The sequence below is a fragment of the Nicotiana sylvestris genome, chromosome 7, assembly GCF_000393655.2.
Source record: "Nicotiana sylvestris chromosome 7, ASM39365v2, whole genome shotgun sequence".
Taxonomy (NCBI): Eukaryota; Viridiplantae; Streptophyta; class Magnoliopsida; order Solanales; family Solanaceae; genus Nicotiana; species Nicotiana sylvestris.
In genome coordinates, this window is record NC_091063.1 from 128,468,230 (window position 1) to 128,540,318 (window position 72,089).

The 72,089-nt window shown below is 37.9% G+C and overlaps 2 protein-coding genes across 2 annotated transcripts; both read right to left on the reverse strand.

The window, feature by feature from the left end:
- Positions 1-6,037: 6,037 nt before the first annotated feature.
- LOC104214240 (transcription factor bHLH61-like) lies at positions 6,038-11,023 on the reverse strand. Its single transcript, XM_009763891.1, has 4 exons — positions 10,895-11,023; positions 10,146-10,277; positions 8,101-8,268; positions 6,038-6,266 (listed from the first exon to the last, which is right to left on the reverse strand). Exons 1-4 carry the CDS (start codon positions 10,970-10,972, stop codon positions 6,171-6,173), a joined length of 474 nt encoding a protein of 157 aa, XP_009762193.1. The 5' UTR covers positions 10,973-11,023; the 3' UTR covers positions 6,038-6,170.
- A 15,491-nt stretch (positions 11,024-26,514) lies between these two features.
- LOC138873762 (uncharacterized) lies at positions 26,515-30,602 on the reverse strand. The gene is made up of 3 exons (XM_070152239.1): positions 30,314-30,602; positions 28,676-29,592; positions 26,515-26,526 (listed from the first exon to the last, which is right to left on the reverse strand). The coding sequence occupies exons 1-3, from the start codon at positions 30,600-30,602 to the stop codon at positions 26,515-26,517; spliced, it is 1,218 nt and encodes a 405-aa protein (XP_070008340.1).
- Positions 30,603-72,089: the final 41,487 nt, after the last annotated feature.

A 72,089-nucleotide genomic window follows, 5' to 3' on the forward strand; every position in this document is an offset into this window, starting at 1 on the left:
CGAGTAAATAAACAACATGTACCCAGTATGTATCCAGTCTATCCTCGAAGAAGTAGTGATGAGGGATCGACATCGACACTTACTATGGGCCAATAAATATAATACATAACTTCTAAATAGGTATGGAATACGTGAATAAAAATAATAACACATTAGCAAGAAGTGAATAATGATTCTTTAACTGATAATCAATTTAAAAATCCCCAACAAATTTCAGGCCAATAAATATTATATAACCTCTCAAATCATAAATATAATATCAAGTGTAATTGGGCTCCGAGAATTTTCACGCACGATTTATGCCGATGTCGTACGGCCCGATCTAGAATAATGTATATACTGCCGAGGGTCGAACGACACGAACAATAGATGCATCTATTATACTGCCGAGGCGAACAACCCGCTCCCGTAAGAGTAGTGTTATCTTACTACTAAGGTGAACGACCCGATCCCTATAGAGAAGAGAAGTTTACCTTGCTCGGGGAAGTACTTGTGATGTAAGAGGACATGGATTTCACAAAGTTGTTAAGTATTCCTTAATTCTTCCAAAATAAGAAATCTAATTCGAAAATAACAACTTTAAATCCCTTGTCCCAGCTTTATTCAAGATAGTTAATACACATGATAAACACAACATTAGCATGAGATCGGAGTAAGTTGGAAGAACTTGAAGTTCATAAGTTGATTTGATTTGGTTTGGGGTGCAATTCTTAGTTTTGATACTGTTTTACGTGTTCCGAGGGTTCAAGCGAGCCCGTTTTGTGATTTTGAACCCGTTGATATGTTGGGACAAGGTCCGGAGGGGCCTTGGGTGCTATTCGGACAATGTGTAGAACATGGTTAAACATGGAACCATGGCTGAAGCAGAAACAGTTCTGACGCATTCTCAACTATGAAGAGCTAGCCACAGGTGCGAGCTAATGAACGTAGGAGCGGCTGGGAGTGGACTGGACAGTGTCCGAAGAAGCAAAGCTTCTTCCATAGAAGCAGACTCGCTTTTGCGATGAGAGGGATCACAGATGCGGGGGAGGGGGCAATATGGCAGGGTAGCGGGTGTGTAAGGATGCAGAAGCGAGCTCACAGATGCGGAGTTTTTCTGTATGAGCGACAAAGGCTGGAACATTCGTATTCTGCAAAAGCAGACAATTTCCGCAAAAGCAATGAAGTTGTCGTAGGTGCGAGAATTGTTGGGGTAGAGAGGTGCATTTATATCGGACTTAGGCTTTTTGGTCCATTTCTTTCACTTCTTGGACGAGTTTAAAGCTCTTTGAAGAGGGGTTTTCACCTAGCACTTTGAGTTTCAGATTGTTTGGCATCAAGTTGAGGCTTTATAGAGGATTTGTGTACCGGAAGTGAACTTGAGTACGAGGTAAGTCTCTTTCCTAATCTTGTAAGAGGGAACTCATACCCTTAGGTGTACCTTTGTTGTATATTACTTGTGTGAGGAGCTACGTATGCACGAGGTGATGAGAGTCCACTCATAGCTATATTCCATGATATGTCCAGGTATCAATACCTACTTCAAACAAAATTTAAAGAACTTGAAAACCTTCAATGCGCCAACTTTCAACATTAAGTGCCGAAACGCTCCCGAGTTATCTGAAATCCGATCCTAACATATGCGCAAGTCCAAACTTATTATACAAACCTATTGGGACCGTCAAATCCTAATTCTGTGGTCGTTTGCTCAAAACGTTGAATCAAGTAAACTTAACCATTTAAAGCCACTATTAAGGAACTAAGTGTTCTGATTTCAACCTGAATCCTTCCAAACCCGAACTAACCATCCCCACAAGTCATGAAACAGTAAAAGCACATATAGAAAGTATATTTTAGGGGAACATGGATCTAGAAAGCAAAACGGTCGATCGGATCGTTACATCAACAGCTTGTTTATGTGTAATTACTTATATTGTTCAGATTTTAGTCCAGATCCATATTACTATGATAACATTTAGAAAGGAGTGATCAACCTTTCCGAGCATGAGTGCCACAATGTCTAGGGTTAGCTACCCTATACTTGCATGTGCTAACACGCTCATATAGGTTGAGCTTGATTGAGCCACTCGATAGCCTCATAAATGGGTTGAGCCTGAGTGAGCATCATCATAGGCCCCACTAATATTCTCAGATAGGTTGAGCTTGATTGAGCCACTTGATAGCTCCACAAATGGGTTGAGCTTGAGTGAGCGTAATTAGTGGCCCCGCTAATATGCTTAGATAGGTTGAGCTTGATTGTGCTATTTGATGGCCCACATACAGGTTGAGCATGAGTGAGCACAATCAGAAGCCTCGCGACAACTTTAGTAGTCCTCGTACGAATTCCCAGGTGCTCATGCATGCAGGGTCACTATATGCAAAGTTTTAAAAAATGTTATTTCTTAAAAAGTGACTTGGCTATTAGTTTTTAGCTTTCAATTATGAGATACTCCCTATGGGTTCAAAATAGGTATCCACTTGACCATTTGCGTACTCGTTAAGAAAATATTAACTCCTATAAAAAAAGATAATTTAACTGAACTTCCCCTAATTAAAAAATTTATATTATTAACTTGACACATTAAGACTTGGCCACTTAACACTTAACACTAACTAGTATGAACATATTACAATGATTAAAAGAGTACTCCATAGACCAAAACATAAGTGAACAAATTTGGAATCTGTAAAATAAATATCCAATGGAAAAAATTGAATAACAGCCAAACTTGGAAACCAAATGTTGAACCTATTTAATGATATCATAGAAAATTTGAGTAATTTGAAAGTCTTTTAGGGATATGTAACAATTAAGGAAAAAGAAGCTTAATTCATTCTTAATTTGTTATGACTGCACTTATGTTTTACCCAAAAAAAAAAAGGCTTAACGGACACTCTTTATGAATCGGAGGGAGTACAGATTAAGCTATCAGTTTTAGCTTTCAATTATCAGTTTTAAATTTGGTTTTCAGAATCAATTTCAATTTGCGGATTATCCAGTTTATTACGCGAATTGCCTGCCCTACTCGTTGTATTTTATAATATTTATATAGTATATGCTAGTCTTGTCCTCCGCTTAGGGGTTATCAACGAGACTTATTGGATATTTTTTTGTGGTGTACTTAGCCCGTCTGGGCTTGTCACATCGTGTGGCAGGCATTAAGTTTGTAGGTGATGAGGCTCCTAGAAGATAGTAATGTGTGGATTTTCTATGCTCTACATACACTACCAAAGAATGTTTGGATTGACTTTTAAGCTAGTTAAATCAGTTTTTAAGTTTTTTCTTTTTTAATTTTTTTTTAGTATTTAACAAAGTTAAAAAAATACTTAAAATAAGTTAAAAACTACTTATAACAAGCCAAAAGTAACACAGCTTATTGCTTTTGGCTTAAAATTTAAAACCAATCCAAACGAAAATTGCTAGCAAGCGTTTGTATAGGCATCCTTGTGTTCTTACCGACTATGCTCTCGTTTACTAATGTTTTGCTCTGGTTATTGCGTAGTAAAATCTTCTAGTAGATAAACCTAGCTAGGATAAAAGAAATACCAGGTTGATGACAGGCATAAATCCAAACAGCTTTAAATAGTACAAAACGTAGCTTGGATACACGTGTTGTAGATAAATGTTGGATTTGTAACTTTGAATGTTTCAAACTCTACCCTACAGTGCTGGATTTTGACTTATAAGTGATTTTATTCTCGTATAGAATACTCAATACTCGGCTTATATTTGTCAAAGCTTCGAAATACAAGCAACGGTTGCTCGTGGTGTTCCATCTTTAAGTAAGGGTAGTTTTGTCGAAATATTTTTCTTGTGAAAGCAGTGGCTAAATGCTAATAACTTTTTAATACTGACTAAATTCTAATAGTAGAGACTAAAATTGGCTATTTTTAATTATTTCCACTAAAAGATAGGGACAACTTCAGGACCTAGACCTTATGGGTCAGATTTACAAATGATCGTTCAAAAATATCCAAATTTTAAAAGTAATCAAAATTTAATCACTTTTTATGTAAAGATAAATCTGAGCGAAAATACTATTCAAAATCCGAAAAATACGCCAGCATATTATACTGGAGTTCCAGCATAAGTATGCTTGAACTCCAGCATATTATACTGGAGTTCCAGGATAAGTTTGCTGGAACTCCAGCATAATATGATGGAGTTCCAACATAAGCGCACTAGAACTCCAGCATACTATACTGGAGTTCCAGCAAGAATAATTGTTCAATATAATATACTGGAGTTTGGAGCACCGGTGCTCCAGTCTCCAGTATATTATACTGGAGTCAGCAAAGTATACTGGTTCAACATAATATGCTGGAGTTCATACACAGGTGCACCGAACTCCAGTATATTATGCTGGACCGGTCTCTGTTGCAGCAAAATAGTGGCTATTTTTCATTGAATTCGTAAACGATAGCTATTTTTGAATGACTAGTCTGAAATCTGGCTATACCGTGCTATTTTTACATAAATAATTCGTAGTGTAAGCTCGAAATTAAAGCCCGACAGTTTTTTTGGGCTTAAAATAGCCAGATTTACAAGTGGTCATTCAAAAATAGCCACAGTTTCAAAAGTATTCGAAATTTAGCCATTTTTCATGTAAAGATAAATCTGAACGAAAATATTATTCAAAAAGCGGAAAAATACTCCAGTATAATATACTGAAACTCCAGTATAATATGCTGGAACTCCAGTATAATATACTGGAACTTTCCGCGTATTGGAGTTCCAGCATAATATACTGGAAGTTCATACACAGGTACCACCGATCTCCAATATATTATGCTGGAACTTTTTGTGTTGCAGCAAAATAGTGGTTATTTTTCAATGAATTTGTATACGTTGGCTATTTTTAAATGACCAATCCTAAAACTAGCTAGCCCGTGCTATCTTTATCCGTTTTTTGATTTCTGGCCCTTATCTTTGCAATCTGATTATACTATGAGATATAATAAGGAAACACTAATGCAATAATGTGCGTCTATTTGGGAAGTTTATACAAATAACCCTCTTGTTTACTTTTTCTAATAAGTATATATAAATAGTATACTGATTCTAAATAATATACACGTATTATATATATGTTATTTGTAGTTTAAGCAATTTGGCGCAATTTGGTGAACGGCTATTTGGATTGATTCTTCTATTCTTGTTTTAACTTGTAATTAAATCTCATTTCTGGTGCGATTTATTTCCTTTCATATATTCGTTTCTTTGTTAAATTGATTGACCGTCTCATATATTCTTTTCCTTTGTTTTGTTTTGTTTCTTTTCTTTCTATTTTTCTCTTGGGGATAATTGATGGATATTAAGACGCCGGACATAAGTTAAAGGTTTATCATCACTCACAGGTAAAGAGAATTTTGTTCTTTTGGCTTCGTGAAAGGAAGAAGATGAAAAGATGGAACATGCTCAATTTCTACGATTTACGTCAATTAAAGAGTTAATAAATTTAAAGAACCGCATTTCTACTTTCTAGATCATTATCATATATATAACCAGTTTGTTAGCTAAGATAGTTTTAATGCTAGAGCTCCTAGCACCCAAGGAACCCAAAAAAAAAAAATTGATTTTTTATCATATATAGTGCACATGAAATCATGATATTTTTTCAAGAAACCAGCGGAGGCGGATGCAACACTTTAACACCGGGGTATGAATCAGTACTTTTGGCGTGAATCCGCCTCTAGAAAACAGGTTTGAATCCATCAAGCAGGGGCAAAGCCTGTGTGTTGGTTATGTTACGGGTTCGGCCGAACCCAGTACATTAGTTCAATCTTATATTTGTTTTAAATTTTTTATAGAATATATAGAAATTATAAATTTCGAACCTAATAATCTTAAACGACTAAACTTCTAAATTCATGAATTTCAAATCCTGACTGTCTAAGGCATAGGCTGTTCGGCTGTTCCCTCATGTTAACACTTTCCCATCCTTTTTGATTTATTATATTAACTTCTGATATGCAAGTGGTCGATCATGGGTTCGCTCAAGCTCATTTTCGGAATGATATACGTTGTTGATTGATCTTAATTATAACATGCAGGAGCTACAAAAAAGACTTTTCCTTTTTGTTTATTTGCCTCTTTGCTTTTTCCTTTTTTTATGGTTTGGTTGGTAGCTAGGGATATGTTTAAAGAACAGAGGGAGGAGACGATCTATAACAAAAACTGATTAATTAAATTAATCTTGTTCATTGCTTTGGCTCCAGTTCCTTATAGCTTCCAAGACTGATTGTTTTACCATTTGGGCATCTACTCTATCAATCTGTCCTTCGGTCTGCAATAACAACAACTTTGTTAGCCATATGTATTTAAGCCACAAACATTACCGCCGTGAAGATATTTTTACACTGACAGAAAAAGTTAACTTGTAATAACAAGTCTGTTACCAATGTTATCATGTTATCCATTAATGTTTATCATGAAAATTTACAAATAACTAGTACTATATAAGTGACTTTTTATTGTGTAAATAATATTTATGCCTTCCGTTCATGGAACTTAAACTCTTCGCATATAAAATATGCATTTAGTACCCTCTCAATGATGGATTTGACTGCTGAAATCCAAAGTGAGCAAAAAATATGAACAAAACCTACCTCATATGTTCTAAAAAGTTTCATTCACTACGTTTTTCCCTGAAATAATATTAGTTAGAGCAACAAATTATCTTATTTTTCCTTGAAATCCTACGTATGTCAAATATGCAACTTTCAAAAGTTTATTAATCACTTGTATCAGATTTTTATCTCATGTGGTTTAAGGTTTTTTTTTTTTTTTGAATTGCTTTGCTTATTAAAGAAAATTCTATAAAATTTAATGGGATATAAACACAAAAGGTTAAACTCATTTTGGATAACAAAAAAGGAAATTTCTATAATATGGTTTCTGTAATTTATTTAAAAGGAAATTTCAGGTAACGTTTTTTGCAAGCGTTGTCACATTAAAATGAATAAACACATAAATAAATTGTTGTGAGAAGATCGCACAAATAAAAAGCTAGTTAAATGCAATAATGTAATTGTCATTAACGTTCAAAAAGAAAAAAAAGGATAAATATTTCAAAAAAAGAAAGTAATAAATAAAGCTAAACCTTGGTCACTAGCGTGTTAAGATGACAGTACTTAGCAAGATATATTGATATATTGAGTATTTTGCTAAAAGGAAAAAAGAACCCAAGCTACACAGTGGGAACTAGATCCTGTCACCTGTCTAACACTCCCTCCGTTCCGATTGATGTGAGCTTATTTTCTTTTGTCCGTTCCAAAAAAAGTGACTCATTTCTAAATTTAGAAGCAATTTAGCTTAAACTTATAATTATACTCTTAATGAGAAACTTTTATAATCACACAAGTACTTTGTGCCCCTTTTTAACTTATTTAGGACCACAAATTCCAAAAGCCTTCATTTTTTATTAAACTTCGTGTCTAGTCAAACATATTCACATAAATTGAAACAGAGAGGGTAATATATAGCATCTTCCCCGCTGAACCAAAGGAATGTGTTCATGAAATGCTGTCATCCACTTATTTTTAAATCAATTTTACTGTTTAGATATCATTTTGTTTTGTAGGAGGGGAAACTTGCCGCCGCTATAACCTCTGTCATAGTCTTTGCCCTTCGGGTGAACACTATGTGATGAGCACTTTGTGTCCACATATGGAAGGTAAACTACACTAGACAAGTCATGTGCGACTTTAACCTAAAAGGGTTTTCAGATATCATTTTAATATATATAATTTGTGAATTTTCGACCACGCAATACTACTTTCATGTAACACCGGTTCGTCCAATATAAATCCGCCCCTGATATCAGGTATTCTATGTTTGGTGCCTAAACGCCGGTGTTAAGGAGCATCAAAAACTTCTTAAAAACCGGAAGAGAAAGAAACAATTAAAATTTGGCCACTCATCAATTGGTAACACACAAAATTAAAAATCCGAAGTGTGTGGTTCAAATAACGAGGTGGATTTGTACAAGTCACACGTGAAGTTTTAAACATGCCGCATCACATGATTTCTTGAATACTAACAATATATAAAAGAAAATATTTTTGCCACAAACAAGAAATAGAAAGGAAGAAGAGAAGTAAAAGAGAGAGAAATCTTACTTCACTAACAGCTTCAAGGCGAAAACTATCGGAACAAGAAACCCTAGCATCCGATAATTCAAGGCCAAGTTCTTCAAATGCTTCCAAAATGGAGACTAACAACCCAGGGCAATTCTTTTCTGAGAGCACATTTATTAGAAATCCCTTTTCTAGGGTTTCTACTGTAACCTGCAGTGTAAAGTTGACCATTAGTCAAATACTCATTGTAGTGTGCTTGTTGAAGAGGCATAGTTAAACAAATAAAAGTTTGTCCTCTCTACTAGTTTAAACTTTTAGATGAAAGAGTCGGACTTGAATGCTTTCTGGTACTCCCTCCGTTCCAATTTATATGAACCTATTTGACAGGATATGGAGTTTAAGAAAAAATGAAGAATTTTAGAATTTGTGGTTCAAAACAAGTCAAAAAGGGGTCAGAGTATTTGTGTGGTTAGAAAAGCTTCTCATTAAGGGTAGAATTGTAAGTTTAAGCTAAATTGTTACCAAATTTAGAAATGGGTCATTCTTTTTGGAACGGTCCAAAAAGGAAATAGGTTCACATAAACTGGAACAGAGGAAGTACTAAATAATTGTAGTTGGGAACTCTTTACTTTGCAAATCTATTGATCAAGCAGCCTCCACATCTTCGTTAATTACCTATGTTATAGTAACATTTTTCTTAAAGAAACATGCATTACACTGGTAGTAAATTCGTAAAACTAAAAGTTACTTTTCTTAGAAAATAAATACTTTCTCCTTTCCAGTTTATGTGAATCTATTTCCTTTTTGGTCTGTTCCAAAAAGAATTATTCCTTTCTAAATTTGGAAACAAATTAGCTTAAACTTTCAATTTTGTCCTTATTAAGAAGCTTTTATAACCGCACAAATACTCTGGACCCCTTTTTGACTTGTTTAGGACCACAAAGTCCAAAAGTCTATATTTATTCTTGAATTTCGTGCCCAGTCAAACAGGTTCACATAAATTGGAATTGAGGGAGTAGTAATTTTACATTTCGAGTAAAATCGCCTATGCTAAAGGAATTATAAAGAGGAATTTGAACGGAGAGAAAATGAGGGAAAAGTAAAAGGGAATTACAGCTTAGAATAATATAGGAGAGGGTCAAAATCAAAAGGTTGTGTGCTCTTTTAGGTGTAAGTTAGAACGGTACAAAAACAATTTTTTGGGTAACTTTTTATTTTTTAATTAAGCTATTCACCAGGGTTATCATCTCCCATGGTGATGTGGGGTTTCATAGACAACAAGTTACCCAAATATGGAGGATCAGAGGAGCACAAACTCCACCCCCCGAAATAACTGTTATAAATCATGAATTAATTATTAGTATCAACTCTTGTATAACGTGGTACTACCTTAAAAATGTTAGAGATAGAATCCAACTAATCTCTGTACTATTCATCTCTTTGTGGACGTAAATGAAGAAACTAAGAAAGAAAAATGTAACATTGCTTCATCTAGAGGATCATAATAGACGTTGGTGATAATATAGTTGTCTCTTAGGTAGTTTATTGTGCGAATTAGTAAATTACTATGATTTGATGTAAATATTGGACACAAATAATTTTTTTACTGAAACGAAGTAGCGGACAATACTGTGCATGTATGGAGAGGCTGGTACAGTTTACGATCCTGCATAGGAAAGTTTTAGTGGAATTTGGGGGGGGACTTCATTTATTGATTTATAAATTCTAAAAATTACTATTGGAAAATTTGTTCGAGCTTGGACACATTGTATGAATATGCAATATGCATTAAAGAATTGAAGGAACATCACCAATTGAGAATCTTATTTCAATTTTCGAGAGCCAAAATATCACATTGCCTAAAACTTTTCTATATTCTCTTATTAAATTAAAATATTAAATGTATCTAATCTACTTTTTATGCAATTATATATGTGCAGTTTCATCTCGCATGTCTTCTGTATAGCTTCCAAGAATTCAGGAAAGTAAGTAATATATTTCCTGCTTCATTCATGATTTATATGCTAAAAAAACTAAATTTCTCAAAAAGAAAGGAAAATTAAAGCATATGGCTAAGATATACATACCAATGGTAAGGAATTTTCATCATCAATATGAGAAGGTTGTGAGGTTAAGACATCCTCATTTAACTTGTCTATCCTTTCCTTTAATTCCTCTATGTACTTAGATGCATGGACGATGATTGATGCCTTATTCACCTGAAAATTAACCACCAAATTAACCAATGAGTCGTCTAACAAAATAATTTACAACCAATTCTTAGAGCAAGATTAAAATTAAAATCAACTAAATGATTCACTGTTAACCTTCACTGTATACTCACATCGGAAAGAATTTTTTTTTTTGTTTGTTTCTTTAACAGATAAAATTATATATTAAGACATATATATCCGATATAGGGTACATTAATTTTGGATATCATGTATGAAAACCGGTTCAGAAGGAAGTTGTTTCATTAGAATCAGTCTCCTATTCATAGTATTCATTTTCAGTGATTAAAGTTACTTTTAAAAAAAAAAGAAGAAGATGAATAAACACTTATCATTTCATTCGTCTGCTCAAAAAAAGGATTTAAAATTTTCCTTCAATTTCATCATCATGGAAAATAAAGAAATCATCCCCCCCCCCCAAACAATAATATAATTTACATGTTAATCCCAAACAAGTTGAGGTAGGCTGACGATTACTAGCGTAAAATTTATCAATTCATGATAAATCCAAGCCGCCTCCCAAAAAGAAAAAAAATTGAATTGCGAGCAGAGAAAATTAAACAAGTAATTACAAATTAAAATTGAAAAGATGAGAGGATTTTTACAGAAGGGGAATTAGTAATTGAACCGAGTTGCTCCAAATGTTGATGGAGCAATGCATTTTTTTGGTCTTTGGATCCCATATGTTATGTTGTTTCTTCTTTATTTCTTTGCTCATATTGCTTATGCGATGTTTGTGATGGCTTTTTAAAGAGAAGATGGAGCTTTCAAAAACATATGATCTGTTTGTTTGTATCCTGCATGAGAGTACCACTAGGTTCACAAGAGATTATGACGTACTCATAATTTCCTCATAGAAAAAAGAAAATTGGAAATGACTAACTTGGCCTTTCCTTATGAAAATAAACTTTAAATTGCCATGGAATTAAATGAAATCTCTTTGCATTTTATGGGGGTTCCATTCGGATGTATTGAAGTGAGTTTAAATTCTATGCACTGACAATATAAATACTATTTACTCGATTAAGTCACTTAGTAAGTAATTATATGTAAATTTCTGTAACAAGCACTAATCGATAATATGATAAAAATAGTAACACGTTATCAAAGAAAATAGTCCAGTGATATTATAAAGAATTTTGAAGTGACGATGTTAAGGAAGAAGAAGAAGAAAGAAGACGATGACGACGAGTAAACAAAAACATACAAAATGATGACTATCGTATATCAAGTTAATATAGACCTAACGTGTTAACCATCTAATGATTAAGAAATTGAGCATAACTCTTTGTTCACAACGACTCGAGCAGCTATGCTCTATTCCAACAATACGTTATTTGCGTGGGGTAGTAAACACATTAATTAGAAAATTGATGAAACATATCAACTACCTAAACATGATTGAATTATCTGGTTTAGATTAACTTTTTATATTAATAATATCCTCCAACAACTACTCGAAGCAAAAGAGTCACTTAGCACGACGGATTTTAAATTATCAGAAGAAATCAGCCTACTAGTTTGGTTTTATATAGGGCGACATGGATTTACTTAAATCTCAAGTATCTTACAATGCGTAAGCAGGCAAGAAATAGCCATGCAAGTGATAACAAATGCATGACATGTATTTATCCCTAAAGTTGTTAAGGGTTTGGTAAAAAACTATCTTTATCACAACATTCCCTCTGCATTGTATTAAAATGAATTTAAGTTATATGTATCGTTTAGTGTTTACAGTTTCTACACCAACATGTTACCTTTACCTTTTTAGTAGGTAATTTATCTTATTTTTAAAATTATAAATATCACATTTTCATAAGTCTTACCTGTAAATATCCTTTGTTTAATCAGATGGTGTAAAAGAATCCATATAATGTATATAACCTAAACTTTAACATTATATGTGGAATATAGTGTGTTGTAACTAAATAACATGACGAATCTAATGATATAGTAAATTGGGAGCTGGAGATCAATTAGTTATAATCTTGATCCTAGTATTTTTAGTTAAGGATTTTGTAATTTCTAAGTTCGTATGTGGTTCTTGTTGAAGTTTGGCAAAATGCCAAAGTCCCACATTGGTTGGGAGTTAAGTTTGGAAGGGATTTTTCCCCTATAAAAGAAGGCCTAATGTTTAGGATTGAAACACACCTCTCATTTGCCTTCTCATCTGTTTAAGGCATTTGTATCTTCTCTCTTTAGTATTATTTCACTTGTATTTTGGAGTGAAATAAAATATTGGTTGTGTCCGAGGAGTAGGCAAAATTAGCCGAACCTCGTAAATTCTGGTGTTCCCTTTATTGTTGCTTTATTGTCTTATTTATTATTTGGTGGCTGTCATAATTTTGGTATAGTAGTTGTGACTTATTCACACTATATACATTTGGCTTCCGCAACAATTGGTATCAGAGCCAAGGTACTGTCTAAGTATGCTCTGTGGTTGCAGCATAGTCTGATCTTCCACATCAGAAAAGATTTATCTTGGTAACTGAGTCAAGGTTCTGTCTGAGTATGCTCTGTGGTTGCAGCTTAGTCTGATCTTCCACACCAGAAAGGAAATAATCTTGATTTGTGTCGTCAGCTATTAAATAATATTTGTGTCAAAGATGGGAGACAATAAACAAGAAGAATCTACATCAAGTGTCAACAATACGTCATCATTGGCATCTTCGCTTATGACAAGAATTGTGTCAAATGCGAAATTTGCGGTCGAAATATTTGACGGGTCCGGACATTTTGGGATGTGGCAAGGCGAGGTTCTAGATGTCCTTTTTCAACAAGGGCTAGATCTGGCCATTGAAGAAAAGAAACCAGATGTTATTGGAGAAGAAGATTGGAGAATTATCAACCGTGTTGCTTGCGGTACCATTCGATCCTACCTTGCTAGAGAGCAGAAATATCCATACACAAAGGAAACTTCTGCAAGTAAATTATGGAAAGCACTGGAGGATAAATTTTTGAAGAAAAACAGTCAAAATAAATTGTACATGAAGAAGAGACTGTTTCACTTCACCTATGTTCCTGGTACCACGATGAATGAACATATCACCAGTTTCAATAAGTTGGTCACAGATTTGCAAAATATGGATACAACTTATGATGATGGTGACTTGGCCTTAATGTTGTTGGCGTCACTTCCTGATGAGTACGAGCACCTTGAAACTACTCTACTCCATGGAAATGACGAAATTTCTCTCAGAGAAGTTTGTTCAGCTTTGTACAGCTATGAACAAAGAAAGCGAGAAAAACAGAAGGGCGGAGAAGGAGAAGCACTGTTTGTGAGGGGTCGTCCTCAAAATCAAACGAGGACAAAGAAGGGAAGATCCAAGTCAAGATCCAGACCCAGCAAAGATGAATGTGCCTTTTGTCGAGAAAAAGGGCACTGGAAGAAAGACTGTCCGAAGTTGAAGAATAAGGCCAAACATAACAATGGAAAGGCTATTATGGATTCAAATGTAGCTGATTGTGATGATTCAGACTTCTCATTAGTTACAACAGAGTCATCAACATCATCAGACATATGGTTGATGGACTCGGCTTGTAGCTATCATATGTGTCCCAACAGGGACTGGTTCGTGGAATTTCAAGAAGGAGAATATGGAGTCATCCACACAGCGGATAACAGCCCTCTTACCTCATATGGCATTGGTTCAATACGATTAAGGAACCATGATGGAATGATCAGAACATTGATAGATGTTCGATATGTACCGGATTTGAAGAAGAATCTCATCTCTGTGGGAGCCCTAGAATCAAAAGGGTTCAAAATCATTGCAGAAAATGGAGTGATGAGAGTATGCTCCGGTGCACTAGTGGTAATGAAGGCTAATCGGAAGAATAATAATATGTACCGCTATCGTGGCAGTACAGTTATTGGGACAGCGACAGTAACATCCAGTGACGACAAAGAGGCAGAAGCAACCAAGCTATGGCACATGCGCTTGGGACATGCTGGAGGAAAATCCTTGAAAACTCTATCAGATCAAGGATTGTTAAAAGGAGTAAAGGCTTGCAACTTGGAGTTTTGTGAGCATTGTGTTAAAGGGAAACAGACAAGGGTTAAATTTGGTACAGCGATCCATAATACTAAAGGCATTTTGGATTATGTACACTCTGATGTTTGGGGTCCTTCCAAAACACCTTCATTGGGTGGGAAGCACTATTTTGTAACCTTTGTTGATGATTTTTCCCGAAGAGTATGGGTGTATACAATGAAGAGCAAAGATGAAGTGTTGGGAATTTTTCTCAAATGGAAGACGATGGTGGAGAATCAGACAGGCAGGAGAATCAAGTGTATTCGCACAGACAATGGAGGTGAATACAAAAATGATCATTTCAATAAGGTCTGTGAAAATGATGGCATCATCCGACACTTCACTGTTAGACATACACCACAACAGAATGGAGTGGCAGAACGTATGAACCGGACCTTGCTGGAGAAGGTACGGTGTATGTTGTCCAATGCTGGCTTGGGCAAAGAATTTTGGGCTGAGGCAATTACATATGCATGCCACCTCATTAATCGTCTACCATCTGCTGCTATTGATGGCAAAACACCATTTGAAAAATGGTACGGAAAACCTGCTGTAGATTATAACTCTTTGCACGTGTTTGGCTCAACTGCATATTATCATGTGACGGAGTCAAAATTGGATCCAAGGGCAAAGAAGGCTATTTTTATGGGAATTACTTCTGGAGTCAAAGGATATCGCTTATGGTGTCCTATGACAAAGAAAGTAATATTCAGCAGAGATGTTACCTTTGATGAATTTGCTATGGTAAATAAGGTAACAGAAGATACCAAACAAAATGAAGGTGCTTCTAAGCAGGTGGAGTTTGAGGGAAAATTTATTTTTCCTACACAAGAAGCAGAGGAGGAAACAAATGAAGATTACCCTCTGGAAGGAGAGCCAGTAGAGGAGATTCCAACTCAGGAATCTCAACAACAACTTGAATCAATAGCAACCAGCAGGCCAAAAAGAACAATAACGAAACCTGTTCGTCTCATAGAGACGGTTGCTTGTGCAACCTCAATTGTAGCTGATGATGTTCCTACTACTTATAAAGACGCTGTCCAAAGTTCAGAAGAAGATAAGTGGAGGATTGCCATGAATGATGAAATACAGTCCCTTCATCAGAATCATACATGGAGATTGGCCAATCTCCCGAAGGGAAAGAAAGCAATTGGGTGCAAATGGGTATTTGCAAAGAAAGAAGGATTTCCTAACCAATTAGATGTTCGCTACAAAGCAAGATTGGTGGCCAAAGGATATGCTCAAAAGGAGGGAATTGATTACAATGAAGTGTTTTCTCCAGTTGTAAAACATTCCTCCATTAGAATTATGTTGGCTTTGGTAGCACAATTGGATTTGGAACTAGTTCAGATGGATGTAAAAACTGCGTTTTTACATGGAAACTTGGAGGAGAAAATCTACATGACTCAGCCAGAAGGATTCAAAGTTGCTGGAAAAGAAAATATGGTGTGCAAACTTGAAAAATCGTTGTACGGATTGAAACAATCTTCTAGACAATGGTACAAGCGATTTGACGAGTTTATGTTGCGGCAAGGGTACAAGAGAAGCAAATACGATCATTGTGTGTATTTGCACAAGCTTAAAGATGGTTCCTTTGTATATCTTCTCCTATATGTTGATGATATGTTGATAGCTTCCAAGAATTTGGAAGAAATTGATAAGTTGAAGATTCAACTGAAGAAGGAGTTCGAGATGAAGGATTTGGGTGAGGCAAAGAAAATTCTTGGCATGGAGATAATTAGAGATAGACGTTCAAAGAAACTCTGTTTATCTCAAAAGGAATATTTGAAGAGAGTACTTCAACGTTTTGGCATAGATGACAAGACTAAGCCAGTTAGTACTCCACTTGCTTCCCATTTTAAGCTAAGTACTACTATGTCGCCAATGGATGAAGCTGAACGAGAGTATATGTCAAAGGTACCATACGCAAATGTTGTTGGTAGCTTGATGTATGCAATGGTTTGCACAAGGCCTGACATTTCACAAGCTGTTGGAGTTATTAGCAGATATATGCACAATCCAGGGAAGGAGCATTGGCAAGCTGTGAAGTGGATTCTACGGTATATTCATAATACTGTAGATGTCGGGTTAGTTTTTGAGCAGGAAGACAATCAGTCTGTAGTTGGATATTGTGACTCAGATTTTGCGGGTGATATGGACAAACGAAGATCAACTACTGGTTATGTGTTTACTTTTGCAAAGGCACCAGTTAGTTGGAAGTCTACTTTGCAGTCAACAGTTGCTTTGTCTACAACAGAGGCAGAGTACATGGCTATTACAGATGCTGTGAAAGAGGCAATTTGGCTTCAAGGATTGCTAAAGGAGCTTGGTGTTGAACAAAAAGGTATCACAATTTTTTGTGATAGTCAAAGTGCTATTCAATTAGCGAAGAACCAAGTTTATCATGCAAGGACGAAGCACATTGATGTTCGGTATCATTTCGTACGAGAAATCATAGAAGAAGGTGGAGTCACGGTGAAGAAAATTCATACTACAGAGAATCCTGCTGATATGCTGACAAAGGTGGTGACTGCGGTCAAGTTTCAACATTGTTTGGATTTGATCAACATTGTTGAACACTGAAGATTGAAGATGAAGACACAACCAAAATTTGTTATTGAGAGAGAATTGAAAATGTGGAATTTTGCCAAGGTGGAGATTTGTTGAAGTTTGGCAAAATGCCAAAGTCCCACATTGGTTGGGAGTTAAGTTTGGAAGGGATTTTTCCCCTATAAAAGAAGGCCTAATGTTTAGGATTGAAACACACCTCTCATTTGCCTTCTCATCTGTTTAAGGCATTTGTATCTTCTCTCTTTAGTATTATTTCACTTGTATTTTGGAGTGAAATAAAATATTGGTTGTGTCCGAGGAGTAGGCAAAATTAGCCGAACCTCGTAAATTCTGGTGTTCCCTTTATTGTTGCTTTATTGTCTTATTTATTATTTGGTGGCTGTCATAATTTTGGTATAGTAGTTGTGACTTATTCACACTATATACATTTGGCTTTCGCAACAGTTCTTTCGTCCAATATAATTTACTTACGAACCAAAATATACTCTCAAGTATTGATCAAGATTAAACATACAGTACTGCCAGAATTTTCAAGATTTTCGACAGAGGAGGTCGTCGAAAAGTCTTCGGAAATACTAATAATATTTCAAAGGCTTTTCGTGGAAAGAGGCTGGAAATGAATTATTTCAAAATGAGGTGCAAACTTTTCGATAACATTTCGATAGCGGGTAACGGTTAGAAACTTTTCGACAACTTTCCGTCGGGAAATATTATTGACGGATTATTCCATGATTTGATCGTCGATATTAGGGGCGGAGCTAGATTCTAATTATGCCTTCGGCAGAATTCAATAATTTGATCAAAATTTTATATTTTGATTAAAAATTTCAATTAACATGTATAAATAATTTATACAAAACCTAGTAAGTTGCCTTTTTTAAATTTCAGAACCCATAAACTTAAATTTCGAAACCTCCTTTAATCAACATAGTAATTTTTGTCTGAATTTATTGTATTGAGGTTATCATTTCAGTTAATCCCTGCTCTACGTTGTACATACAACGAGCAATCGAAATTTAGAACAGCTATTTAGATAATCCCAGATATATTTGGTTTAGTAGTTATTATAAGTAAAGGAGGATATTGAAGGGACAAAAAGGACATTTTAGTATAGAGTGGTATAGTTTTGCATGAAGCAAAAAATTATTCAAATGAGAGAAAAGACAAAAAATGACGGCGAAGGAGGGAAAGAGGGTTGTGTCCAGAGATAGAAATCCCCCGTGAGAGGTGTTTGGAGCCATTTGGACAGCTAATATAAAAGATACTTACATATATAAATACAAGATATACACTTGCATAATTACAACTCAATATTTTTTGTTTTGACACCTTCTCCTCCTTCTCTATTTTCGATGATACAAGAGTGTCACGAGACAGATTCTTCCCTCTTAACAACTTTATATCTTTACACAAATTATGGTCGAGGGTTCAATTCGAGCATAGTATTTTTTATTAACAATATAATTTTATATATAAATTTTACAAAAATAAGTATTATATTTAAATTTATAAATTAAAAGTACAATAAATTCAATGCTAAAAATATAGAAATTAGAACTCTGAATTTTGGATCCGCTTATAATCAGTATACAGGGGCGAAACTATGTTCGCTCAAGGGTGGTCTCTACTACCCTTTACTGAAAAATTATACTACGTATAAAGTAAAATATTAGTTGTTATTGATTAAAAAATAGATTTTAAACACCCTTGCATAGCCCACTGGCAAAGGGTGTTCAAATTTATTGATTTTTTTGGCTTCACCATATTTATATATGTAAATATTCAAAAGTCACGTGTCTCCAATATTTTACTTGGAGTACTACAATTCATTCAATTCAAGCTTTGTCAAATTTTGATCTTTCTCAAAGCATCATTTGTACCTTTCTAGTGTTCTTCCAATATTGTGGGTGAATCAATCTCCAAAAGGCTCCTTTGTGTTTTCTTTATTTAGGTATCCACGTACCACACAACTTAACATGCAATTTTAGCATCTAATAAAAATTGAACACTCACATGATAGTGTTCCTAGCTAGTACATGCAGTCACCACAACTAGGGAATAATTACAAGATTTTCGGATCAAGACTTATATTTTATTTTAAAACCTACTTGCTTTCATTTAATCCATTTTCTCTATTAGTTTCTTCAGTTCTTAGGACGAGTTTAATATATATCTCAATCCTTGTCTGGACCCTCGACCTATAGCTATGTGACACCAGTGACTGTCATGGCCTTTATATTAGGTTTCATTTGTAGACATAGACTTGGTTGTCGTGTCAATGTTTTACTACCTTTAAGAACTCTAATCAATCATCCCTTACGGGAAGAGTAATAAAAATGATATTCTGGCAGGATAATAATTTACCCGCACAATTTTTCACGTAACCCATCTTAGGGTTTGGAAAATAAATTATGCGGGATTTAATCTCATCAGAAATTTTCATTTGCCAATATTTGCTTTGAGAAGAATGCATTTTATGCAAGTTCAAAGACAGCAACAGAGAACTATTAATTAATTATATATAGTTGACAACTGTATTCTAATTTTAGTATGAGTAAGGTGGGATAATATAATACAAAACATCAGGAGATTCCAGCTGAAAAATACATTAAACTTAGAAGCAAACAATTAGTATCAACATATCCATTACTTATAAGATTTAACTTGCTTATGTCCCAATGATGAACAAACTCTAATTAGGGTCCACGCGCTATTTCGTAATTCACTTTTATAAACATTTACTCCATTATTAATCTGTGGTTCTTGTTTTTCTATGTGTGTGTCTGTTTTTCCTTTTAACTTATGATACATTTATTTTAGTACGGTACTTTTTTTTTTTTTTGGCAAAAACAAATGACTTGATCTGTTTCACGAAAAAAATGGTTGGAGAACAACAAAAAAATTTATTATATGCTAATAAATATCAACACAATTCACTCTTAATATTGTTCACTTTACACCGAAAGCCTGTAAGTGTTAAAACGTATTACTAAAATCTAAGGTTGTTTCTTATATACCCAACATTTCTTTAATAAGAGATTTATCTTGGATTTCTCAGGTTATTTTAAAAAATCGAATAAAATAGAAGGATAAGAATTAAATTACCTCCCCCAAATGGAAAGGAAAAGACCCATCCTGAGAGATGGATGCCTGTAGATGAGTTATATAATTGGGTTTTAAATTTGATTATTGGGAAAAATTGTCACCTTTCCACAAAGACAAAACCACAACGTACCCACCTATTCACATGCGTGCATTAATGATTACAACAAAACAATCCACTCCACAAACACATATCCTGCTCCAAGCTTGTCTCTTCCCTTGATTCCAATTTTCGCATTTCATAGAGTTATAGGTTCTCTCTGGAAAGTTTTTTTGATTCTTGATTTGGTCATTCCCTCTAATTTCTTGGAATAAGCCCTCCTATCATGTACTTTAATTTGCTAGTTGTGTTACTGTGATTATTGCCTTAGAAACAGTAGCTTTTATATATTATATTGAATTGTTGTGTGGCCTACTCATATAAACGTTAAATTGTTAAAGAAAATATGGGTTTACACGTCCATCACGTGGAAATCTAACTTTTATCTTGGAAAAATACCTTTGTATGCATACCTTATTCAATTGTATTACCACCTTAATTGAAAGTCAACCACATCTTTCTCATACAAATCATGTTTCATATTTAATGAAATCGTGATGAAGTGTTAGTTATTTCAACAATTATAAACTTTTACAGCATAAATAAAAACTTGAATTATTCTACAAACTTCGCCAAGGCAATCTTGGGAAATTTTCAAACTAATAGAAAGAAAACATTGTCATCCACTAACTACAATTCTAATTCCCTATATCTCAATCCAAGAACTAAATGTTAAAGATGGTCCCAAACTAAACGAATCGCATCAAGCTAGTTAACAAAGATATAACAAAAGAACAAGTCTCACGCGTTTTAGGTACACCCTTTCAATGGCATGATGTAGTAGTCGAAACAGTGTTTATTTGTCTTCGAAAGTGTAGTTGATTTATTTTAATTTGTTTATATTTTTTTCGAAAACTTCGTCTTTGTGAGCTTGCTTATTTTGCCAGTTCCAAACTCGCATAAAAAGTAAGGTTGTTGTAGTCTAGAAGCTAGCGCAAAATTAATCAATTTATTATAAATCCTTACAATAAAAGCTTACTTGAGATGAATTTAAATGAAAAACATGACTAATCAAGATTTATTATACAGCTGAGCCGAAATTGTTATTGTTAGAGGTGGAGGCACAATATATAGTATGAGTTCGCTAGAACTAGTAGCTTTGATTCCCACCGGTATATGTAATAAAAAATACATTAAATATGTACTTTTAATTAACTGTGATCTCGGTAGCACAATAAATTATGAACTTTGTGGCAAAATTCATAAACACCAAATCCCGAGCATTTGATTATTGTTTGATCTTTTCTAGGTGAGAATTTGTGTCTCCTACTATAAACTACGCAAATGGACCTTTTTAGAGGGTGAGGTCCACAATCATTTTATTTTGAGGTGACTTTGTGCTTATCAATAAAAAAATATGACCCGATTGTACAAGTCAAGAAAATTAAACTACTTGTGAATAAAAAGATTCGGCGTATAGCTCATAGCTAGTGTTTGGTGTAGAAAGAGCAAATATTACTTTATCTGCCATATCATGGGAGTTGAGTCATCAAAAACATTCTCATTCGTTCACCACGTGCTAAATAGATGAGGAGAAAAAAAACGAAGAAACCACATAAATTGAAAAGGTTTCATGATAATATTACTTTGATACAATAAAGAGAGACGGCGAAAGTGGGATAGGAGCGGATTGCAGTGTTCCATTTCGACGAAATCCACAAATTGTATGTATTAAAATGATATATGAACAGTAAAAACAATATAAAAATAAGTGGATGACACCACTTCATGATGCTATATATATAGGTGACATGATCTAGTTCCCACTCTGTCGCTTGGCTTCTTTTTTCATTTTAGCAAAAAACTCAATATTATCATTAACATTATTAATTGCATTTAACTGACTTTTCATTTATGCAATCTTCTTATAATTATTTATTTATGTGTTCATTCATTTAAATGTAAAAAAGTTTGCGTACGCCACTGAAGCAGGAGACATGGTATCATATGATTTGAGAAGAACTTTCGTTCCGACGAATGATTTTCAAGATTTTAATAGGGAAGGAGAACTTGACAAAACCTGCCTAAATGAAAAGGAAATAGTTGCTAATGAAAGTGTTACGCTGTATATGGGCCTAGCCATGGTAGTAATGCTTCGGAAGCTACTGACAAAACCTGCCTAAAAGAAAAGGATATTTATATCCTTTGGTTGGTATATATATATATATATATATATATATATATATATATATATATATATATATGAGTAATCTCTAGGTGGAGGATTTTTTTTTTAATTGGATAATCTCTCTCCGATTTATTAAATTCTTCCTTTATACGAAAGCTCACTCAATTTCTTTTTAAATTTTTGCAGAGCTCTATTTTTCTTAGAGTGAATTGGTTTTGAACGAAAGCATAATGACTTTTTAATTATTCAGATTTTAACTTTCTTTTTATTATTATAAGATTTTGTGGGGGTGAAGAGGCTGGCCCCCACACACGCACAAATTGAGACCCTGCACTTTAGTTCTTATGCACAAGCAAATAGACAAATTAGTAAGAAAGAAAAACATAAATCTTTTAAGAAAAGATCATTCAAATCGTTGAAGTGATTAATTGAACTTCGAAGTTCCGAAAAGGGCCATATATCTATCCACTAGTTAAAATAAGTTATATTTCTCCTTTATTATATTATTTAATTAAAATAATTCCTACCATTTGCATATAGAGAATAAAATACCCCTATGCTCTCTACTCTCAATTTTATATTTAAAAAAACGTGCATTTCTTAAATTTAAAATTGGGAGTGGATGGCACATGGTATTTATACTCTAGAAACAAACCGTAGGGATTACTTTAATTAAATTTATAATGGTGGATGGATATAATTTATTTTAGCTAGTAGAAGAATATATTTTACCCTTTTTCGTTCGAAGTTTGGTAATATTAACATTTTAACTGCGTACGGAAGAGAGAGGAAAAATCAAAGACCAGTTGTTAGGTTGGTAGACCAAGTTCACGGGCCTATTTTATGTAGAAGAAAGACAACTACTTTAATACTTACTGTTAAGTAAAATCTTTTTAAAAAAAAAAATAAAATACAACAATTATAAGCCAATGAAATGTAATATATGTACCTATCTACTCTTTTCAGTTCGATATCCAGATCTGTAACTGTTTAGCCAGAAAATAGAAATTTCGGCAAAAGCTTAATTTTAGAATAACTCGAGTTACTGATAATCAAATAAGGAACACATAAGAAGAATTGACTTAAACGATAGCTGAGTAAGTAAAAGAAAGCAAAGTATATTAGTGTATTCCAATAATATTATGTGTCCTTACAAATATTTATTTCTCTCCTTTTATAGCTATTTCTAAGTAATATGTTTCTTTCCTTTCATAACAGAGCCATTATGAGCAATTAATGACATTAATGTAATGTTATAATTGACAATCGTAACTGTTTCGTGAAAATTCTATAACGTTTTTCATCATTGATGCTCATTAATTACGGATAATACGTATCTGTACTTTTTGCTATCTAGGTTCATTCCTCCGATATCTCTTCAAATTACCAAGAGGTCCGAGTAACCGCTCCTTTCTGTTTTCTTGAATCTTTGCCCGTACCTATTAAGGCTCGTATTTCTTCGAATACTCTTTGTTAGTTGTCACTCTTTCATTGATCCACCTGTCTTGACATATGAGCATATAATTAATTCCATATGTTAACTTGATTTTTCCCAATACAGATAGTCTCCCCACTTGCCATTTATTCATCAATTGAATATTTGGGGAAGTAGATCTCATTAAAGCGGGAATTTTTGCCGTCATTCTACATATCATTATACCTTCTCCAGAAATAACGCTTTGCATGTCACTTCCATTTAATGCATGTGACACGTGGTGACGTTTGATTGGTTCTGCAACCCTGCAGCACCTTTTAAGGTTTTTTTACGGCTTACATCAATCACAAAGTGACATTTTCATCATGACGTTCCCATCATTACCTTTTTGTTTGACGGTTGCTTCTGAGTATAAATATAACCTTTGTCTTTTCTTTCTCATAAAAGTTTTCCATCTTTGAATATTCAATTTTTCTTTTCTTCCTCGTACAACTATGTCTTCTTCGAACCCTAACCCCCAAAAAGTTCTTATTGTTGATGAACTTCCTCTTGCTCCTACTAGAAGCAGAAGAGGTGGAAGATTATGCAGTTTAGGATCAACATCTACCCGAGGTGCTTCTTTGCCTCTACCTAGTTCTACTCCTCCCTCTTCTTCTAGAACTAGGGGTTCTCTTCCACATAGATCTTTTTTCAGAAGTAGGGAAACAGTTCGTGAATCCATAGTAGACGAAATTATCCCCTCTGAACTTTCTTTTTATACTGATAGAGAGTTGATTAGGAATCAGGTTTCTTCTATGTCCTCTCTTGATCATGCTGACGTTTACCCTTCTCAGATTATTGAAGGTTTGATCTCTGTCGTCCGTAGCGATTACCATTGGAAATTTGACTTGCCAATTATAATTCCTAATGCAAATCAAAGGATCACGTCCTTCAAGGCTGGCTTTTCTTTTGTGTATACGTATCCCTTTACACTGAATTTTAGACCCCCATTGATCCTGTTATCATCGAGTTCTGTCGTTTTGTCAATGTTTGTTTAGGATAAATTGGCCACATTGTTTGGAGGGCTGTTGCTTGTCTTAGATACTTGGCTAACTTGGCTCAATTGCCTTTTACCTTTTTTCATTTGATCCACCTCTACTCCCCTAAGTTGTTCTGACATGGGATCTTTACTTTGGTGGCGAGGAGTAAGAGGGTTTTAGTCAGCCCTGAGGATGACAAGGACCGTGGCTGGTACGCCAGATTTGTTGTTGCTCCTAGTGTAGGGTTAGTAGGTGAAGAAAATATACCATTATCCTGAAAAGTGGAATTTTGCACGTAAGTTTACTTTACAACTTTCCCTCTTCTCTTTTTCCTTTTTTTTATTTTTATTTTAGAAAGGGTTTGTTCTTCCCCTGACTGTTTCACTTTCCTTTTTTCAGCAACCATGGGAACGATTGAAAGAGATTCCCAATTTTCGTGGTTGGGTAGAGAAATTGTTGACCATTGCTCCGATGGAGGTTAGATCTTGGAAATACCTTTCAAACAGGTTTGGTTGGAAGGTTAAGACTCATGGTAAAAATTTTACTTTCTTCTTTCTATTTTTGTTCACTCTTCCTTTAGAATGTATTTGACCCTTCTTTTTATTAGGGTTTCATATTCGTGGTGTAAGTGCCGAGTCAATCGCAGCTTCCAGACTTTCTTTGGCAAGAGCTCAGGAGATAATCTTGAGTTCTTCATCGAAAAGGAAAGCTGATGCACCCCAAGATTCTGAGGAGAAAGAGGAATGAGATGGAAGTTCTTTAGTTAGAAGGTCGCGGGCTAGAAGACGCGTCATTTCGGACGATGAAGTTACTCCTCCTCGTTCTGTACCTATGACCGAGACTGTTGAGGCCACTTTAGTGAGTTCTGACGAAGAAACTCCCATGACTGCTCGTGATTCTAATGAACAACTTTTTTCGCGTGGGTTTGATAATGAAGGTTTTGACTTAGTGTCTGAGGAAGCACCTCTTGCCTCTTTTCCCGTATCTGTTTTAGTGGAAAACCCTTTGTCTGTTCTTACAGCTGTTGTTTTTGCTCCGACTCAAGCTATTATGACTTCCTCTACAGTCCCTACTACTACTCTTTCTCACACTAAATTTGGTTCTTCAAGTGGAAGTAGAGTGATGAAGCAAATTACCATTGAAAGTCATAGTTCTTTGACATGGATGAATGTTATCGTGCAATCATCACTGAAGGTATTAATTTCTTTTCATGTTTTATTCCATTCTCCTTTTGCTATGATTTTTACCTTTTTTTTAGATCAATCTCATCGGTACTAAGATGATGAAGAGGGTTTCTCATACAGAGCAATTGATGCATGATTACCAAATTGAGGCAGACAATTGGAAAGAGCAATATGAAAGTCTTCAGCTTGAGATGGAAGTTTTAGAAGAAAGCAAATGTACCTTAGAGCAGCAGTTGAGAGACATGGAATTGGAATTGGCAGTTGAAAAAGCTTCTTCCAACCAGACGGGCAAGGATAAAAATCTCCTTGAGTTTCTTTTGCTGAACACCTCTCCAAAGCTACTGAAGAGATCAGAGGCCTTAAGCTTTGATAAATAAGAAAGAAGTTTATGCTAGTGAGCTTGTTCAAACACTCACGCAGACCCAAGAAGATCTCCGAGTGTCTTCTGATAAGGTTAAGTTTTTGGAGAGTTCACTTGTCCCTTTACAATCTTCTTACGATGCAGTTTTGGCTGAGAGGGAGGAGCTCAAGAGTGAAATTGACCATTGAGAAAGAGACTACGAGGCTCTTGAGGACAAGACTGTTGTTGAAGTAAGTTGGGCTATTTTGAACACGCGCCATGATACTCTTATGGAGGTAAGCCAGGAACGTTTTAACTTGGATGCTGCATTAGCCAAGATTAAGGAACAATAGAAAAAACTCAGCAAAGCCAAAGATTTTCCTCACCTATGGATGATACTCCCAAAAATTTTGAAGCTGATCCTGGTGCGGTGGATGTCCCAACTTCTTCAGACCAAATCAAGCCTTTTGTTGCTGATGATGCCTTGAAATCTTCTTCTGAACCTGCTCCACAGTGAAAGTTTATTTGTGAAGTTTGACTCCCTTTTTTTTCTTTTTGGTGGAATGTGTGGTGGTATTACCCCTGGTCCCATTTGTTACATTTTTGGTAACAGTATGTCCCCAGGTCTTTTCGGGGCTTTTAGAATGACAATCAGTTTATGACTAAGTTCATACTTAGTTTTAATTTAATATTGTAAAGTTTTTGTTTTAACTTAATTCTTTCGAGTTTCTCTTATACTCTTTTAGTAATTTGCCTTGCTTTTTTATAAGTCCAAGATCTTGCTTTTTAATATGTGAGTTTTTGCCTTACCCTTTTGACTTTTTGCATTTTTAGAAATGCATAATTAATTTTATGGATTTTTGAATCAAACATGAATTATAAAAGAGGGCCCTTTTATATACGACACTTAATGAAGAAGACGTCTCAACTTCATAATGGTGTAAACATACGAAAGGAGAAATAAGAACACACATGTTTCTTGGAATAACTTTGATAAAGTTTTCATTTGAACTTTGTTAAGTTTAAATAACATCTTACATATATTTAAATATCTTCTATTACTCTTCCGTAACTGTTTTCTTTACAACAGATTTGCAAAAAAGAAAATCCAAGGATTTCCATATGACCTATGGCTAAATACTGCCTTTAACCTAAACATTCGTGATTTTGAAATTTGTATCCATGAGTGTATTCTACACAAGATTTTGGATCAGGCTTGCGTTACGTTTTAGGCTCGTGACTTTGCTCTGAACTTGATATTTATTGAGTAGACTTTAGGCTTGACTTGAAACTTAATTGTTTCAACCTTCTTTGCCTTTCTTATACATATATCATATGTATATTATATAGTCTCCCAAGTGTTTGAGCTTTGAAGTATGAAATCTCGAGCACTTGATTATTCCTTCCATGCGGTCCTTTTCCTGAAAAGGAAAACATAGTCGACTCGGAGGTACGATTTTAGATGAAGACTGCTTAACCCATTTAAATTTCTATCAGAATAGTTGTAAACCTAGACCGGGAATAATGTTCTTTCCACGTGTCTTTCGGGTTGTAAATCATCATTTAGTGCGGGCTAGCATTTTGCCTATCATCTAAAATCGTTAGTAAAATTTTAATAATTCAAAAATAAAAATCGTAAGTTGGGATACCTGACCATTGGTATTTCCTTTCCTTAGAAGTAGTATCTCTTCAGATGAACAACATTCCAATTTGAAGGTAGAATCTTGCCATCCAATATTTCAAGCTCGTATGCTCCTTTTCCTGCGATACCATGAATCTTGTAAGGCCCTTCCCAATTTGGACTCAACTTTCCTGCATTGGTTGACCTCGTGGATTGAAAAACTTTCTTGAGTACATAGTCCCCAATCTTGAAGTACCTAAGACTAGCTTTCCGATTATAATATCGCTCAATAACTTAATTTTGCGCTGCCATCCTTATTAATGCAGTTTCCCTCCTTTCTTCAAGTAAATCTAGGTTTACCCGCATCTCTTCTCCGTTTGATTCATCAGTAGCTTGAGTATATCTCATAATTGGTTCCCCTATCTCGATTGGAATTAAGACTTCAGCCCCGTATACAAGTGAAAACGGTGTTTCTCCCATACTTGTTTTTGCTATTGTTCGGTAAGCCCACAAGACTCCAAATAGTACCTCTGGCCAACTACCTTTAGATTCTTTTAGTCTTTTCTTCAAGTTGTTGATAATGACTTTATTTGTTGATTCAACTTGTTCATTACCCACCGGATGGTACGGTGTTGAGGTAATCCTTTTAATATGCCAAATTTGGAAAAATTTTGTGAATTTTGCACGTATAAATTGCGGTCCGTTGTCACATACGATTTCCTTTGGCACCCCGAATCGGCATATGATGTTTCGCCAGATGAAAATTCTGAACTCTTTTTCTCGCACTTATTTGAAAGCTCCCACTTTTACCCACATAGTAAAATAGTTAGTGAGTACTAACAAAAGACTTACCTTGCCTTTAGCTTGTGGTAATGGACCTACAATATCCATCCCCCACTTCATAAAAGACCATGGTGCAACAACCAGATGTAATAATTCAGCTGGTCGATGCATATTGTTACCATATCTTTGACATTTGTCACATTTTACCACAAAGTTTTTCGCGTCTTCTTCCATTTTTGGCCAATGGTAGCCACCTCTAATTATGGTTCTTACCAAAGATCTTCCTTCAACATGATTTCCACAATGTCCCTTGTGTATTTCTCTTATCACGTATTTTGTTTGAGAAGGCCCGAGACATCTTGCTAGAGTTCCACCGAACATTTTTTGATATAGATTTCCTTGACTTAAACAGTAACGAGCAGCTTTTTGGGGAAATGCTTGAGCTTTTTTCTTGTCTTCATGTAATATTCCATACTGCAAAAAATTGACAATCTCGTTTCTCCAATCCCAAGTTAGATTATTGTAGTTTACCTTGTTTTTGTCTTGGTCGAGCACTGAATGACACAAATGTCTCACGGAAGCATTTTCTTTATTTGTTACTTCTGTAGCAGATGCAAGATTAGCTAAAGCGTACGCCTCAGCATTTTCTTCCCTTGGTATCTGCATGACTTTCCAAGTTTGAAATTGTCTGACCAAATCCAGTGCCTTTTCCATGTATTGCCGCATCCTCGCCTCTTTGGCTGTATAAGTCCCCTGCATTTGGTTAACTACAAGCTGCGAGTCACTTTTGATTATGAGCTGCTCTATTCCGAGCTCTCGTGCCAATTCTAAACCTGCAATGACAGCTTCATATTCTGCCTCATTATTAGTGATTGGATGACACTTTATTGCTTGTCTTATGGTTTCACCCGTAGGTGGCACCAGGATAATGCCCAGACTTGCTCCTTTTACATTTGATGAACCGTCAGTAAATAAGGTCCATGTACCTGGATTAGATCCATTAAATATCTGCAGTTCTTTTTATGCTTCCAAATGTATCCCTTGGCTAAAATCTGCCACGAAATCTGCTAACACCTTGTGACTTTATTGTAGTTCTAGGTTGATATGTAATGTCATATTCACTTAGTTCTATAGCCACTTGGCTAATTTACCCGATAACTCTTATTTATGCAATATATTACGTAAGGGGTAGGCGGTTACCACATAAATAGGATGTCATTGGAAATAGGGTCTTAATTTCCTAGATGCCATAATCAAAGCTAATGCAAGTTTTTCTAAATGAGGATATCGAGTCTCAGCATCTAGCAAAGATTTGCTAACATAATAAATCGATGATTGTTTACCTTGGTCTTCTCGAACTAATACGACACTTACCATCACTTCTGAAACTGTAAGGTAGACAAACAATTTCTCCCCATCTTTTGGTTTGGCTAGCAATGGTGGATTTGATAGGTTTGGCTTTAAATTTTTAAGTGCTTATTGACATTCTTCAGACCATTAAAATTGGTTTTGCCTTTTTAAAGTTGAAAAGAATTTAAAGCACTTTTTTGATGACTTGGAAATAACCCTGCCCAAGGCTACTATTCTTCCTGTCAGCCTTTGTACTTCTTTTTTGCTCGTGAGTATATCCGGAATTTCTTCAATAGCTTTAATCTGCAGGATTTACTTCAATGCCATGGTTAGAAACAAGAAATCCCAAGAACTTACCTGATGAGACGCCAAATGCACATTTCTCAAGATTTAACTTCATGTTAAATTTGCGAAGAATCTGAAATATATCAGTCAAGTGCTGAATATGGTCCCCTGTTTGTTGTGATTTGACCAACATATCATCTATATACACTTCCATGGTTTTTCCCAAGTGTTCTTGGAACATTTTAGTCACTAGCCATTGGTAAGTGGCCCTAGCATTCTTTAAACCGAATGGCATGACTTTGTAACAGTAAGTCCCCTTATTTGTGATGAAGGAAGTTTTTTCTTCATCTAGAGGATCCATTTTAATCTAATTATATCCTGAATAGGAATCTAAAAAACTTAACAATTCATGCCCTGCAGTAGCATCAATTAGTTGATCTATGTGCGGTAATGGAAAAGGATCTTTAGGGCAAGCTTTATTCAGATCTGTATAATCTACACAAACTCACCACTTACCATTCTTTTTAGGTACTACAACAGTATTAGCCAACCAATCTGGATACTTTACCTCGCGGATGGATCCAATTTTTAAAAGTCTTTGCACCTCATCTTGAATCACCTGGTTTTTGAAGGAGCATTGCTTCCTTTTCTTTTGTTTGACTGGTGGGTACGATGGATCTTCATTTAATTTGTGGGTCATTACCTTCGGTGGTATACCTGTCATATCTGAATGGGACCAAGCAAAACAATCTACGTTAGCCTTTAAAAATTCAATCAACTTACGTTTCATTTCTTGGCTGAGGTTGGTTCCAATGTAGACTTTCCTGTCTGGCCAATGAACAAATAGCACCACAACTTCCAGTTCCCTGATCGTTGTTTTGATATTTTCATTTGCTTCTGGTTCCTGAATAGTATCGGGCCTCGAATCTACATCTGTTTGCCCATCTTCAATTGAGGTTCGTGTTGATGCGTCCTCAACTGCATTTTGTGATTGCTATTTTTCGTCACATTTTGTGTTTGAATCTGCCATGGAATTAATGCTTCGTGAAGCTTGTTGGTCACCATGGATTTTCCGTATCCCCCATTGTGATGGAAACTTGATAACTTGATGTAAGGTAGATGAAACAACGTCCATTTCGTGAATCCATGATCTGCCGAGAATCATATTGTAAGCCATATACATTTCTACCACCTGAAATTTTGTATCTTTGACCACTCCTTTTGCGAATGTGGTGTATCTCTCCTTTTGTTACGACGCTCGAGTTTTCAAAACTAGACAAGGTGTGAGCCTTGGGTATCAACTTATCATCAGCTTGCATCTCGTTTACCACTCTTAATAGAATGATATTCACGGAACTACCTGGATCAATTAAAACTCGTTTTACATTAGTGTCATGTACAAGTAAAGATATTACCAGTGCATCATTATGCGAGGTTAGCACGCCATCTGTATCTGCATCATCAAATGTAATACTATCTTCTTCCAAAACCTGTCGAACTCGCTTCCCGTGTATAACTGTAATTTTTGACACTTTCTTTGCTGTCGTATATGTTACGCCATTGATCTCATCTCCTCCACTTATGACATTAACCAGTCATTTTTGGTGAAGGAGGTTTTGGGGGCTCCTGCCTGTTCTTCGTATATTCTTGATTTCCTTTTTCACTAAACAATTCAGTTAAATATCCTTGTTTTAATAAATGTTCAACTTCTCCTTGCAGCAATCTACAATCCGCCGTTTTGTGGTCATGATCGTTGTGAAACTCGCACCAAAAATCAGGATTTTGCCTGTTCAGATTTGATCTCATTTCCTTTGGCCACCGTACCTTGTCTCCCATGCTCCTTAAAACAGCCACCAACTCGGATGTGCTAACATTAAAACGTAACCACCGATCTTCGCCTTTGATCTTCTGTCATTATCTCGCATCTCTCGCGTGTTTCGTTCTTTTCCTAACCTTGATAATGAACCCGACTCTCTATTTCTTGATCTATGATCGTACCTTGGGTTTTCCTGTTTTGAATGCGAGTCTCTTCCTGTTGGTCCCATATAAGGCTTGTACCTATTTTTACCAGACCTTTTTTCAGTTTCAGCTTGTCTTGAACTTACCCTTTTCATCTTTTCGAGACTGCATGATGGTATCTTCTTCTATTTGTAGCTTCGTGATGTATCTGTTACAAACATCATTCCAAGTTGTTGCTAGAAATTCTCGTAAACTTTCCTTGAGTCTCCTCGTGGCTTCTAAATTTTTTTCATTTAGAGTACTAGCAAATACCATAGCCGCCCAGTTATCAGGTACACGTGACAACATCATGCTCTCACGCTGGAATCTGTCTATGAATTCCTTGACCAGCTTCGCATCTCCTTGTTTTATTTTGAAAATGTCCTCCATTCTTTTTTCAACTTTTTGAGCTCCCGAGTGTACTTTGATAAATAAATTTGCAAGCTTAGCAAAAGAATCTATAGAATTTTCGGGTAAAAGAGAGTACCATATTAATGCTCCCTTAGCGAGTGTTTCTCCGAATTTTTTGACCAATATTGATTCAATTTCTTGCTTGGTCAGGTCGTTGCCCTTTACACCGGTTGTGAATGCAGTTACGTGATCCCATGGATTAGTTGTTCCATCATATTTCAGAATATCGGGCATCTTGAATTTCTTCGAAATTGGTAGAGGAGCAACACTTGACTTCCAAGGTTGTTGTGAGTATTTGTCCATATCTATTCCCTTGATTATAGGCGGCACTCCAGGTATTTGATCTATGCGGTCGCTCTGCTCCTTGAGCTGTTTCTGCAAAGTTAGTACTAAATTTTGTAAATCAGAATTAACTGGGTTACCGGTCCCTCCATCACGAGATTCGCTGGGGGTTCCGCCATTACCGGAGTTAATGAGTCCTGAGCGAGGATTTTCTAGGGTGTTGTTGTTTAGAGTTAGTGTTGGAGGTACAACCGGTAACTGGTTGGTAAAAGCCTGAAGAGCATTGCTGACTTGTTGAGCGATTAATTTTTTCAAAGCTTCATCGATAGTTTGATCATTTGCAAGTCTGTCATTTTCATTCGATTCAGATATGTGAGGAGTCCCCTCTCATGATTGTCGAGGAGAATGTTGTGGTGAGGGAGCTGGAGTTTTGTCACCTTGTTGGTTCAGTTGATTTTGTGCATCTTCTTGGTGTGGTAAATTATGTTGGTAATTGTCGTTGACAATCAACATGATTGTTTTGATAAAAGAATCGATTTGGAAAGGAAAAGATTATCAGATTCCCGGTAACGGAACTAATTTGTTTAACCAGAAAATAGGAATTTCGGTCAAAGCTTAATTTTAGAAGAACTCGGGTTACTGATAATCAAATAAGGAACAAATAAGAAGAATTGACTTAAACGATAGCTGAGTAAGTAAAAGAAAGCAAAGTAAATCAGTGTATTCCAATAATCTTTTGTGTCCTTACAAATATTTATTTCTCTCCTTTTATAGCTATTTCTAAGTAATACGTTTCTTTCCTCTTGCAACAAAGCCATTATGAGCAATTAATGGCATTAATATAACGTTATAATTGATAATCGTAACTGTTTCATGAAGATTCTATAACGTTTTCTATCATTGATACTCATTAATTATGGATAATACTTCTCTGTACTTTTGCTATCTAGGTTCATTCCTCCGATGTCTCTTAAAATTACCAAGAGAGCCAAGAAACTCTCATTCCTGTTTTCTTGAATCTTTGCCCGTACCTATTAAGGCTCGTGTCTCTTCGAATACTCTTTTCCAGTTGTCATTCTTTCATTGATCCACGTGTCTTGACATGTAAGCACATAATTAATTCCATATGTTAATTTAATTTTTCCCAATACAATAACCTATATGTTCCTAAACTAAACTGTGAATATTAGACAAAAAATCTAATTTACATACGCTATACAATATAAAGAATTTTTAACTATCAATATATTCTAAAGTATTCTAACAGGTTATATGTTTAATTTTTTAGGTTATTATTTTTAGCTATTGTGAACAATTACATGTGATTAACTTTTACGTGATTGAAACTATCAAAAGTATTCAGAAAAGAAAAAAGAAAAGTTAAACTCAGAAAACAAAATTTTACTACACTGTCAAAGCACAATGTAAGTTCTTGGAATACTTAAATGGGTGTTTGGATTGCCTTAAACCCTACTGAAAAATACTTTTTAGTTTTTTTTGTAACTTTAAAAATAGTTTTTAAACCAGGTACTTTTAATTTCAAATAAACTAATTTCAACAAGTTGGACAACCTCACTTTATTTATTGTAGCTTAAAAGCCACCCATCTTTGACCAAATTATTTGCATTGCTATCCATAATACTTATTTATAAATTATAACTCCCAAGATACCCTAATCGTTCTTATTCCCTCCTTTTCTTCGTTATTTCCGATCTTTGCCTTCCAAATTCCATCAAAAGAAGAATCTGATTTTCCATACTTCATTACAATGGATTTGATGGTTCCAACTAAAATAAGAAAAATAGAAGTCTGGCTTGATTCTTGACGCGCCATATGGTGTATTCTGCTAAACTAATGATTTACTTATTTATTTCACTAAATGCCAAAAAAAAAGGTGAAAGAAAAAGAAAGAGTTATATTCTAAAAACTAGAAGGAACATCAGCCATATTTACATGAGCTCATACAAAATAGGGTCAAATTAATAATTCTAAGACCATGTTATTCAAATAAATATCCTATCATATCAATTTAGAACATAAATTGAGTTGAAACGTAAATTAATTTGTATGTGAACTAAGTTAAATTAATTACTCTTGATAGTTTCGGGCATCTCAGTCATTTTAATAAAAAAATGCTTATCAAGAGCTCTTTATCAAACACATCAACTACTTATTTTCAGGGGATCGGAACCAAAGTAACGCAAAATGTAACTTGAAGAACCAAAGTAACATGAAAAAAATAAAGAACCAAAGTATCGATAGGCATCCGCTATACCCTCCTGATCAAACGTCATAACTGACGTCTGGTCAACTTTTGCAGGGTATCGCGCATGGTAGGCACCTTTTTCCTGCCAACCTTATCTGCAATGATTCCCATGTTATCCCACATGTAAAAATTAAAATTGATAAGTGGGGCTTCTGACGTGTCCAATCGGCCGGCGACAAGTATTCTAGACTTAACATAATATAAAAGGCAGTGTAGTTCTCTCTTTTATTCTAGAAAGTGTCACCCACTTTAGTTAACCTAAAAGACGCTCTCAAATCTCCTTTAGAATTCCCAAACAGGAAGGTGAATCTAGTAGGATCTAGCGTGAAGAATCTTGGAATTGTCACTATAATACCTATTATCTTGTTGTATTGATTCCGGAGAATTGTTGGAGGTAGAGTTGACCATCATAGAAGTGTAACTAGTTCTTCAAAAAGGTATGTAGGATAATCTTCTTTCTTGGCATGACTTAGTAATAACGTCTCTCCCTACTTCAAAGGTTCTTGTGTTGTAAGATTGATTTATCCCAGGCCCCTTTCAACAATGTTGTTACTCTTCTTGTGCATTGTTCTTACTGGTGGCATTTCTTAAAGTTTGAGGTATTCCCAGGTAGTATCATAAGGTTGGAAAGATATGATTCATGATCCATTCCGAGTTCAATCTTGGTATTTCCTCGAACTTGAATTTACATTGCACTTATGTATATGTATCTATTTTACTTTGTCGATCCGCGCTATAGTCGGCTGGGTATGATACCTATTGTGTAACCACTAATCAGTTGATTATGATGAGATGCAATGTGAAATACTACCGAGCCCTTGTGTGTCCGAGTATGACCGAGCTTTCTATGAGGTCGGGTGCGGAAATTATGTGCTATGAAACACTACCGAGCTCTTGTATGGTCGGGTATGACTGAGATCTCTTGAGGTTGGGAAAAACCGAGACCTCATGAAGCTGAGTACAAAAAACTTTACCAAGTCCTCTATGAGGCTGGGTATGATATGAAATGATATGCTCCACAAAGTGGTTAAGTAATATTATCTTACATTTAATGCATAGTCTCCATGAGTGGCTTAACCTTTTGTAAAGCTTGCATACTTTTACGTTTTATGGTTACAGTTTGCCTCCCTGATGGCTTGTGTTCGCCTTAGTAAGTTTGTTTTGATGATTGACATAGGAACACATGCATGAACCAGGTCTATGGACAGTATATATAGGTGACAGATAGAATCTAGTAAAAGGCTTGCATGTGAAAGGAATAAGTATAAGTGGTTATATCTGATATTTCCTGAAGGAAAAGGTTGCATATTTGATAAGGAGTGGAACTCCTTATGTGGCATTGAAGTATTGAAGTATAAAACATTAGCTTGTCTTCCGTATTCAGGTTGAAATCATGTATTCATATCTCTTATGTTATGTCTTGGATTTATATGCCTTCTTAGTATTACATACTCAGTATATTTTTCGTACTGACACCCTTTTCTTTTGGGCGCTGTGTTCATCCTCACATATGCAGTTAGACCCGGTGGCATCCTTCCTCAGTAGGGTTTTTGTCCCAATTGCTGGTCATTGCACTTCACTTCTTTGGAGTAGTCGTTTAGCAGTCAATAGGTACCGAAGTGTATGTTCCTTTTTTTGGTACGGTGGGCCGTGTCCCGACCAAGTCATGTACTATATTTTAGAACTCTTAGAGGCTTGAAGACTAGTGTTTGGTTGTATTTAATGGTTGGAAATGACCATATTAGAAACAATTGTGAATTTTTGTAAATGTTGATGTTTCTTTCACAGTCAGTTGTGTACACTTTAAAATTTTGGTATTATTACTTAGAGGCCTCGTTGACCTAAGTTTCATGATTAAAAATATGTATGTATGGATGTTGGTTCGCACGGGCCTTCGGGCATTGTTTGCTGGTCACACTTCCCAAGGTTGGAGTGTCACAAATTTGGTATCACAGAAGGTTAGTCCTGTGAGCACGTGATTTTTGCCCTACAAGAACTACTCCCAAAAATTGAAAATAAAATAGTTTTGTGTTGCTTGTGATTTATTTATATTTGTCTGTGCATATTTATTTTTACTTTAATTAAGAAAAAATACAAAATATGTGTTGCATGTGCATTTAAGATTTAATTTTACAATTAGGAATTAATTAAATAATATTTGGATTTGCGAGAATGAAAATCACAAAAATATATACTTGGCATTTTTTAGCATTAATTCTCCAATTGTGTGATTTTATTTTTAGTTGGTATTTAATTGTGTGTGATAATTGTTATTAGGAATTAATTAGTATTTTTAATTTGGTTTATAATTTAATTTAGAATTTTAGTTTTATTAATTAGGAAATAAAAGAAAAAGAAGGAAAAGGAACAAAATGGAAACCGGACTGGGCCAAATTGGCCACAGCCCAATTCTTACCCAAAAATCAGCCCAATACTCGCCCCAATCCAGTCCACCCCCAGCATCGAATAAACGACGCCATTTCAAGCCTGCCGATCCAGGCCGTTCATTTCATTTAATCCAACGACCGCAAATCGCCCCATGCCCCGACCCATTCCCATCCAAAGACCGATCCGGTCTCGAGGTAAACGAAACGACACCGTCTCTTTAAGTGAGTTGATCCAAGCCGCCGATCTCAATTGATCTAACGGCTAGGATCAAATCACTTCCCCACATATATAAGCCCAAACCATACCCCGCCTCCCAAGCCAAATCCCACCTCACCTCTTCGTCTCTAAGCCTTAGAGACCAAACGAACCCTCCGCCCCTTACCACCGTGCTCCCCCCACCGAAAATTGCCTCACGGCGGTTCCGGTGGTCCAAACGACCCCATCTTTACACCACTGATTCCCCTCGACCTCCCCATTCCGAATCCCTAACCCTTATCCCTCGAATCCTGATCAGGGCCTTCTAATCTTCAATCAAAGATCGACCAAAAAACCCTAACTAATCCAATCAATTCCAGGCTAACACCCAACGCCCACCTGACTTCCCTCATCCCTAAACCACCCCTAGTTCCCCATGAATCAAACCGGAGTTTGTCGAATCTCAATTCGAATGAACGAACGCTAAGTTTTCAAATCAAGAGCCTGTATTGAATATTTGAGGCCGAAATAGGTTTTATTCGTGTGTTCTCGTTTGAGAACTCGTGATTAAGACCTATTCCGACCAAAATCGAAAGATGCCGAATTTTGTTCAAGCCGAGCTGGTCATTCATCTTAGGTATTTCTATTCTCCGTTTCATCTCGTTTTTAGGCTTCATTCGATATGTGTCTTTTTGGATTAATTTCCTGTCATGTCAATTTGTTTTGGTTTGGTAATTGGTGTTGACTCGTTAATTTTAGTCAATTGAAGCTAGTCAGTTTGTCGATTTGTTAGAACATTTTTCGATTTTGCAATCGATAAATTAAGGATTAGTTCATCACAATGTTTGAATTGCTTAGTCGGTCGTCACATTGTTTTGAATTGCTTGGTCAGTTGAAATGCTTTGAGAATACATGAACTGTCATTTTGGTTGTCACCTGAACCTACTGTGTCATTCCCTGTAAGGGTGTTCTGAATCATTAAAATCCTTGGCCTTTATTTTGTTGAGTTTAAGTTGTTGTTGAGTTTGATGAATTGAATCCTACTGTTTAGGGTCTGAAATGAATCTGACATTGGTTTGAATTCAGTGTTGGTATGATAATGTTCATTAGATAGTAGTGAGTTATAAGGTTGCATTCAGAACTTAGGAGAATTGGTTATAGCTGCAGTCACAGAGTCTTCAGAGGTATTTTGGGGGTTTAAAAGTTTGACAAATGGTCTTGCTAAGTGGGCTGTCAGTAAAGTACTTAATTAACCATTAATCTAATATGTTAGTGGGGAACAAGACATAATGGTATGGGGGATAATGATAAAAGCTAAAAGGATACACATAGTAGAGGAATATTACAAGATGGAAAGTAAAAGAAACATGGGGGCAATAATAAAAGATATCTTTGATAACTGTAAAGAAAAAGGGGGCTGGAAAGGTGTTCAAGAGTTGGCTATAAATATGGGGGATCAATTTTAGAGAAAAGAAGGGGAGGGAAAAAAAAGAAGAAGAAAAAACAACATTTTGGGAGCTTTGAAAGTGATCAGTTTCTTTTAGAGAGTGCTGGAGAGTTTAAGAACAGAAAACAAAAAAAAGATACTGTTTCATTGCATCCGTAGATGTAATTCGAATTCTGGACAGTGATTCTCATTCCTTTTGATTGCTTAAGTGGTTCAGTGGTCTACTGGTTCAGTTTTGGGTTTAATACAAGCTTGGTTGAGTCTATTTGTCTTGGTATTTGCTGTTACTGTTGGTTTACAACCTTTCTGGGTTTTGTTCTGGAGTATTGATTGAGTTGCTGCTGCTGGTGTATTGCTATTGTATTGACTGCTACTAGCCTGCTGCTGACTATTCTTTCTCCTCTTCTTGTGTTGCATTTCTCCAGGTACACATTTGAACCTGTTTTGGTGTAATTTCTCCAGTGGAATGGAAAGGCAATTGCTGTTTGACATTCATTTAAGTTTTACTGTTTTTTTTAGTTTATTATGATACAGTTAGCTTTAAGATTTGTATGATAAATTTGTGCATTAATGCGCCTGTAAGAGACTAGTTGGATTATTAACATGCTATGTACTTTTTTGTAACCTGTGGACAATAGGTACCTGTATAATTAGGATTGTTGTTTAACCGATTTGAGTTGTTTTGGATTGTGATGGACTGTTAACTCTAATATGTAACTTATTTCTGTTGAAATCAAGTCCATAGTGTCAAATAGTTTCACTGTTCGGGTTAATTGCTCGCCACACCAAAAATCAAAGGCAAATCACAGCAAATAGGTGCATATTCACGTTAGTCCAGGTCACATATGTTTAGTTTCGAATTGGAAATTATCCATGACTCCATGTGTGATTTAAATCATTATTGGATAAGTGATTCGTTAGAGTGAGTTATAGGTAAAACCATTCCTACTCTAATAGGGATGAGCAAACAATTGTGAATTATGTGCTAAACCAAATGAGAATTGAGCTATGTGTTAAAATCAGTGCTGCAATAGATTAAAAATGATGTCAATCTCGAGTGCAAAAATTAGAAATTATGAGTTTGATGCAAGTATGATTAATTCTGTAAATTAGCTCCCCCTACACCCATTGATAAAGTTGGACTGTCATGATCCCTGAGGCCTAAATAATTCCTGCCCTGGCTATGGAAGTTCAATTGATAGGATATTAGGTGTATGAACCATTGCGGGCTCAGGCGGCCCATTTTCTGTGAAATGAAACTTTGGTCGTGTACTGGAAATGTCCCGCTCTCTTTGTTCAGCTCTGGGGCTTAATTGTTTGAAATCGAGTTATGTAATTTCGGATCTTTCACGCACATTAATTAACTAGGACTGCTTTCATTTTAGAGACGAATTAAATAGAAAATTATAGATTGTTTTAGGATGGACCTTTAAAAATAATAAAAATAAGGCGAGCTTCGCCTAATAAAAATGCATAAATTGCGGGGCCCTCATGAGATGTATATATTCAAATCATTAGATTTCGGGAATGAGCTGTTTAGCGAATTTCACGGCTTTCCCCAAATTAATAATGCGTTAGTCTCTTTAGGCGCGTATTTTAATAACATTGCCTCCTTAAACTCGGGTGCGCATTTATGTGACCCAAATCCAAACCTCAACGGAGTTGAGATGTGTCAACAACCACGGGTACATTGATGTGACGTGGTTCGAGATGCATTTTTTTACGACGTTGCAATTCTCTTTTAAAATAATAATAATAAAGCGGTAAAAAGTTAGGAGTTGCACATAGTTTCAACATCTATTAAAATCAGACAAATAAGCCGAATATGATAGTTGAGCGACCGTGCTAGAACCACGGAACTCGGGAATGCCTAACACCTTCTCCCGGGTTAACAGAATTCCTTACTCGGATTTCTGGTTCGCGGACTGTAATACAGAGTCAATCTTTTCCTCGATTCAGGATTCAACCGGTGACTTAGGACACCATAAATCTCCCAAGTGGCGACTCTGAATCTTTAAATAAAATCCCGTTTCGATTGTCCTTTAATTGAGAAAACTCCCTTACGCCCTTGCAGGCGTAGGTAAAAAGGAGGTGTGACAGCTCTGGCGACTCTGCTGGGGACCGAACCCAGAATCTCTGGTTCAGGGTTCAGAATTCGAGCTTAGATAAATTGTTATATTTGGCTTTATCTGATTTTGTTACATGTTTGGGCCTAATGTGCTAAATGATGCTTTTACCGCTTTGATATTATCTGAACTGTATATAAACTATTACGAAACCCTTCTCTTCTCATATTCTGGGATGTGCTCGCTGGTCAGGACTCCCTATTCTGTTAGTGTCATACCTTAAAATAAGAAAGAGACTCGGACAAGTTACTAAGACGGATGGCCTTTTGGTTCCCGGTACGTAGCCCCCTCCTCTACTCAAGTTGTCCGCTCGAGTACACAGTCTAGAACAAATACCCAGGTTATGAACCTAGAATAACTCAGCTTCATGCCGGATCTCGAGTTGGAACGTTTGTTTGCATCACGTGCATTTAACTTTGGAGGCTCAACACAGGGGTTGGGTCTGTCTAGGACAGGTGTACCAAAAATGACAAAAGACCATCCTGATGCATCTTACTTGCTACTTGTGCATTTGTTTGCTTCGGACTAGCATGCTGACCAACTTTTGAATATTTCGAGGAAAGAGAGATACAGGTACGAGGGTTAAAGAGAGTTAATCGCCTGTTTTGAAAAAACCCAATGTCCAAATAGTGTCGAAACTCTACCAAATTTTTGAGAAAATGAAAAAGAAAAAAGGGAGAAAAAGAAAAAAAAAAGTTTTGTTTATGAAAAATAGTTTTATTTTCCAGTGAAAAGAGTCTTGTTTTCAAAAGAAGTTTGTTTTATCAGCCTAAACTACGCCAGTTTGATTCTCACAGGGTGTGAGATACGTAGGCAACCCCCATCGGGTCCAGTTTCACTTTTTGCGAAAATAGCCAAAAGAACAAAATCTTTACTTGAAAATAATCAGGGCGATGCCATTCTTGTTAGGAATAGCCAAATGTCCCTAAAAGGGCACCGGAAGGCTATTTTTGCAAGAACAGCCGCCTGTGGTCATTTTTTCAAGGCTTTCACCGGTTAGCCGACACAGCCTTAAAATCTTCGACCCCGAGGTACTGAAAGGCCGTATTGGCAAAATCGGGTTTTATTTTAAATAGAAAAGTGTCCGTGTTATCCTTAAGTCAATTGAATCGTGATTTTTTCTTAACCACCCTAATAAATGTGCAGAATGAGCACAAGTCAGAATTTACACATAACAATAGTGAACAAGATCCCTTTGGAGTTGCACATGTGGTGGGATGACTTGGGCGAACCAGGGTGCGACACAGTCAAGCTATACCTGGGAAGCCTTACTGGGTTACTGATGATTAATCCTAGGGGGGATATCATAAAGGCTTTGGTCGCATTCTGGGACCCGGCTCACAATGTATTTCATTTATCAGATTTTGAACTTACCCCAACATTGGAAGAGATAGCCGGGTACATCGGGGGTCCCAAGGTTCCTCTGAGACACCAGTACCTGATTGCTCCAAGGGCCGTAGCCGTACACAGGTTCCTGGACTCTTTGAAAATAAGCAGGGGGTCCACAACCCAGACTTGACAGCTGGTTTTTGTACTTTGCGGTTTATATACAACAGATATGGCCACATAGGGGGGTTCAACAAGCCGGAAAACAAAATCTGTAGCAAAGGAACCCGCCTTAAGTGGGAAGAACAAAGGTGTTTTGCATTCATGGTAGCCTTTTTGGGACTCCTGGTGTTTCCTAGAAAAGACAGGAACATTGACAAACGAGTATCTAGGGTTGTCAGCACTTTACTTACTCAGGACAACAGCACCCTCGCACCCATGATAGTAGCTGAAATCTTCCGCGCTCTCACAACCTGCAAAGCCGGGGGAAGCTTTTTTGAGGGGTGCAATGTGTTGCTGCAGATGTGGATGATTGAACACCTATGTTTCCTCAATTTATAAGTTATGGGTCAACAGAGAAAACATGCATAGAGGAATTTTCTACGAGGATTGACGGAATCATCTTACCAGAAGGGGTCACAGAATGGACGGCGTGCCTCCGTTCTGTCACTGCAAGCCAAATGGAATGGACATTTGGATGGTTGTCTGTGGACGAAATCATATATATGCCAGCCACTGGACCCCATTTCCTTTTGATGAGACTCAGGAGTATCCATCCCTATGCCCCGTATCGAGTTTTGAGGCAGTTGGGGAGATGCCAGATAGTTCCGAAAGATGAAGACCTTAGTGACCAAATGGTCGAGATCGGGCCTAATGGACAATTTCATGAAGCAGCGGTTCGCCAGATTTGGAGCGAGTGTCAATATTTGACGGTGAATACATGTGTACGTGATCGATCCAGAGATGAAGTTTCGCCGGGGTACCTTGCTTGGTATAGGAGAGAAATCGAGTTTGGGAGGCTGGGCAAAAGACCCCATCTCCAGGAGTTCGTCGAGGCGTCACAAGAACCGTGGGCTTGGTTGGCCAAAGGAAACGAGTACAAGTCCACAATAGGAAAGCTGGAAAAGCAGGTCAAAGACCTTCAATTTGAGAATGGCTTACAAGCAGCGGCGGATGAGGGTGAAAAGAAAGGCTAGCCAAAGAAAATGAGGTCCTCCGAGCTCAAATTCGGAAACTGAAAGTAGTGGCAGAAAATACAGTCCGAAATAACAGAGATGAAAAGCTCGTAGCTAACCTGAGGCAGAAAGTGGGCGAATATAATTTTAATTTGAACAAAGCAGGAAGTGAATTAACCAAGGCTCGAAAACAATTGGCCGAAAACTCGGCAGAACGAACACATCTGGTTAAGCAGCTGAGAGAAAAGTATGACAATGAGGTTGCAGGGCTAAAGAAAAGGGTCATCGTCACAGAAAACAAAATGATCAAGCAAGCAAAGGACTTTAGGGTTGAAAGGGAACAATGTTACACGACCTTGACACAATTAGAAATAGATTTGCAACGACTTCAGGAGCAGAATCATGCGGCTGAGCAAACTTTGGAAGCCAGGGACCAGTAGATTGGGCGTTGTTACGAGAGAAAGGCGTCATAAGAGAGAGAATTAGGAACATCGCCGACTACATCGTCATGAAATTCTAGATCTGGGAGGATATGACCCATACTACCTTCTTCGCAGCAGTGATGACATTTGTTAAGCAGATAATGAGTGACTTGGACCGACTTCAAAAGGATCATGCATATAGGCCCGCGGCAAGACCGAATGATGTCCCGCGGGCACCAGGAGCATTGATGTACTCATGAGTTTCGTTGAGTCTGTATTTTCTTTTCTGTCAGAGTCTGTGAAGTCATGTTGGGTTTGTATTTTCTTTCTGTTTCGAGTCTGTATTTCTTCAGAATATGATAGCTTAATTTCGGAGTCTGTTCTTCGTCTTTGCATCAGAGTCTGTCGGTCTTTTGAAATTTGTTAATATTGAGTCTCTATAATCGAAGCATCTGTTTTTATAAAAAACTAAAAAAAATCCCAAAAATGTTTTATTTACTTGCGCACTTATCTGACAGAACTACGCACGGTCTGATTCATGTGGGGACATGATACGTAGGCAATCTCTATAGGATTCGACCACCACTAAAAGGGAAAAGGAAAAATAAAGAAGTATAGAATAAAGAAGCTTAAAAGAAGAGGCACAATTATGAGAGGCCGGAATGACGCACGCAACCGAAGCAAATGCATGATAGAAATGGTTAATTGCCTAGATCCTAACGTGTAATTGCATATGTGTTAAACTCTAAAAACTAACAAGTTTGTTGATTTTCAGAGAATTCAAGTAGTTAGTTTATTTATAGGATACTAGCACATTATCATTACCAAACCATATCAAAGGGACCAATACCAGAAATCATGTCTATCCCGGAGGTCGACACTAATGTTGAGGTAGAGGAGTTGGACGTAAATAAAATGAAAGAGGAGATGTTCAAGCTTAAGCAACAGATGGCCGAAATGTACCAGGCCTGGTCCCAAGGGCAATCACCATTGTCTTACCCAGCCAACCCGGCTTTTACCCCACCATTAGCTCAGTCTCAGGATCATCCCGCCACCAATCCAGGTTTTCCCATTTATCAACACTACCATGGCACTACTTCTCATATGCCACAAGCTCCACCACCAAAATCGATTCCATGCCCTCCTTCGCCAGTCACCCCTGTCTTTGTGACATCTCCACCAGATGCACTCCATAGATCCCCGAGTGAACCCATGTTCCAAGCTCAGGACAACCAGTATTATCCCCCGGAACCCACCTTCAAAGTTCCTGAAACCTACCCTACGATCCACGTTCTGATCCCTCGAGAGAAGCTGAGAGACCAGCCAAAAATCCCGAACATGAAGAGATGTTCAGAAAAATGAAAAGCATAGAACAATCCTTCAGGGATATGAGAGGGCTAGGAGGTCAGGTAAGCGTGGCTTACAAAGATCTGTGTTTATTCCCAAATGTACAACTACCGGCAGGGTTCAAAATGCCCAAATTCGACTTGTACAACGGACATGGTGATCCGGTGGCTCATTTGAGAGGTTTTTGCAGTAAGATGAGGGGAGCCGGAGGAAAGGATGAATTGCTAATGGCTTACTTCAGTCAGAGTTTGAGCGGAGCAGCATTGGAGTGGTACACCCACCAAGATCACGGAAGATGGTACACATGGGATGATCTGGCACAAGCATTCGCTCGTCACTTTCAGTATAATCTTGAGATCATTCCAGACCGACTATCTTTGACTAAACTAGAGAAGAAGCACAGTGAAAGCTTTAGAGAATATGGTTTTCGGTGGAGGGAGCAAGCAGCAAGGGTAGATCCCCCAATAAAAGAGAGCGAGATGGTCGATTACTTTTTGCAGGCTTTGGAGCCAACTTACTTTGGTCATTTGGTGTCTGCAATTAGCAAGTCTTTTAATGAGGTTGTAAAAATAGGAGGCATGGTAGAGGAGGGGCTTAAGTCCAACAAAATCATGAGTTATTCAGCGATCAAGGCAACCACTCAGGCCATCCAAAGCGGCACTGGGGGAGTACTTAGGAAGAAGAAGAAAGAAGATGTCACGACTGTTGAGTCCGGAGCCTGGCTCGGAACTAGAGACCGGTCACCCTACTATAGCCAACCACGACCCTACCACCAAAATTACCCCCACACTCTATATAGCCCTCCACAACATTACTACCCACCGCCAGATCCCCATTTTTCCGTCCATCATGCACAAACCTATACCCAAACTCCGGCACATGCACAATGGCTTGCGCTGGCTCCACAAAATCCATACCCAGCTCCACAAAACACATATCCACCCCTAAAGGCCTACAGAAATCCCCCCGGGACAGGTTTCCGACCAAACCAAGCCCTTAAGAATGAGAGGTCACAGAAGCAAAAGACTTTCACTCCACTGGGGGAATCATATACCAGTCTTTTCCACAGATTGAGGCAGTTAGGCATGTTGAATCCAATTGAGCCTAAAATGCCAAATCCTCCCCCTAGAAATCTTGACCACTCGGTGAGTTGCGAGTACTGTTCAGTGGTCCCTGGGCAACATACAGAGAAGTGTTGGAAACTAAAAATAGCTGTGCAAGAGCTTATTGATACTCATCGGATCGAGGTTCAAGCCCCAGAAGCACCAAATATCAATCAGAATCCACTGCCAGCTCACCATGAGATACACATGATTGAGTTGATACACAAAGAGGGGAGCCCAGGAAGCCCTCACAGACGGTAATGATGATCCGTTCCAGCGAAACCAGCTCAAAGGAAAAAGTAACCGGTGGGAAATCGGTGGCCTAGTTAAGAGGGGTAGATGATAAGCCAGCTGTGGTAGCCGAGAGAGGGTCGTCAAGCATTGTTGCAGTGAAACCAGAGAAAGCTAAAGTGGTAGTGCCAGGGGTTGCAAGTAAACCTGTTGTGGTCGTGAAGGGCGCTCGCACAGAGCCTGTTATTATAAAACCAGTAACTCAGCTTCCAGTAATCAACAGCAAGGCTGTTCCTTGGAATTATGAACGGGTGACGGTGATTTACAAGGGGAAAGAAGTCAAAGAAGAAGTTTGTGAAGCGCAAGGTTTGACTCGCTCAGGAAGGTGTTTTACTCCCGAGAAGTTAAGAAGAGCTAAAGATAATTCAACGCCGGTAAAGAAAGCTGTAACTAAAGAAGAGGCAGAGGAATTTTTGAGGAAAATGAAAGTGCATGACTATTCTGTTGTAGAACAGTTGAGGAAAACGCCCTCTCAAATCTCATTACTCTCGTTGCTAATCCATTCAGATGAGCACCTCAGTGACTGATGAAAATCCTGAATGAGGCCCATGTTCCTGACAAGATCTCGGTAAACCATCTGGAAAAGATAGACAACAAGATTTTTGAAGTAAACAGAGTCACTTTTTCCGATGAGGAATTGCCGGTAGAGGGTACTGAGCATAACAAAGTCCTTTACCTGACAGTGAAATGCGAGGACGCTGTGGTTACCCGGGTATTGGTTGACAATGGTTCAAGTGCGAACATCTGTCCTCTCTCCACTCTAAGCAAGCTGAAAGTAGAAGAGGAGAGGATCCATAAGAACAGTATCTATGTGCGGGGATTTGACGGCGGAGGCAAAGACTCAGTCGGGGACATAATGTTGGAGCTGACCATAGGTCCGGTAGAATTCACAATGGAATTCCAAGTGCTGGATATAGCTATTTCCTACAATTTGCTATTAGGGCAACCGTGGATTCACGCCGCTAAAGCAGTGCCATCAACACTGCATCAGATGGTTAAGTTTAATTGGGACAGACAGGAAATAGTGGTGCACGGCGAAGATAATTTGTGCGCTCACAACAACACCTTTGTGCCATTCATTGAAGTGGAAGATGACAAGGGACCATGAGTCTACCAAATTTCTGACGCAATGTCAGTCGAGAAAGTTCTAGAGGGGAAATGTATCCCGAATCCAAAGATAAACGCTGCATCAGTCATGGTAGCATATGAAATGTTGGAAAATGGTTTTGTACCAGGAAAGGGTTTGGGATCAGCGTTGCAAGGCTTCATACAGCCCGTGTCTCTTCCTGAAAACTTGGGAACATTTGGTCTAGGATTCAAGCCCACAGCCGCAAATATAAAAAGAGCCAGGAAATTGAAACAGAGGGCATGGGTCCTTCCAAAGCCGGTCCCACGTCTTTCCAGATCATTTGTCAAGTACGGTACGAGGAGTCTCCTAGTGACAGCAATTCCCAGTTCTATGATTAATCCTGACAAGGAGTTGATTGGAAGATTTGAGAAGTTGTTCGATAGTGTGAACATGGTGGAAGTTGGAGAGGGTTCTAGCAATGCGGAAGTGCAATTTGTCGGGCCAAAAACAAAGCTTAATAATTGGAAGGCTACTCCTCTCCCTACTCGGAAGGAGTCTTGGTAGTTCGCTTTGATTTTTCTTTAAGTTTGTACGGATTATTCCAGGGTTGTAATCCAGATTTCATTTTTTTCAGTCTGTTTGAGTGTGCAAACCTTGTTATCTTTTATCATTCAATGAAATACAATTTCCCTTTCTTCATCATTCCTGATGGTTTTTCTTTTGTTTTATTTTCCTTTCTATACAGTTCTTTTTACACTGGTTCTAATGACATGACATGCATATGGAATCCTCAGAGCAGTCTTAAAAATGAATCTGACTCCGAAATATTAGTTCAAGAAGTAGATTGTGATTACGAATCAGAATACGAGGATGAGGATGAAGCCTTCGAACAGATTAGTAAGGAGTTAATTCACTTCGAAGAAAAACCCAAACCCAACCTGAATGACACAGAAGCCGTCAATTTAGGGGACACAGACAATGTCCGAGAGACTAAAATAAGTGTCCACCTTGAGCCAAAAATTCGGGAGGAGTTAATCAAAGCACTTATCGAATACAAAAATGTTTTTGCATGGTCATATGACGACATGCCGGGTTTAAGCAGTAATTTAGTAGTCCACAAATTGCCGACAGGAAGACTTGCAAAAAGGCAGATTTTGCTCACATAGTTTGACATAATCTATGTGACTCGGACTGCGATGAAAGCCCAAGCATTGGCCGACCATTTGGCCGAGAACCTGGTCGATGAAGAGTTTGCGCCACTGAGGACTTATTTTTCTGATGAAGAGGTGATGCATATTGATTAACCAGAACAGGACGAAAAACCAGGTTGGAAACTTTTCTTTGATGGGGCTGCTAACATGAAAGGAGTCGGAATAGGAGCTGTGCTTATTTCTGAAACAGGGCATCACTATCCTGTTACAGCTCAGCTGCAGTTTTATTGCACCAACAATATGGCTGAATACGAGGCATGCATTTTGGGTTTGAGGCTAGTTGCAGACATGAATGTTCGGGAAGTTTTGGGAGACTCGGATCTTCTGGTGCACTAAATTCAAGGAGAATGGGAAACGCGAGATCTGAAGCTCATACCACACTGACAATGCTTGCATGATCTTTGTCAACGGTTTAGATCAGTGGAGTTCAGGCATATTCCAAGGGTCCATAATGAGGTCGCCGATGTTTTGGCTACCCTAGCGTCAATGCTGCACCATCCAGACAAAGCCTATGTCGATCCTTTGGACATTCAAGTACGAGATCAACATGCTTACTGCAACATGATTGAAGAAGAATTTGATGGTGAACCGTGGTTCCATGATATCAAGGAATACATCAGAATGGGAATATACCCAGTGGAAGCCACGGGGGATCAAAAGAGAACAATTAGACGGTTGGCAAGCGGGTTTTTCTTGACTGGAGGAGTTTTGTACAAAAAAACACCAGACCTGGGATTGTTAAGATGCATAGATGCTAGACAAGCTACGTCTGTCATGTCCGAAGTACAATCAGGATTCTGCGAACTACATATGAGCGGATATGTGTTGGCAAAGAAAATTCTCCGAGCAGGTTATTATTGGCTCACCATGGAGCGATATTGTATTAGTTTTATGCGCAAATGTCATCAGTGCCAGATACACGGAGATATGATTCATTCTCCGCCACCGGAATTGCACATAATGTCAGCGCCATGGCCCTTTATCGCTTGGGGCATGGATATCATTGGACCAATTGAGCCAACAACATCCAACGGGCATAGGTTCATTCTGGTAGCCATTGATTATTTTACCAAATGGGTTGAGGTCAAAACTTTCAAGTCCGTGACCAAGAAAGCAGTGGTTGATTCACTCAAATATCATCTGTCGATTTGGAATCCCGAAGGTGATTATCACAGATAACGGTGCTAATCTTAACAGCAATTTGATGAAATATGTATGTCAACAGTTTAAGATTACACACCGCAATTCTACCCCATATCGTCCCAAGGCGAATTGAGCAGTTGAGGCAGCCAACAAAAACATAAAGAAGATACTTCGGAAAATGGTAGAAGGTTCTAGGCAGTGGCATGAAAAATTACCATTTGTGTTGCTGGGTTATCGCACTACTGTCCGTACTTCAGTAGGGGCAACTCCTTATTTGTTGGTATATGGAACTGAAGCCGTAATACATGCGTAAGTTGACTCCCGTCCCTTTGAATTGTCGCTGAGGCTGAGATTGATGATGATGAGTGGGTCAAAACCCGTCGGAGCAGTTGAACTTGATTGATGAAAAACGATTAGCAGCTGCGTGTCATGGCCAGTTATATCAGAAGAGAATGGCAAGAGCATACAACAAAAAGGTACGTCCCCGGAAGTTTGAGGTGGGCCAGCAAGTGCTGAAACGCATCCTTCCACATCAGGTTGAGGCAAAAGGCGAGTTCGCCCCGAATTGGCAAGGGCCATTAATTGTAACCAGAGTATTGTCCAATGGTGCTTTATGTTTAACAGATATCGAAGGAAAATGCATAGACATGACTGTCAATTCTGATGCAGTAAAAAGATATTATGTATGATTTCTTTGGTATAATTGTTGATTGTTTGTATTTGGCATTATTTTGAAGATTGAAATGACGAAGGCAATTTGTTCTACTATCTAAACACTTTAGCCTTTGTTCCCCTTTAGCCCAAGAAGCCCTCACAGACGGTAATGATGATCCGTTCCAGCAAAACTAGCTCAAAGGAAAAAGTAACCGGTGGGAAATCGGTGGCCTAGTTGAGAGGGGTAGATGATAAGCCAGCTGTGGTAGCCGAGAGAGGGTCGTCAAGCATTGTTGCAGTGAAACCAGAGAAAGCTACAGTGGTAGTGCCAGGGGTTGCAAGTAAACCTGTTGTGGTCGTGAAGGGTGCTTGCACAGAGCCTGTTATTATAAAACCAGTAACTCAGCTTCCAGTAATCAACAGCAAGGTTGTTCCTTGGAATTATGAACGGGTGACGGTGATTTACAAGGGGAAAGAAGTCAAAGAAGAAGTTTGTGAAGCGCAAGGTTTGACTCGCTCAGGAAGGTGTTTTACTCCCGAGGAGTTAAGAAGAGCTAAAGATAATTCAACGCCGGTAAAGAAAGCTGTAACTAAAGAAGAGGCAGAGGAATTTTTGAGGAAAATGAAAGTGCATGACTATTCTGTTGTAGAACAGTTGAGGAAAACGCCCGCTCAGATCTCATTACTCTCGTTGCTAATCCATTCAGATGAGCACTATCAGTCACTGATGAAAATCCTGAATGAGGCCCATGTTCCCGACAAGATCTCGGTAAACCATCTAGAAATGATAGCCAACAAGATTTTCAAAGTAAATAGAGTCACTTTTTCCGATGACGAATTGCCGGTAGAGGGTACTGAGCATAACAAAGCCCTTTACCTGATAGTGAAATGCGAGGACGCCGTGGTTACCCGGGTATTGGTTGACAATGGTTCAAGTGCGAACATCTGTCCTCTCTCCACTCTAAGAAAGCTGAAAGTAGAAGAGGAGAGGATCCATAAGAACTATATCTATGTGCGGGGATTTGACGGCGGAGGCAAAGACTCAGTCGGGGACATAATGTTGGAGCTGACCATAGGTCCGGTAGAATTCACAATGGAATTCCAAGTGCTGGATATAGCTATTTCCTATAATTTGCTATTAGGGCAACCATGGATTCACGCCGCTAAAGCAGTGCCATCAACACTCCATCAGATGGTCAAGTTTGAATGGGACAGATAGGAAATAGTGGTGCACGACGAAGATAATTTGTATGCTCACAACAACACCATTGTGCCATTCATTGAAGTGGAAGATAACAAGGGACCATGGGTCTACCAAGTTTCTGACGCAATGTCAGTCGAGAATGTTCTAGAGGGGAAATGTATCCCGAATCCAAAGATAAATGCTACATCAGTCATGGTAGCGTATGAAATGTTGAAAAATGGTTTTGTACCAGGAAAGGGTTTGGGATCAGTGTTACAAGGCATCATACAACCCGTGTCTCTTCCTGAAAACTTGGGAACATTTGGTCTAGGATTCAAGACCACAGCCGCAGATATAAAAAGAGCCAGGAAATTGAAACAGAGGGCATGGGTCCTTCCAAATCCGGTCCCACATCTTTCCAGATCATTTGTCAAGTCCGGTATGAGGAGTCGCCTAGTGACAGCAATTCCCAGTTCTATGATTAATCCTAACAAGGAGTTGATTGGAATATTTGAGAAGTTGTTCGATAGTGTGAACATGGTGGAAGTTGGAGAGGGTTCTATCAATGCGGAAGTGCAATTTGTCGGGCCAAAAACAAAGCTTAATAATTGGAAGGCTACTCCTCTCCCTACTCGGAAGGAGTCTTGGTAGTTCGCTTTGATTTTCCTTTAAGTTTGTACGGATTATTCCAGGGCTGTAATCCAGATTTCATTTTTTTCAGTCTGTTTGAGTGTGCAAACCTTGTTATCTTTTATCATTCAATGAAATACAATTTCCCTTTCTTCATCATTCCTGATGGTTTTTATTTTGTTTTGTTTTCCTTTCTATACAATTCTTTTACACTAGTTCTAATGACATGACATGCATAAGGAATCCTCAGAGCAGTCTTACAAATGAATCTGACTCCGAAATATTAGTTCAAGAAGTATATTGTGATTACGAATCAGAATACGAGGATGAGGATGAAGCCTTCGAACAGATTAGTAAGGAGTTAATTCACTTCGAAGAAAAACCCAAACCCAACCTGAATGACACAGAAGCCGTCAATTTAGGGGACACAGACAATGTCCGAGAGACTAAAATAAGTGTCCACCTCGAGCCAAAAATCCAGGAGGAGTTAATCATAGCACTTATTGAGTACAAAGATGTTTTTGCATGGTCATATGACGACATGCCGGGTTTAAGCACTGATTTAGTAGTCCACAAATTGACCACTGATCCAGCATTCCCTCCCGTCAAGCAAAAGTTGAGGAAATTCAAAACTGATATGAGTGTGAAGATTAAAGAAGAAGTTACCAAACAGTTAGATGCAAAGGTTATCCGGGTCACCCGATATCCTGTTTGGTTGGCTAATGTCGTTCCTGTGCCGAAGAAGGATGGCAAGATCAGAGTATGCATCGATTATCGCAATCTCAACAAAGCAAGTTCGAAGGATAACTTCCCACTACCCAATATCCACATTCTGATTGATAATTGTGCCAAGCGCGAGATTGGATCTTTTGTGGATTGTTATGCCGGGTATCATCAGATTTTAATGGACGAAGAAGATACAGAAAAGACAGCCTTCATCACGCCATGGGGAACTTATTGCTACCGAGTAATGCCATTTGGGTTGAAGAATGCTGGGGCAACTTATATGAGAGAAATGACTACTGTGTTTCATGATATGATACACAAGGAGATTGAGGTATATGTAGATGATGTGATAATAAAATCAAAACATCAGGCCGACCACGTCGAGGATTTGAGGAAATTCTTCCAGAGGGTTCGCAAGTACAACCTCAAGCTTAACCCCGCCAAGTGTGCATTTGGTGGTCCATCCGGAAAACTGTTAGGATTCATAGTCAGTCGGCGAGGCATCGAGTTGGACCCATCAAAGATCAAAGCCATACAAGAATTGCCCCCTCCGGGGAACAAGACTGAAGTGATGAGTCTGTTTGGAAGGATGAACTACATCAGCAGGTTTATTGCTCAGCTCACGACAACTTGTGAGCCTATAATCAAGTTGTTGAAGAAGGACGCTGCGATCAAGTGGACTGATGAGTGTCAAGAAGCATTTGATAAGATAAAGGGTTACTTGACAAACCCACCTGTGCTGGTTCCGCCAGAACCAGGGAGACCTTTGATTCTTTACTTGACAGTCTTGGAAAATTCATTTAGTTGTGTACTGGGGTAGCATGATATCACCGGTAGGAAAGAACAAGCCATCTATTATCTTAGCAAGAAGTTCACAGCTTATGAGGTTAAGCACACTCACCTGGAAAGGACATGTTGTGCCCTAACTTGGGTGGCACAGAAATTGAAACATTACTTGTCACCCTACACTACCTACCTCATTTCGCGTTTGGATCCGTTGAAGTATATCTTTCAAAATCCTATGCCGATAGGAAGATTTGCAAAATGGTAGATTTTGCTCACAGAGTTTGACATAATCTATGTGACTCGGACTGCGATGAAAGCCTAAGCATTGGCCGATCATTTGGCCGAGAACGTGGTCGATGAAGAGTATGCGCCACTGAGGACTTATTTTTCTAATGAAGAGGTGATGCATATTGATGAACCAGAACAGGACAAAAAACCAGGTTGGAAACTTTTCTTTGATGGGGCTGCTAACATGAAAGGAGTCGGAATAGGAGCTGTGCTTATTTCTGAAATAGGGCATCACTATCCTGTTACGGCTCAACTGCAGTTTTATTGCACAAACAATATGGCTGAATACGAGGCATGCATTTTGGGTTTGAGGCTAGCTGCAGAAATGAATGTTCGGGAAGTTCTGGTCTTGGGAAACTCAGATCTTCTGGTGCACCAAATTCAAGGAGAATGGGAAATGCGAGATATGAAGCTCATACCATACTGACAATGCTTGTATGATCTTTGTCAACGATTTAGATTAGTGGAGTTCAGACATATTCCAAGGGTCCATAATGAGGTCGCCGATGCTTTGGCTACCCTAGCGTCAATGCTGCACCATCCGGATAAAGCCTATGTCGATCCTTTGCACATTCAAGTACGAGATCAGCATGCTTACTGCAACATGATTGAAGAAGAATTTGATGGCGAACCGTGGTTCCATGATATCACGGAATACATCAGAATGGGAATATACCCAGTGCAAGCCACGGGGGATCAAAAGAGAACAATTCGACGGTTGGCAAGTGGGTTTTTCTTGAGTGGAGGAGTTTTGTACAAAAGAACACCAGACCTGGGATTGTTAAGATGCATAGATGCTAGACAAGCTACGTTTGTCATGTCCGAAGTACATTCAGGAGTCTGCGGACCACATATGAGCGGATATGTGTTGGCAAAGAAAATTCTCCGGGCAGGTTATTATTGGTTCACCATGGAGCGAGATTGTATTAGTTTTGTGCACAAATGTCATCAGTGCCAGATACACGGAGATTTGATTCATTCTCCACCATCGGAATTGCACACAATGTCAGCGCCATGGCCCTTCGTCACTTGGGGCATGGATATCATTGGACCAATTGAGCCAGCAACTTCCAACGGGCATAGGTTCATTCTGGTAGCCATTGATTATTTCACCAAATGGGTTGAGGCCAAAACTTTCAAGTCCGTGACCAAGAAAGCAGTGGTCGATTCACTCAATATCATCTGTCGATTTGGAATCCCGAAGGTGATTATCACAGATAACGGTGCTAATCTTAACAGCAATTTGATGAAAGATGTATGTCAACAGTTTAAGATTACACACCGCAATTCTACCACATATCGTCCCAAGGCGAATGGAGCAGTTGAGGCAGCCAACAAAAACATAAAGAAGATACTTCAGAAAATGGTAGAATGTTCTAGGCAGTGGCATGAAAAATTACCATTTGCGTTGCTGGGTTATCGCACTACTGTCCGTACTTCAGTAGGGGCAACTCCTTATTTGTTTGTATATGGAACTGAAGCCGTAATACCTGCGGAAGTTGACTCCCGTCCCTTTGAATTGTCGCTGAGGCTGAGATTGATGATGATGAGTGGGTCAAAACCCGTCTGGAGCAGTTGAACTTGATTGATGAAAAACGATTGGCAGCTGTGTGTCATGGCCAGTTATATCAGAAGAGAATGGCAAGAGCATACAACAAAAAGGTACGTCCCCGGAAGTTTGAGGTGGGCCAGCAAGTGCTGAAATGCATCCTTCCACATCAGGTTGAGGCAAAAGGCAAGTTCGCCCCGAATTGGCAAGGGCCATTAATTGTAACCAGAGTATTGTCCAATGGTGCTTTATGTTTAACAGATATCGAAGGAAAATGCATAGACATGGCTGTCAATTCTGATGCAGTAAAAAGATATTATGTATGATTTCTTTGGTATAATTGTTGATTGTTTGTATTTGGCATTATTTCGAAGATTGAAATGACGAAGGCAATTTGTTCTACTATCTAAACACTTTAGCCTTTGTTCCCCTTTTTGAGCCTTATTTATTTCATACCCCTCTTTTGGAATCAATAACGAAAAGAGAGAAAAAGAAAGAAAAAGAGAAAAGAAAAGAAGTGAAAAATATAACAACAAGGAAATTCAGGTGTGAACTACGTTTGACCTGATCCCTGTTAAGGGTACGTAGGCAGTTTTACGGCTCGGTCATAGTAAAATAAAAATCAAAAGATTCCCAAGTAAGAAACTGGGGCAGAGGTTGTATTTGTAATAAGAAATGTGATTCCAAAAGTTGTAATTTTAAACCCATGTCAAATTATTTTGAGCCTTTGATACCCTTTCTTTCTAATCCCATCCAAAAGCCCACACTACGGTCCAAAGAAAGACCTTCTGATCAGTTTTTCGAGAGATAACGAGTCGAGCAAACAGAAGTAATTCATATCAGGGTAATACTCCGGTCCAAGCAGGGAAATTAATAAAAATGAGATAGTCTTATTGGTGAAAAGCTTCACATGCACCATAAGGCGACAGAAGTTGAGAGAAATAAAATGAGAGAGTCTTATCGGTGAAAACCTTCACAGGCACCATAAGGTGACGGGAGTTGAGAGAAACGAGAGAGTCTTATTAGTGAAAACCCCTCGAAGGGCACTATAAGGCGACAAGGAATTAAAAGGGGGCAAACGAGATAAGCTTGATGGAAAGGATCCGTCGAGACATCAAGCAGAATAAAGATGTTGTTTCGACAAAAGAAGATGGGTTGCGGGACCTCTGAAATGAAAATAAGGACATCAGAAAGATTGATTGATGTAAATAGACTGGGTTGATTGATCTAAAAATGCATGACATGACCATTGGGATCGGTTATACCATTCAGATAAGTCATTTTCTCTTCAAACAATCATTCAGAAAGATTTTTCTTGTTCTATCTTTCGAAGTCATCATTTTCCATTTCTTTTTGATCAATAGTAGTTTGTTTTTAAGAAGGATTTTCAGAGCTAACTACCAATTGCCAACACGGTGCAAGGTAAATGGGGATAAGACATGCGAGGATAATGTGATGGGACGAGAAAGACGTCGTTGTAAGACCAGATGATGGATTGGTCTAAGATTTCAGGACAGTGTGGAGCAAAGGTGGAAAACAACGATTGAGAAGTTGGTGAATACAGAATCATCAAGAAGGTCAGAAGTTATCGGCCAAGTTTCAAGATGGTCGAACAACGCAGAGCGTGGAAAAGAGCGAAAGGGAAAACCGTCCCCAGTAGGAGCATCCCCACGTTTTAAACTAACAAATTCACTTTGATTTTAAGCAAGGACAGGAAATGTTATTGATGACAGAAAGACATGCCACAAGAAAGATTGTCAAACTGGGGCAGAAAATTTTCTTCCATTTTGAAAATTTTCTGGAAGTCAGGTACCCACTTGGGGAAGAAGGAAGATAACACAAGTTTGGTGAAAAGCGGTATACCCAGCAGTTTTCGGAAGAAGGCAAAGCAAGTTTTAAAGAAAGCAATTTCAGGAGGAAGATACCACAAGTCTTAAGGGAAGTAGTTCCAAAGGAAGGAAAACACCAGCTTTAAGGGAAGTAGTCTTTGAAGGAGGAAAATAACATATTTTTGAATGAAACACCGGTGTTATCCCCAGCATTTTTCAGAGGAATGAAACACCAGTTTTGAGGGAAGCAGTTCCGAAAGAAGATAATTCAAGTTAGAAGGAAAATAGTTCAGGAGACAGGAAGGAACAACGGCAATAGAACGCATTTTTAAGAAGTTGTTGAAGTTAGGAGCTCGCCTGGAGGATAGAGGTATTATATTTTTAAGAAGTTGTTGAAGTCAGGAGCCCTCCTGGAGAATGAAGGTGCTATATTTTTAAGAAGTTGTTGAAGTCAGGAGCCCTCCTGGAGAATGGAGGTGTTATATTTTTAAGTTGTTGACGAAGTCAGGAGCCTGCCTGGAGAATGGAGGTTGTTATCCTTTAAGTTGTAGTTGAGGTCAGGAGCCCGCCTGGAGAATGGAGGTTGTTATATTTTTAAGAAGTTATTGAAGTCAGGAGCCCGCCTGGAGAATGGAGGTGTTATGTTTTTAAGTCGTTGACGAAGTCAGGAGCCCGCCTGGAGAATGGAGGTTGTTATCCTTTAAGTTGTAGTTGAGGTCAGGAGCCCGCCTGGAAAATGGAGGTGTTATATTTTTAAGGAGTCGTAGTAGAAGTCAAGAGCCCGCCTGGAGAATGGAGGTGTTGTATTTTTAAGAAGTTGTTGAAGTTAGGAGCCCGCCTGGAGAATGGAGGTTGTTATATTTTTAAGAAGTTGTTGAAGTCAGGAGCCCGCCTGGAGAATGGAGGTTGTTATATTTTCAAGTTGTAGTCGAAGTCAGGAGCCCGCCTGGAGAATGGAGTCGTAGTAGAAGTCAGGAGCCCGCCCGGAGAGCGAAGGGTTACAACAAAGATCCCCAGCATAAATTAAAGTTCAGAAGTCGGAAGGAAGGCAACACTAGTCAGAAGAAGGCGGTTCAAGCTTCGAAGGAAAAATAATTCGAAGCTCACAAGAAGGAAATAAGCAGTTCAAATTCGGCAATCAAGAGAAGAATATGAGTCAAGACAAAAAGAAAGAAACATCAGAGGAAACACCATTCACCAAGACGTCAAAGCAACAAGAGACACAAGAGCACAGCTGAAGATCTAGATAAGATTTTGTAATTCATAGACTATAGTTTAGTCTAGATTCTTGTTTTCTTTTAGCATGGTGTAATAAGGAGGTTAGTAAGTAGCGGCAGCAGCAGAAACAACAGTAACAGTAAAACCACAGCTCCGTGGTAGTCCCATCTACCAAAACTTCCCGAACTACATTGACCTGATTCCCTTTTAGCCAGGGATATGTAGGAAACCTTTGAAGCAGAGGTTCGGTCAAATCTTTCAAAAATGCTTCACACGGAGTAGCCGAACGGGCAAAAATCGCTCGTATCCGCTCACTTTATCTTTGCACAAAAACTCTTCATTTTTCCGGACAAAGAGGGGCAGCTGTGAGCACGTGATTTTTTCCCTATAAGAACTACTCCCAAAAATTCAAAATAAAATAGTTTTGTGTTGCTTGTGATTTATTTGTATTTGTCTGTGCATGTTTATTTTTACTTTAATTAAGAAAAAATACAAAATATGTGTTGCATGTGCATTAGGATTTAATTTTACAATTAGGAATTAATTAAACAATATTTGGATTTGCGAGAATGAAAATCACAAAAATATGTACTTGGCATATTTTAGCATTTAATCTCCAATTGTGTGATTTAATTTTAGTTGGTATTTAATTGTGTGTGATAACTGTTATTATAAATTAATCAGTATTTTTAATTTGGTTTATAATTTAATTTATAATTTTAGTTTTATTAATTAGGAAATAAAAGAAAAAGAAGGAAAAGGAACAAAATGGAAACCGGACTGGGCCAAATTGGCCACAACCCAATTCTTACCCAAAAATCAGCCCAATACTCGCCCCAATCCAGTCCACCCCCAGCATCGAAGAAACGACATTGTTTCAAGCCTGTCGATCTAGGCCGTTCATTTCATTTAATCCAACAGCCGCAAATCGACCCCATGCCCCGACCCATTCCCATCCAAAGACCGATCCGGTCTCGAGGTAAACGAAATGACACCGTCTCTTTAAGTGAGTTTATCCAAGCCATCGATCTTAATTGATCTAATGGCTAGGATCAAATCACTTCCCCACATATATAAGCCCAAACCATACCCCGCCCCCCAAGCCAAACCCCCATCACCTCTTCGTCTCTAAGCCTTAGAGACCAAACGAACCCTCTGCCCATTACCACCGTGCTCCGCCCATCGGAAATCGCCTCACGGCAGTTCCGGTGGTCCAAACGACCCCATCTTTACACCACTGATTCCCCTCGACCTCCCCATTACGAATCCCTAACCCTTATCCCTCGAATCCTGATCAGGGCCTTCGAATCTTCAATCAAAGATCGAATAAAAAACCCTAACTAATCCAATCAATTCCAGGCTAACACCCAACGTCCACCTGACTTCCCTCCTCCCTAAACCACCCCTGGTTCCCCTCGAATTAAACCGGAGTTTGTCGAATCTCAATTCGAATGAACGAACGCTGAGTTTTCAAATCAAGAGCCTGTATTGAAAATTTGAGGCCGAAATAGGTTTTATTCGTGTGTTCTCATTTGAGAACTCGTGATTAAGACCTATTCCGACCAAAATCGAAAGATGCCGGATTTTGTTCAAGCCGAGCTGGTCGTTCATCTTAGGTATTTCTATTCTCTATTTTATCTCATTTTTTTAGGCTTCATTCGATATGTGTCTTTTCAGATTAATTTCCTGTCACGTCAATTTGTTTTGGTTTTTTAATTGGTGTTGACTCGTTAATTTTAGTCAATTGAAGCTAGTCAGTTTGTCGATTTGTTAGAACATTTTCCGATTTTGCAATCGATAAATTAAGGATTAGTTCATCACAATGTTTGAATCGCTTAGTCGGTCGTCACATTGTTTTGAATTGCTTGGTCAGTTGAAATGCTTTGAGAATACATGAACTGTTGTTTTGGTTGTCACCTGAACCTACTGTCATTCCCTGTAAGGGTGTTCTGAATCATTAAAATCCTTGGACTTTATTTTGTTGTTATTTGATTCAACCTGGTTCAAGCTTAAGCTGTTGCTGAGTTTGATGAATTGAATCCTACTGTTTAGGGTCTGAAATGAATCTGACATTGGTTTGAACTCAGTGTTGGTATGATAATGTTCATTAGATAGTAGTGAGTTATAAGGTTGCATTCAGAACTTAGGAGAATTTGTTATAGCTGCAGTCACAGGGTCTTCAGGGGTATTTTGGGGGTTTAAAAGTTTGGCAAATGGTCTTGCTAAGTGGGCTGTCAGTAAAGTACTTAATTAACCATTAATCTAATGTGTTAGTGTGGAACAAGATATAATGGTATGGGGGATAATGATAAAAGCTAAAAGGATACACATAGTAGAGGAATATTACAAGCTGGAAAGTAAAAGAAACATGGGGGCAATAATAAAAGATCTCTTTGACAACTGTAAAGAAAAAGGGGGCTGGAAAGGGGTTCAAGAGTTGGGTATAAATATGGGGGATCAATTTTAAAGAAAAGAAGGGGAGGGAAAAAAAACAACATTTTGGGAGCTTTGAAAGTGATCAGTTTCTTTTAGAGAGTGCTGGATAGTTTAAGAACAGAAAAAAAAGATAATGTTTCATTGCATCCGTAGATGTAATTCGAATTCTAGACAGTGATTCTCATTCCTTTTGATTGCTTAAGTGGTTCAGTGGTCTACTGGTTCAGTTTTGGGTTTAATACAAGCTTGGTTGAGTCTGTTTGTCTTGGTATTTGCTGTTGCTGTTGGTTTACAACTTTTCTGGGTTTTTTTTCTGGAGTATTGATTGAGTTGCTGCTGCTGGTGTATTGTTGTTGTATTGAATGCTACTAGCCTGCTGCTGACTATTCTTTCTCCTCTTCTTGTGTTGGATTTCTCCAGGTACACATTTGAACCTGTTTTGGTGTAATTTCTCCAGTGGAATGGAAAGGCAATTGCTGTTTGACATTCATTAAAGCTTTACTATTTTTTTAGTTTATTATGATACAGTTAGCTTAAAGATTTGTATGATAAATTTGTGCATTAATGCACCTGTAAGGGACTAGTTGGATTATTAACATGCTATGTACTGTTTTGTAACTTGTGGACAATAGGTACCTGTATAATTAGGATTGTTGTTTAACCGATTTGAGTTGTTTTGGATTGTGATGGACTGTTAACTCTAATATGTAACTCATTTCTATTGAAATCAAGTCCATAGTGTCAAATAGTTTCACTGTTCGGGTTAATTGCTCACCACACCAAAAATCAAAGGCAAATCACAGCAAATAGGTGCATATTCACGTTAGTCCAGGTCACGTATGTTTAGTTTCGAATTGGAAATTATCCATGACTCCATGTGTGATTTAAATCATTATTGGACAAGTGATTCGTTAGAGTGAGTTATAGGTAAGACCATTCCTACTATAATAGGGATGAGCAAACAATTGTGAGTTATGTGCTAAACCAAATGAGAATTGAGCTATGTGTTAAAATCAGTGCTGCAATAGCTTAAAAATGATGTCAATCTCGAGTGCAAAGATTAGAAATTATGAGTTTGATGCAAGTATGATTAATTCTGTAAATTAGCTCCCCCCTACACCCATTGATCAAGTTGGATTGTCATGATCCCTGAGGCCTAAATAATTCCTGCCCTGGCTATGGAAGTTCAATTGATAGGATACTAGGTGTATGAACCATTACGGGCTCAAGCGGCCCATTTTCTGTGAAATGAAACTTTGGTCGTATACTGGAAATGTCCCGCTCTCTTGGTTCAACTCTGGGGCTTAACTATTTGAAATCGAGTTAAGTAATTTCGAATCTTTCACACACATTAATTAACTAGGACTGCTTTCATTTTAGAGACGAATTAAATAGAAAATTATAGATTATTTTAGGATGGACCTTTAAAATAATAAAAATAAGGCGAGCTTCGCCTAATAAAAATGCATAAATTGCGGGGCCCTCGTGAGATGTATATATTCAAATCCTTAGATTTCGGGAACGGGCTGTTTAGCGAATTTCACGGCTTTCCCCAAAATAATAATGTGTTAGTCTCTTTAGGTGCGTATTTTAATAACATTGCCTCCTTAAACTCGGGTGCACATTTATGTGACCCAAATTCAAACCTCAACGGAGTCGAGATGTGTCAACAACCATGGGTACATTGATGTGACGTGGTTCGAGACGCATTTTTTTACGACATTGCAATTCTCTTTTAAAATAATAATAATAAAGCGGTATAAGTTAGAATTTGCACATAGGTTCAACATGTATTAAAATCAGACAAATAAGCCGAATATGACAGTTGAGCGACCGTGCTAGAACCACGAAACTCGGGAATGCCTAACTCCTTCTCCCGAGTTAACAAAATTCCTTACTCGGATTTCTGGTTCGCGGACTATAATACAGAGTCAATATTTTCCTCGATTCGGGATTCAACCGGTGACTTGGGACGCCATAAATCTCCCAAGTGGCGACTCTGAATCTTTAAATAAAATTCTGTTTCGATTGTCCTTTAATTGGAAAAACCCCCTTACGCCCTTGCGGGCGCAGGTAAAAAGGAGGTGTGACAAGTCCTACCGAGTCTGCAAGCCGTATCTAGTAGAGTCTTATTTATGGGTATGTCATGCACCACACTTATGAATAAGAGACTATAATATCTAGGGTGAATACCTTGCTTTCTGATCAAGGTCGTGCAATAGAGCTGAGTCCTAAGTATTCACTTCTAATCCCTATTTTGTCTGTGTTTATAGTGATGCTTACCACGAGTTAGGCAATTGTTCAAAGATTGAATGAAGAGGTAGGGGAGGGGGAGGGTACCAATTAGGTTCCACCTATACATACAAATCAACGTGAAACTCATATTGAGGCTGGTACTCAAGTTTCGGGAAAACACCACTACCCCCGAAACAGCACAAGGAAACTAGTGTACCTCTTGTTCCTCTACCTGTTGCTTCTGACCAAGATTTAGATATGAGAAGTGCATTATAGTTGTTTATACGATTAGTGGCCTCTTATGCCCAACGTTAAGCCCATGTACCTCAGATAAAGCAGTCAGTATGTGAGTTTGGAATTTCATAAATTTGGACCCTTCGGTATTTACAGGAACAAATCCAAACAAAGATCCCTAGAATTTTCTAGATCAAATACAGTGAACTTTATGAGCTATGCATTGCACTGATATGGAATCCATAGAGCTTTCCTCTTACAGATTGCAACTATGAGTTGGTATGGGACATGGGAAGTCTAGGGGATCTCTTGCCCCAATAGCAGGATGGAAGGAATTTTCTGAGGCATTCTTGCAGCAGTATTTGTCTGCTGAGCTCCGCCGAGCATAACAAGATAGATTCTTATGGTTTGCGTAAGGCTATATGAGTGTCTGAAAGTATAGCATGTAATTTAGCTCCTTGCCTACGTATGCTCCTTTGGTTTTGGCTGAGATGAGTGACCATGTACATTGATTTATGAGAGGTCTAGGACCACATTTCATAAATGAATGTACCACAGCTTCTTCGAATCCGATTATGGATATTTCTCGTATTCAAGTCTATGCGCAGATCTTGAAGGATTGCAAGAGGTTATAGCGAGCTGCTCGAGAATGTGACCATGTCCAATCTAAGAGATCTCGATCTACAAATGACAAGGGAGAGTTTCGAGGTAGGTTTAGACCTCCGTTTTCTCAACATTACCTAATTCATTGGCTAACGTGCCATTATTATCCTAGGGCCAACATCGAGAGCGGACCACTTATTTCTGTTAGGGATAGAATTCTCGAGGACAGATCTAACAGAATAATGGGGATCCTAGTAGGGAGAGACCCTTAATGGCGCATTGTGGCTGATGTGGTAGAAATCATTTTGGACATTTCTGCTAGGGTTCAAATTTGTGTTATTCTTGCAGGCAGCCTAGTTATATCATACGTTTTTGCCTAGTGAGAAATGTGGGTGGCATGATGCCACCAATAGAATCTGTAGTAATATCTTCATCTTTAGCGCATCCTTGTGATCAAGGTATGCACCCGCCGGTGGGAAGAGGTAGAGGTAGAGGTGCAGTGACTAGCTCGAGCGGACAATAGAACCCCATTTATGTGTTGTCAAGCCAACAAAACTAGAGTCATCACCAGACGTTATCATAGGTATAATATTCATATTCTCCATTAGTGTTTATGCTTTGATAGATCCAGCCCCTACCTTGTCGTATATTACTCCATTTTTTGCTGGTAAATGTGGTAAAGAACCTAAATTATTACGACAACTGTTTGAAGTGTCCACGTCCGTGGGCGAGTCTAAGGTAGTTAGGTGGGTATATCGAGGTTGTGATGTGATAATTCATGATCACCACACTTTAGCTGATTTGAATGAATTAGATGTGATGGAATTTGATGTTATTATGGGTATGGATTGGTAGGCCTCTTGTTATGTTATAGTGGATTGTTGGAAGAAAAATATTCGCTTTAACTTTTTGAGAGAGCTCGTTATCAAATGGATGGGTGATGTTGCAACGCAAAAATGGGAGTTTATTTCCTGCCTTAAGGTTGGAAAGATGATCATGAAAGGATGTTTCTATCATTTGGTGCAGATGCAGGATGCAGAGGCGAAGCCCCCAACCCTTTAATCAGTTCTGATTGTTAGTGAATTCCCTTATGTGCTCCCTGACAAGCTCCTGGGTATTCCATTGAGAGAGAGATTGGGTTTTCCATTGATGTGCCACCCAATACACAATCAATATCTATTCCTCCGTATAGGATGTCTCCTACAGAGTTAAAAGAACTAAACGATCAGTTGAAGTACCTTTTTGATAATGGCTTTATCTGACCTAGTACTTCCCCGTGGGGAGCCCCAATACAATTTATTAAAAAGAAAGATGGTTTATTAAGGATGTGTATTGATTATTGATAGCTGAATAAGGTTACCATTAAGAAAAGTATCCTCTCCTGAGAATTGATGATTTATTTGATCAACTGCAAGGTGCTAGGTACTTTTCGAAGATCAATATCAGGTTTAGGTATCATCAATAAAGAATCAAGGAAGAAGATGCTCCTTTTGGACTAGATATGGACATTATGAGTTTCTGTTATGTCCTTTGGCTTAACCAATACACCAGCGGCCTTCACGGATCTGACGAATCGGGTGTGTAACGACCCGACAGGTCATTTTGAGAATTTACATCTCGTTAAGTAGCTTAGGCTCTCGATCAGTTTCGTATTATCTATTATGACTTGCATGTATGGACGAGTTTAGTTTTTGGGTGATTCAGGATTAATTTGGAAGAATGATTCAGGTTTTAGAAGCTTAAGCGGTAAGAGTTGATTAGAGTTTTCACTTTTTTTGTAGACAATTCCAAAATGGAATTTTGATGATTCCAATAGCTTTGTATGGTGATTTTTGACTTAGGAGTGAGTCCGGTTTTTAATTTGGAGGTTCATAGGGTAAATTTGAAGCATTTTCGGCAAAAAATTGAAAGTTAAAGCTTTGGAAGGTTGAGAGGTTTTACTAGGAGTTGATGTTGATGATATCAGGCTCGAATTGTGATTCTGAGAGTTAGATTAGCTCCATTATGTTATTTGAGACTTGCATGCAAAATTTGACATTATTACGGATTGATTGGTATGTTCCAACACGAGTTTTGGAAGTTGGAAGATTTGAAAATTCATAAGTTCGATTCGTGGTGTGGCTCGTAGTTTCAATGTTGTTTGATATAATTTGAGACGTAGGTCCATGCTATGTTCTAGGAATTGTTGGTATATTCGTATGGGGTCCCGAGTGGCTTGGATGGGTTTCAGGTGAGTTTCGGATCATTTTTGGTCATGAAGGCAGGTCTGTTCCTGGTGTGACACATCTGCGCATTTTGGATTGTAGGTGCAGAGCTGCTTCTGCAAAGTGGTTGTTGCTTATATGATATTGGGATTGGGAAGGAGATCCGCTTCTACAGAATAGTGAACGTAGGTGCGTGTGACCTCATCTACGTTGAGCCCATCGCAGGTACGAGTTAGTGGCTCCGGTTGGAAGTTCGCTTCTGCGGTATTTTTGGCATTTCTGCGGCATCAACGATGCGATGGACAACTCGTAGGTGCAAATAATGGGCTACTAAGTGAGGGTCACAGATGCGAGATTGTGCTCGCAAAAGCATGATCGCAAGTGCGAAATTATTGTCCGCAAATGCGGAAAGTGCTGGGCAAAGAGATTATATTCGGGGGTTTGCCATTTTTTCCATATTTTGAGTTGTAGACCTCGGCTTTGGGAGATGTTTCGTGGGTTTTTTCAATCAATTCATTGGGGCAAGTGTTCTTTACCCGAATTTTATTAAATTTCATGAATCCATTGTTATCTTCATCATTTAATTAGTGAATTAAGCTGAAAATTTGTAAACATCTTTCAAAATGTAAAATAATAATTTGAAGGACGAATTGATGTCGAAAATAGATATTTTTGGTATGGTTGAACTCGTATTGGAATTGATGTTCGAGTTTTGTAAATTTAATCGGGTTCCGATAAGCGGGCCCGTGGGTTGACTTTTTAGTTCTTGTTAAAGACTGAAACTTTATTATCTGAAATTGTTTTCTATGAGCTTTATTTATGATTTAAAGTTATTTTGGTTAGATTTTAGCCGTCCGGAGGTTGTTTGAATCGAAAAGGTCATTTTAGAGTAATAGTCTAGCTTCTTTGTGGTAAGTATCTTTCCTAACTTTGTGTGGGGGAACTACCCCTTAGGATTTGAGTCATTTGTGGTAATTGTGTCATTTGAAGGCCATGTACACGAGGTGACGAGTACATTCTCGGGCTTATTGTGAAAATTTGACCGCTTAGGGCTCTTAGGTTCTTATGTTCATTAGCTATGAAGTTATTTTGTCATGTTAAATCCCCCATTTACTAAATTCACCCTTACGTGTCTTATTTAAACTCTTATGCGCCTTAACTGAAGTTGTTGCCACTTTTATTGCCATGCTATCCTTTCCGTAATTGCTTATCTTTAATTGAAGTTATTATTATCTTTTTCATATTGTATAATCTTAATTGAAGTTATTATTATCTTTTCTGTAATTGCTTATCCTTAAGTAGATTTGATGTATCTCTTCCGTAATTACTCAACATTAAACGAAGTTTTATTATCCCTTTTAATTGTTGACTTATCCTTATTTGAAATCATTGATTCATGTTATCTCTCTTATCATCGAATTGTACTTTTGTGGGATCACTACAACACATTATGTCTTCCTTGTTGAGCTATTCTTGTTGAGACCGTTATTCCTTGTTGTGTCTTCATTAATGAGCTCGATCTACTGTTTCTTTGTGTTATGAAGTTCTTGAGTTGATTTTCATGCGGTATTCTCGTGTTATTTTTATTGTTGTTGTTGTATTCAGTGTTGTAGGGCCGAAGTCTATGCATGCTTGTGATATTGAAGGCATGTATGTTCATGGTGTATCTCACCCGCTCATTTTGGATAGCAGGTGTGGAGCTTCTTCTATGAAGTTGTTTTGCTTCTGCGATGTTGGGCCTGGGCAGGAGTTTTGTTTCTGCAGAATAGTGAAAGCAGGTGCGTGGCCACATCTACGGTGAGCCCATCACATGTGCGAGTTTGAGGCTCCAGTTGGAAGTCCGCTTCTGCGGCATCGTAGATGTGATGGGCTGCTCATAGGTGCGAAGAATGGGCTGCTAATTGAGGGCCACATATGCGAGATTGTGCTCACAAAAGAGAGATTGCATGTGCGAAATTATTTTTTTGCAAATGCAGAAAGTGCAGGGCAGAGAGGTTATATTTGAGGGTTTGCCTTTTTTTTAGAGTTGTAGACCTCGGCTTTGGGAGATCTTTCGTGGGGTTTTCAAGCAATTCATTGAAGTAAGTGTTCTTTCCCGAATCTTATTATATTTTATGAATTCATTGTTAACTTCATCATTTAATTGGTGAATTAAGTTGGAAATTTGGAATTTTTTGTAAAAATCTTTCAAAATGTAAAATGATGATTTGAAGGACGAATTGATGTCGGAAATTGATTATTTTGGTATGGTTGAACTCGTATCGGAATGGGTATTCAGGTTTTGTGAAGTTTATTGGGTTACGAGGTGTGGGCCTGGGGGTTGACTTTTGGGTTGACTTTTAGTTCTTTTTAAAGATTGAAATTTTATTATCCAAAATTATTTCCTATGAGCTTTATTTAAGATTTGAAGTTGTTTTGGTTAGATTTGAGCCGCCCGGAGGTTGTTTCACTCGAGAAGGTCATTTTAGAGTAACGATCTAACTTCTTTAAGGTAAGTATCTTGCTTAACTTTGTGTAGAGGAACTACCCCTTAGTATTTGAGTCATTTGTGCTAATTGTGTCATGTGAAGGTCGTGTACGCGAGGTGACGAGTATTTGCTCAGGCTTATTCTGGAAATTTGACAATTTAGGGCTCTTATGTTCTTATGTTCATTAGCTATGGAGTTATTTTGTCATGTTAAATCCCCCATTTACTAAATTCACCCTTGTCTTATTTGAAATTAATTACTTCATGTTCTACCCTTATTGTCGATTAAACTCTTATGTGCCTTAACTGAAGTTGTTGCCTCTTTTATTGCCATGTTATCCTTTCCGTAATTGCTTATCCTTAATTGAAGTTATTATTATCTTTTCCGTAATTGTGTAACCTTAATTGAAGTTATTATTATCTTTTCCGCCTGCTTATCCTTAGTTGGATTTGTTGTATCTCTTCTGTAATTGCTCAACCTTAAACAAAGTTTTGTTATCCCTTTTCATTGTTGACTTATCCTTGCTTGGAATCATTGATTCATGTTATATCTCTTTTCGTCGAATTGTAATTTTGTGGGATCATTTCTACACATTATTTCTTTCTTGTTGAGCTAATCTTGTTGAGATCGTTATTCCCTGTTGTGTCTTCCTTTGTGAGCTCGATCTACCATTTCTTTGTGTTGTGAAGTTCGTAAGTTGATTTACTTGCCGTATTCTCGTGTTATTGTTGTTTTTGCAGTTGTATTCATGTTGTTGAGCTGAGAGCTATGCATGGTTGTGATATTAAAACTGCTTTGAGGAAATGTTGCGGCATATGGGCACATATTATGAAAGTCATATTATTGAGTTGTTATGGCACACGTATTATTGATGAGTTGATTGTTCGGGTGTTTGCATGAGGTTTCTGCCATGCTGTTATTACTATTGATACGTATGCGGTGGTATAAGGTTTGGGCGTTGAAACGCATGTGGTGAGATAATGTGGGATTGACACGCATGGTTAGTAGGGGAACTACTAAAAGCCATACAGTGTGATAAGGTGGGCTAAAACGCCAGATGCTATTTTGGGAAAAAATAATATTCAAAACTAAATGTAGAGGCTCCTGCGGTGATATAAGGAAAGATCGTGATTCATTTTATGATTTGAGACTACGAGGCGGTACCTCGATAGTGTCTATCGTTGACATTTCCACATTCTTTCGTTCTTGTCTTTGATTTTTGTTTCCGTAACATACTAATAATTGTATTTCCGTGTGTTGCACTATTGTCTTAGTTTTGTGTAGTTAATCTTGTTGTACTATTTGTTGTTTTAATTTCATTGCTTTCTTTATTACATTGTACATTTTATGGTGATCGTTTCTTATGTGCCATTCATTGTCTCTACTCTTACTTGTTGACTTGAATTGTGTTAGATTACTTGCACAAGCATACACGTAAATAAACCACCCATATCGGTCTAAGAAGATGAATCCTTATATTTTGATCATTTACATGTACTTTCGTGTACTTTCCTTATATGTGAGAGTTATCTTAATGGAACATGAGTGGTCCATAGGGTGATTAGATATTTTCACTCCCTTGGCATGTGAGTCGTCTGTGCTGTTATGAATTGTAAAGTTGGTCAAGATTCCAACTGATTTAGGTTCACGAATTGGAACCCATGATTTGTGATTTTGATATTTGGTACCTCGTGAAAATTCTTGGTTAAACCTGGTGTGAAAGTGGTTGTTCCTATTGAGTTGTCACTTGTTTTACTTTTTTTGGTTTCACTGGATCTGAACTGGGTTCAGCTTACTCTACAGTGTTACTACCTGTTGTGTCTCGTTGCTAACTATTGCTTTTAGCCCCTATTGTAAACATTGTATTATTATTGTCATCATGCTTAGCTTTATATTGTTATTGTTCCCTGTTAGTTATATATTTATACTTGTTCAGGTTGCTTAGTCCAATGGGTGTCTTCACTGTTCCTCATCACTACTCTACCGAGGTTAGTCTTGATACTTACTGGGTACTGCTGTGGTGTACTCATACTACGCTTCTGCACATTTTTGGGTAGATCAACGTGCCTCGGAGTTGTTTATTATTAGCTAGTTTGTCGAGCATTACTATGGAAACTCAAGGTAAACTTGCCGTCGCATTCGCAGGCCTCGAAATCACCTTCTAATATTGTACTTTTACTATTTAATTCTATTCCGAACAGTTATATTTAGGGATTTTCTAGCAAATTCAGTAGAACTTATGACTTGTACTACCAGTTTTAGAGTATTGTATTTCACATAGGATAATTGTTATTACTATAGAAATTTCAGTTCCATGTTTCGTAGTTGTTCTAGTTAGATTCTGTCTTTAATTCAGTAAGTGTTAGTCTTACCTAGTCTTAGAGACTAGGTGCCACTATGACATCATACGGAGGGAAATTTGGGTCACGAAAAGTTGGTATCAAAGCCATTTTTGGATATTTTTGTGATTGCGTTCATAGATGATATCTTAGTGTATTCCCGATGTTATACATGCTCCAGGATCACATGTTGTATGCCAAGTTTTTCAAGTTCGAGTTCTGGCTGAACTCAGTGACGTTTCTTGGACATATAGTGTTAGATGAGG

Excerpts from the sequence above, each read along its gene's own strand:
- LOC138873762 (XM_070152239.1), bottom strand. The coding sequence starts at position 30,602 with ATGGATCCTCTAGATGAAGAAAAAACTTCCTTCATCACAAATAAGGGG. Across the intron at positions 29,593-30,313 it reads TGCATTTGGCGTCTCATCAG|GTACATGGACCTTATTTACT; the intron begins GTAAGTTCTTGG and ends GATCTAATCCAG.
- LOC104214240 (XM_009763891.1), bottom strand. The coding sequence starts at position 10,972 with ATGGGATCCAAAGACCAAAAAAATGCATTGCTCCATCAACATTTGGAG. Across the intron at positions 10,278-10,894 it reads CAATTACTAATTCCCCTTCT|GTGAATAAGGCATCAATCAT; the intron begins GTAAAAATCCTC and ends GTTAATTTTCAG. Across the intron at positions 8,269-10,145 it reads ATGAAAATTCCTTACCATTG|GTTACAGTAGAAACCCTAGA; the intron begins GTATGTATATCT and ends TTTACACTGCAG.